This window comes from Trichechus manatus, unplaced genomic scaffold (assembly GCF_000243295.1).
Source record: "Trichechus manatus latirostris isolate Lorelei unplaced genomic scaffold, TriManLat1.0 scaffold00088, whole genome shotgun sequence".
NCBI lineage: Eukaryota > Metazoa > Chordata > Mammalia > Sirenia > Trichechidae > Trichechus > Trichechus manatus.
In genome coordinates this window covers 6,455,483-6,527,008 of record NW_004444024.1, presented here as the reverse complement: position 1 = coordinate 6,527,008, position 71,526 = coordinate 6,455,483, and the positions used below count along the sequence as shown (strand labels likewise).

At 48.0% G+C, this 71,526-nt stretch overlaps 1 protein-coding gene across 1 annotated transcript; it reads right to left on the bottom strand.

Annotated features, from left to right (window-relative positions):
* Positions 1 to 36,427: 36,427 nt before the first annotated feature.
* Positions 36,428 to 49,477, bottom strand: TSKU (tsukushi, small leucine rich proteoglycan). Its single transcript, XM_004382027.2, has 2 exons — positions 49,207 to 49,477; positions 36,428 to 37,509 (listed from the first exon to the last, which is right to left on the bottom strand). The coding sequence occupies exons 1-2, from the start codon at positions 49,475 to 49,477 to the stop codon at positions 36,428 to 36,430; spliced, it is 1,353 nt and encodes a 450-aa protein (XP_004382084.2).
* Between the last annotated feature and the right edge of the window lie 22,049 nt (positions 49,478 to 71,526).

The following is a 71,526-nucleotide window of genomic DNA, read 5'->3' as shown; positions in this document are numbered from 1 at the left end:
TTTCAACTCCCTATTTTATTTCTTTAAGCATATTGAATGTATTTATTGAATGTTTACTGTCTGATAATTCCAGTATTTAATGTCTTTGTAAGTCTGAATTTCCCATATGTTGTTTTTGCTGCATCAAATTTATGGTGCTTGTTTCCTTATATGTTTTTGTTTTAAATTTTTTAGTTAATCTCATATGTTTTAGGACTTTAAATACATTCTTTGGAACCTAAGTTGAAGACGAATGGGTCCCTCCAGATAGGATTTGTGTTCCTGGTGTCACTGCCAATAAGGGATCACGTTCAATTCTAGGTTTGGGATTTTTTTTGGACCACCCAGGCAGCGTGGATTTGTGCTACAAAGCCTTAAGGACAGACTCAATGAGTTACCAGTTGCCATTGAGTCAGCTCTGACTCATGGCAAACCCATATGTGTCAGAGTAGAACCGTGCACCATAGGATTTTCAATGGCTGATTGTCACGGATTGAATTGTGTCCCCCAAAATAGGTGTCAACTTGGTTAGGCCCTGATTCCCGGTATTGTGTGGTTGCCCTCCATTTTGCAATTGTAATTTTATGTTAAAGAGGATTAGGGTGGAAATGTAACACCCTTACCCAGGTCACATCCCTGATCCAATGTAAAGGGAGTTTCCCTGGAGTGTGGCCTGCACCACCTTTTATCTTACAAGAGATAAAAGGAAAGGGAAGCAAGCAGAGGAGGGGGGATCTCATACCACCAAGAAAGCAGTGCCAGGAGCAGAGCTCGTTCTTTGGACCCAGGGTCCCTGCATGGAGAAGCTCCTAGTTGGGGGAAGATTGATGAGAAGGCTGACAGAGAAAGAAAGACTTCCCCTGGAGCTGACACACTGAATTTCGACTTTCAGCCTACTTCACTGTGAGGAAATAAACTTCTCTTTGTTAAAGCCATTCACTTGTGGTATTTCTGTTATAGCAGCATTAGATGACTAGGACAATGAATTTTTCAGAACTAGCTCTCCAGGCCTTTCTTCTGAGGTGCCTCTGGGTGAACTCAAACCTTCAATCTTACAGTTAGCAGCTGGACGTGTTAACTGTTTGCACCACCCAGGGCCTCAAAAAGGCGGACTAGGGATTACAAATTCTCAGGGGAAGGTTTTATTTTCCAATTTTTACCTAGAGTCAATTTTTCCCTTGCAGTTTCCCATGTGGGGATAAGGAGAATGAGTTTATTTCTGCTTTATTGTCATACTAAATGGTTCTTTTTGGTATCTGCTTTATGTGAGAAGGTCTCCTACTTGATCCACCTGGGCTTTTTCTTCTGTCCCCTGTGGCCCTGGAGACCGCGAATACCAAAGCTCAATTTCACCTTGTTCAACAAATGCCCTTAGTGTAAAATCCTACCTCAGAGTTCCACATACCTTTCTGGGAAACTGCTTTCACTTGGTTTTGGCTTCTGAGTATTTCTTATTTTCTTGACAGCTAATTGGTGTGTGTGTATGTGTGTGTATTTTATCCAACAATTTTTAATTGATTCAGTAGGAGGTTCTGTCAGGTACCGACTCCACTATACCCTCAAATGGGATCATTTTAACAGCTTTTAAAAAATGTAGAGTAACTTACAGTTGATCATTTTTAATTCTGTCTTCCTAACAGCTTTCAGGGCTGTTCAGTTTTTCTCCGTCCCAGCTCCCAGCTGCTGTAGCTGGAAAGGACTCAGGAGACATAGTGGACCTTCTGCTGGGAGAAAGATGAGAAGAGAGTTAGTACCCAGCACAGCATGGGCTCCCTATCCCAGGGTGGGGAAACTGAGGAACAGACAGAGGGGCGTATTAGGGACCAAAGCAGGCAAGAGACTGAGGGACAAACAGCAGGGAAAATTGAGGGTGAAAGACAGGAGACAGAGGAACAGGGAGGAAAGAGAGTGAGGGGCAGAGAGAGAAGGAGACCAAAGGGTGTAGAAGAATATATTCATAAAATTATTAACATTCCAGAATACACATGAATATTTTCTTCCTGAATATGTTTATGAGAAGAAAACATTGTTCATTGATGTATTCTTATTCAAGGGTATATTTAAGAACAAATTCTTCATGAATATGCTTATGTTGGAAGAATATGCTTTAAAATATATTTTGGAATATTAAGAATCCTTATGGATATATTCTTTTCTGATCCTCAATCTCCCCCTTTCTCTGTCCCTAAGACTCCTCTCTCCTCTAGTCTCAAACCCTGCATGCCCCGCCCCCACAGTGCACCTCTCCCCCACCCCCCCAACCCCACATCCCTGATCTTTTCCCTCTGGCCCCGGTGCCTCCATCTTGCCCCTTCCCCTGGATGGGGCCAGTGTGTGCTGGTACAGATCCCCTCTCAATCTCTGCTCTAGCAGAGGTTCCCTCTGTCTATTCCAGTTCCTCTAGCTCTGGCAATCAAGAACTGATGCAGAGGCACAGGGAGCAGTCCTCATAATACTATTTTGAAAACAATATGAAGACCAGTCACCTAAAGCAAATAGAAATCTTAAAAAGCTGTTAAAGCCATCCCATCAATGAAAAAAGAAGTAAATTTGAAGAATTGCTCTCTGGGTCTTGGCCATGTGATGACATATTTGTTCAGGGAAGTGAGCACTTGCGCCTGCTCCCCTAGATGGGACACTTCTCCAGGCCAGGAACCAGGTCTAGTTTTTCTTTCTGTTACCGATGTCAAGCACAAAGCGGGCATCGGCAAAGCTTTGTTAAAGAAAAGAAGAATGGACACATTGAGGGTTTGAATATTTGAAGCCAGGGCCAGAACTGACTTCTTTCCTGACAACTTGTTCATAACAAAGCCATGCTCTGCACTGTCCTGGGTTGTCAGCAGCCTGTATAAACTGTTCATTGGCCCAGCATTTTAGAGGTTGCACGGAATTTCGCGAGGACTTGACCACTGACAAGCACTCAACCTGAGCCCAAGCAGGAGCTTTAGGGCAGCCAAAGGTGAAGCATCCTTTTGCTATTGATCAGCAAGATCCTGGGCTCCAAGGGATCCTGTAAGATATGGCCCTCGGACTCTTTGTTAGCCCAAAACTAAAACCATTCCAGAGGCCAACTCTTCAGACAAAGATTAGACTGGACTATGGGATATAAAATGATATTCGTGAAGAGTCTTAGTTCAAGTAGATATATGAGACTAAATGGGCAGCTCCTGTCCAGAGGCGAGATGAGAAGGCAGAGAGGGTCAGGAGCTGGTTGAATCGACACGGGAAATCTGGGGTGGAAAGGAAGAGTGTGCTGTCACAGTATAGGGAGAACAACTAGGGTCATATAACAATGTAGGTTTAAATCTATGTATGAGAGACTAACTTGAATTGTAAACTTTCACTTAAAGCACAACAATAAAAAATAAAATAAATAAATAAAAATAGTTAAAATGGATTAAAAAAAAAAAGATCCTGGGCTCCAAAATAAGATGCAAGAGGTGCCGGCAGCCTTGGGTGGGACCATGACAGTTGTTCTGCTCTATTCCCTACTCGATTTCCTCCCTCGCTCACCCCCGCATGCAGTGTAGTCCATTTCTGGATCTCCCACGTGTGCAAGGCACTCAGTGACGGGAGCTGCAACAGCCCCTGACCTGAGGGCTCCCAGGCTAGGAGAGTAGGCAGCTATGAGCACAGTTCTTATCAACATGGGGTGAATCTGACCACTACAGCAGTTGCCTAGAGGGACCGGCTGGCACATAGCGAATGCCCAATAACACTTGTTGGGTGAATATATGGTTAGTGTGAGGAGTGCTCTTGAAGTCAGCCATCTCCTCCTTCAATGAGGAAGCTCTCGTAAGAACTGAGTTTTGAGGCATGGGCAGCTGTTTATCAGATGATGGGGGGATGGGGAGTGGAGGTAGAGGCGTCATTTCAAGAAGAGGGAACAGTGTATGCCAAGACATGGAGACATGGATCAGCATAGGGTTGTCTGTGGCATTACAAGTCGTTCAGGAAGAGTGCAAGGAGATATCTGTGGGAAAGTGGGGGAGCAAAGGTTAAGCGAAGAGGAAGTGTGAGCTGAGGCTTTATCTTGAGGCAATGCAAGGTTTTCAGCAGATGGCGTCATACTCAGATTTTCATTTTAGAAAGATCACTCTGGTAGTCTGAGTGGGGCTTAGAAGGAAAGAAGGGAGACTGGAGATTGGGAGACCTGTTGTGAGGTTGTTGTAACAGGGGAAGGATGGTGTGGTCTGACTTAGGGCAGTAGCAGCAGAAGTGGGAGCAAGAGACTGATTCCGGAGACATTTATAAATTAGAATAGAAAAGACTAGGTGACTAAGTGTGTTATGTTCCTGCTGTGTTAACGAAAGCATACATGCGTGTGGTTGAGAGAGGAGAGGTGCAAAGATGAATGAGACTTGTCCCTTGCCCTTACGGTGGGGAGGTAAACACGCATTCTTCTAGCCCATGTTTACTAAGTGGCCACAATGCAAGGTCCGAAGTGGCCAGTGTGCAAGGTGCACTACTGACGAAGTGCTGTGAGAACTTAGGAGCAGGAGGGACACTTCTAGCTTGTTACATTGGGCGAGGCCAGATGGAGAACTGGTGGTCAAGTGGGACCTTGAAATATGGAGTGTGTGATGCTCTGGAGAGGGCACTCCAAGAAGGGGGAACAGTGTGAGCAAGGGCACAGTGATGCCACTGCCAAGGAACTGTGGTTCAGTCTGGTAGCTGTGGTGGAGGGGTTTGTAGGGTTAGAGGGGGAGAGAGAGAGGACATGGTAAGAGCAACCGGGGCTGGACTGTGTGAGCCTCAATCACCAGCCGAAGGCACAGGGGTGGGTTGAGTCAGGCATAGAGGGTCACAAAGGCTTCTGAGCAAGGCAGAGGCATGGTCTGAGTGTGCTTTAGAAAGAATCTGGTACCATGGTCAGTACAGCTGGAGGGGACAAGCTTTTCTCTGGATAAAGAGATTAGTAGGTGGCTATTGGCATAGTTGCCACAGGACATGATGATGCTCTAGACAAGGTTTCTGGCCAAAAGGGCAAAACTGAAGGGACAGATTGTGAAATATTGCAAAGGCAACCTACTCAGATGTTTATTGTTTGCCCAACATGTGCCAGGCTCTGTGGTGGGCACAGAGGGTGTGGGAGATTCAAGCACAATTAACAAGGATCCTGTGCTTGGCGAGCTCACAGGTCAGTGGGAGAAGAAAGGAACCAACATTTATTGCCCTTTGGATTAGTTGCCAGGTATTGTGCCAGAAACTTTATTTCATTTAATCTCAAAGCTACAGTCAAATGAGTTAAGTAAGATTATCTCCATCTTTTAGATAGGAAATAGGCTCTGAAATGTGAAGGTGCAAGGTCACACAGCTAATTAGGGGAACCCTTCAAAGCCAGTTCTTTGTCTCCTATCAAGAGTCTCCACTGAAGCCATCCAGACCTTCCCTGCTTTCATTTTCCTCACTGCATATGTAGATAACAGTAACCACATCAATGACTAACCATTGAGAGGTACCAAGACTTGTTCTAGGCACTTTATGTGTACTAACTTATTTAATTCTTACAACAATTGCTATTATTATCCCTATTGTATAAAAACAGACAGAAAGAGATAACTTATCCAATGTCAAACCACTGGTAAGTGGAAGAGGCAGGATTTGAACCCAGCTGTTGTGGTTGGGTGCCTGTGAGTCAGTTTGGGCTCATAGTGACTCCATATGACAGAGTAGAAGGGCCTCATCGGGTGTTCGTGGCTGTAATATTATCGAAGTAGGTCACCAGGTCTTTCTCCCATGGAGCCACTGTGTGGGTTTGAACCACCAACTTTTCAGTTAGCAGCTGAGTGCTTAAGCATTTGTGTCACCAGGGCTCCTTTTCCAGTGTAGCTCAAAGCCCATGCTTTTACCCACTGCACTGTACATAAATAACTGTCTGAATAACCAGCTAGACTCCCCAACATAGTTGTAAATCTAATCATGTAATCTGCTTGTTCTCAGGATTTTATATTCACGCACGTTTATCTATTTGTTCAGCAGTTATTGAGCTCCTATTACATGCCAAATCCTATATTAGGCACATTGAGGATCGCAGAATATCTAAGGCAAGGTCCCTGCCCTCATGTCTGACGGGGAGACAAAGAAATAAAAAGGAATAGTGAAGTACGGGGGAGCTGCTGGAGGGTTTTGAGCAAAGAAATGACATAATCTGAATTAAATTTAACATGATCATTCTGCCTGCTGTGTGGACTAACAGCAGTAAAGTACAGGTGGGCATAGGGAGATTAGTGGAGGTGGGTGCAATTGATCAGGAGAATTGACATGATGGTAGCCTGGGCCAGGTGGTAGCATGAGCAGTTGCATTACAAACTGGGTGTCACTGGTTTGGCTAAAATCTCTGTTTTAACACCCTTGGGGAGTTGGGAGACCAGGGTCTACCACTGACTCTTGGCTCCACCACTAACTGACTCTGTTGGCTCTCTGGACAGATCTCTTCAGCCGGATCAATGCAAGGTGCCAGGGTATTCCTAAGGTTCCCGTCATCTCCAAGGCTGAATGTCACTACCCTGCTGACATTCCTCCAATGACTTTCCTTGCTTTCTAAACTCCGTGCCATGGCCCCAAATGATCCCACCTCCCTCCCACCTCATTTTCTGTTCCTGTCTTCAATCTGCTCCAGCCACATTGGCCTCCTTTCTGTTCCTCAAATAGTCAGGTATGTTCCTACCTCATGGCTTTTGTTACTTCAGCCAAGGAAGCACTTTCCCTAGATCATCACATGGCTGGCTCCTTCTCAGCTCATATCTCATTACCTCAGAGAGGTCTCTTTAACTAACCTAATGTGCACGGCCCCCTAATCACGTCATATTACTTCTCCTAGTTTATAATCTTCCAAGAACTTATAACCGAAATCATCTTTTTAAGTTGTTTATACCTTCAGGTTCTGAAGGTCAGTATGTGTTTGGCGAACAAACGGAGAAATCTACCCCAAGGCTGTTGTCTTACAGATGAGGAACCTGAAGCCCAGAGACAGTAAGTGACTCGCCAGGTCACACAGCATGTAAATGGCGGAGTGTGGCTTAGAACATAACTTAATCTAGAGCCTAGCACTTTTTTATCCCCCCATATCTGCTGCTTCTATTTTAGCCATTGTCCACATGCAGTGTTCTGGTTCCTGGCCTAGGTTGCATATGCGTCCACACAGCAACCCAGGGCTGAGGAAAGCCTGTGCCAGAGCTAGTAAACAAAGCTGAAATATTTCACAAACTTTATAAAAGTGTTTACACACAGGCTTAATAAATGGCTTACAGTGATAAACTGTCTCTGAAGTAAATTCTCACTGACTGAAAATCTAGCCGATAATCACACTATATTATCTTCACCAGACCCTGAATCATGCTCCTACATCACTCTCTTGTGGTCACAACTCTTCCTGATGCCACCTCAGTGCCTGGCCTTGTGCAAGACCCTGGACACTGGAAGACCAATGAGAGCAGGTTGCGGGGTGGGAGTAGACATGGACATAGGCAATGACCACACGATGTAATCTGAGCTGAGATTGAGGGAAATGCAGGAAACTGAGGGAGCCCAGATGAGGGGCACCTAACCTAGCCAGGCAAAGGCTGCAGGGAGGGCTTCCTGGAGGAAGTGACATCTGAGTTTCATTTTTTTCTATGTGAGGAGTACTCTTGTCCTGGTGATATGAGTTTCACCAAGTCTGGGAAAACTTTTGATGCAGGGAAAATGAACTACCCTAAAAGCACTTTAGTTTTGCTTCTTGGAGTTTTGGGTAATCCGGATTCACATATAGGATACCGATGCAGGCATTTCTGCCACAATGCCATATAAGTCAAAATAAAGCAAAAAACCCTTTCGCAGAATCCCATGGTGTAAAAATTATAGGGCTTGAGAGAAAAGTAAGTTTGGGGCGGATCACTTAAAACGTATGGGCTCTAACAAAAACAGTACCAATCCTAATAAAACAGCAACATGGCTAAATCGATGCCAGCATTTGCACCCAGCATCGTAGTCACTTCATTTCAGTGTTAAACCTGTAGGTCTGTGCTTCTTCCCGGATGTAGAACCTTTATGGCATTCACTTCTAATAGAGGCTGGGACCATCAAAGTAAAAAATCTGATCTAAGGTTTGTTGTTGTTGGGTGCTGTCCAGCTGATCAAACTCATAGTGACCCCATGTGACAGAGTAGAACTGCCCTATAGGGTTTTCTTGGCTGTAACCTTCATGGGAGCAGATCATCAGGTCTTTCTCTTGCAGAGCAGCTAGGTGAGTTCAAACCACTCTTTCAGTTAGCGGCCGAGAGTTTAACCGTTGCACCATCAGGGCTCCTTGATCTAAGACCTTTTCGAAAGTTAGCTTGCTTTTTCTTAAATACAAGAGGAAGTATCTCTGCAGCTTCTTCATTTGCGTTCTCAGCTTCCCCAGAGAGTCTAACACAGTGGAAAGGGTAGTGGTTCTTGAAGTTACTAAATTAGTAACCACTCACTCCAGAAGACGGATTTTCAGGTTTTTCGTAAGGTCTTCATAAGATGCTACAGCTTCCTCTTTAATTTCAAGAAAGCATGTTTCTGACGGCTTTATAACATTAGCATGTTGGAATATATTACATATGATCCAATATGACTTCCACGTAATATAGACACCATGCCCCTCTTTACCAACTGTACAGGCTCGTTCCTAGGAATGCATTTTTAGCAGAACAGATTGTTTTGAATCTTCCTTGGAGATGGAAATTTAAAGCGGCTATTCTCCAGGAGGAGTCCCAGGGTGGTGCAAATGGTTAACACGCTTGGCTGCTAACCAACAGGTTGGAGGTTCAAGTCCACCCAGAGGCATCTCTGAAGAAAAGCCTGGCAATCTACACCCTAAAAATCAGCCATTGGAAACCCTGTGGAGCACAGTTCTACTTTGATGCACGTGGGGTCACCATGAGTCAGAGTTGATGACAACTAGTTTATTCTCCAGAATGTTGTCATAGAACCTCTGACCCCTCCTTTTTTTCTGCTGATGATCAGAGCTCACTCATACTTCAGTATACTCCTCTATACTCTTTTGTTTAACCACCAGACAATTTTGTAGATCAAGGAATGTAGGCCACAGATACTATCCCCCCCCACCCCCCACCCCCTAGGTGGCAGAAAGAAGGAATTAACAGCTGCTAAAGGGACACCCTGGTAGCTTAGTGGTTAAGAGCTACAACTGCTAACAAAATGTCAGCAGTTCGAATCCACCAGGCGCTCCTTGGAAACCATATGGGGAATTGATTTGCTGGCAAAGGGTTTGGTGTTTTTTTTTTTTTTAAAGTTCCACAGGCTGCAGGCCTTGTGCCAAACACCTGCCATAGGTTGCGTAATTTCATCCTCACAACAGCCTGGTGAAGCCAATGAGGGTTTTATTTTTGAAACAGTTTGATGTTGTCTTCACTTTTCAGGAATGGAATCTGGAGCTCAGAGATGTCTAAGGTCACCCAACTGAGAAATGACAGGGCAGGATGGGAACCCGGACTTGTATGAAGATAATGTCCACACATGCCTCAGGGAGCCAAACCCCAGCCATCCTGCTGCAAAACAGCTCTTGGAAGCCTGAATGCCTCCCAGGCTGTCTTAGCTATCTAGTGCTGCTATAACAGAAATACCACAAGTGGATGGCTTTAACAAACAGAAATTTATTCTCTCACAGTTTAGGAGGCTAGAAGTCCAAATTCAGGGTGCCAGCTCCAGGGGATGTCTTCCTGTCTCTGTTGGCTTTGGAGGAATGTCCTTGTCTCCAATCTTCTTCTGGTCTAGGAGCTTCTCAGTGCATGGACCCGAGATCCAAAGGACACGCTCCACTCCCGGTGCTTTTTCTTGGTAGTATGAGATCCCTTCTCTCTTCTTTTACCTCTTGTAAGATGAACGGTGATACAAGTCACACCCCAGGGAAACTCCCCTTACATCAGATCAGGGCTGTGACCTGAGTAAGGGTGTTGCATCCCACCTAATTCTCTTTAACATAACCTAATCTTGCCTCACTAACCACAGGCAGAAATTAGGATTTACAACACACAGGAAAATCACATCAGATCACAAAATGTTGGAAAACTTCACAATACTGGGAATCATGGCCTAGCCAAGCTGATACATATTTTCGGGGGACACAATTCAATCCATGACACAGGCCAAGCTCAGGAAGCTCACGAATTGATAATGGTTTTCATGTAGAGAGTATTTCTTATAAGCCAGGCACTGTGCCAAACACCCTATATTATCTCTCTAAACTTCCCTCAAACACTGTGAAATGAGGATTTTTAAACCCAATTTACAAGTGTATTTACAAATGAGGAACATAAGGCCAAGAGAAGTTAAGCAACTCGCTTACAAGCTCACGTGGCTTGTTAACCAAAGGGCTGGGATCTGAATCCCTACCTGACCTACTCCATGTCCTGAATCTAAGGCTGTTAGAGTCAGTGACGTATGACTGGGCTGAGGCCGCCTCCTGTTTGTCACAGAGTGTCCACAGAGGCACAGAAAACCAAGGAGAAGACAGTAGGCAAGACAAGCTACCTGGGCCATGTTAAGAGACTAGCACCCCCACTCTGAAGATATATAGAATGCTGACACTTGAGTAGATAAAGAAGTGGGGTAGTGAGGGCTGGAGGGTTGACTGTATTGTCTGTCTCCCTCCATGCCCCACCCCTGTCCTGACCCCCATGTGGGGACGGGAGAAGGGAAACATCTCTCTTACCTTAAACCAACTAAGCGGGGGCTCCAGGGGATCGCTAGAGAACAAGACCTGTCTGCTTTGACATTTAGTGGAGGTAGGGACTGATCTCTGACCCACAACTGAAATGTCTATGGTGAGTGGCAGGGCAAGAGCAGCCACCGGTGGCACAGTCAGGGAGATGGGGTGTTTAAAGTACTGTCTAGACTCTGGCCAGGCAAGAATGCCTGGGGATTTCCCATGGGCCAGCTGTGGACCCCGCAGAAAGGAGTTGGATTAAGGTCATATTATAAGGGGATCAGCTCAAGAGAACCTTCCAGAGGGTCAGGTGACCCATAAGAGAGGCGGACTGACAGTAGCTGGGCTGAGGGGAGGGGCATAAGTATCTAGTAGGTAGGAGATCCCTAGTGATAGAGATGGGCTGTGAGGGACCCACAGAACCTCCCACAAAACAAAAGCCCATGATTGCACAGCTATATTGAAGAAGGCCTTGTCATGGATTGAATTGTGTCCCCCCAAAATATGTGTCAACTTGGTTAGGCCATGATTCCCAGTATTGTGTGGTTGTCCTCCATTTTGTAATTTTCCTATGTGTCATAAATCATAATCTCTGCCTATGGTTAAAGAGGATTAGGGTGGGATGTAACACCCTTGCTCAGGTCACATCCCTGATCCAATGTAAAGAGAGTTTCCCTGGGGTGTGGCCTGAACCACCGTTTATCTTACAAGAGATAAAACGAAAGGGAAGCAAGCAGAGAGTTGGGGATCTCATACCACCAAGAAAGCAGTACCCGGAGCAGAGCACATCCTTTGGACCAGGGGTTCCTGAGCCGAGAAACTCCTAGTCCAGGGGAAGACTGATGAGAAGGACCTTCCTCCAGAGCCGACAGAGAGATGAAGCCTTCCCTTGGAGTTGATGCCCTGAATTTGGACTTCTAGCCTACCAGACTGTGAGAAAATAAATTTCTCTTTGTTAAAGCCATCCACTGGTGGTATTTCTGTTAGAGCAGCACTAGGTAACTAAGATAGACCCAATGCCAAATTACATGTGCACTAGTCAAGTTAGACTTTGTCTGCCGTTTATCTCTCCTCCTGTCCAGCTGCACCTGATAAGGAGGAGGCAGGACACAACAGCAGCTAAGTGCCCACCCACCCAGAAGGCCACTGTAGAGACCATGAGCTAGTTGTCATCCCCTTTGGACACTGGACTCAGCAACTCCCTTCTGAGGCCAAGGGGATAATCATTCAAAATGGTTAATTTTTTTGTAGTAATGATGAATCTTTTTTCTAAACATTTGTAAGGCTCAATCTATTATCCCTTCAACTATTGTTCTTCCTTGGCTCTGGAATAAGGAGTGGGAGGTACTTGTTGCTTAAATAAACATCTGGCTACACTGTAGTGTCTCAGTTCCGTCTTTTACCTCTGTGAGCAAAGATGTTCCTGAAGGAAAAGTCCTGCTCTGCGTGGGAATCTCCGTGTGCCATATACAGGAGGAGGCCATGGAGGTGGAACCCAGCACTGAGCGTCAACTTTGAGCAAGGAACTTTCTCATGCTCCTGAGGATATTGTTGGGAAGGCTGTGTGTGTCGAGATGAGGGAAAATATGCCTGTCCCACCTCAGGAGGGGCTCACAGGTCACAGTATCTTTGAGAGGTCCCCAGAGCTGGCCATTAGCTTTGCATTTTTTGTGGTTCACTAGTGGTTTGAATCCACCAGGTGCTCCTTGGAAACTCTATGGGGCGGTTCTACTCTGTCCTATAGGGTCGCTATGAGTTGAAATCAACTTGATGGCAGTGGGTTTGGTTTTTTTGGTTTTAGCGTCAACCTACCCAGAGATGACTGGGTTTAGGGAGATTGTGCCAAGTTATTCAAGCCCAAGGGGTGTTGTTGTTGTTGTTAGGTGCTGTGGAGTTGGTTTTGATTCATAGCGACCCCATGTACAACATAAAAGACACTGCCGGATCCTGTGCCATCCTCATAATCGTTGTTATGCTTCAGCCCGTTGTTGCAGCTACTGTGTCAATTCGTCTCTTTGAGAGTCTTGCTCTTTTTCACTGACCCTCTACTTTACCAAGCAGGTAAAGGGACTGGTCCCTCATGATAACATGTCCAAAGTGTGTGAGAGGAAGTCTCACCACACTTGCTTCTAAGGAGCATTCTGGCTGTACTTCTTCCAAGACAGATTCGTTTGTTCTGCTGGCAGTCCATAGTATATTCAATATTCTTCGCTAACACCGTAATTCAAAGGCATCAATTCTTCTTCGGTCTTCTTTGTTCATTGTCCAGCTTTCGTATGCATATGAGGCAGTTGAGCTTGGGTCAGGCTCACCTTAGTCCTCAAAGTGACATCTTACTTTTTAACACTTGAAAGAGGTCTTTTGCAACAGTTTTGCACAGTGCAATACTTCATTTGATTTCTTGACTGCCAGATCCATGGGCGTTGATTGTTGATCCAAGTCAAACGAAATCCCTGACAACTTCAGTCATTTCTCCGTTTATCACGTTGTTGCTTATTGGTCCAGTTGTGAGGATTTTTGTTTCCTTTATGTCGAGGTGTCATCCATACTAAAGGCTGTGGTCTTTGATCTTCATCAGTAAGTGCTTCAAGTCCTCTTCACTTTCAGCAAGCAAGGTTGTGTCATCTACATATTGCAGGTTGTTCATGAGTCTTCCTCCAATCATGATGCCGCATTCTTCTTCATATACACTAAAACGAACATTGCTTTTTTGGGGTGAGGGTGGGAGGAATATCACTGTTACATTCACATGGTGACCACAATAAATATTATCTTTTTCCATTTTCATATATGTATTCATTTATTAACAAATATTTATTGGCATCGACTGTGGGCCAGGCACTGTATAACTTGCAGATTTAATAAGAGCCTTCCAGGAAAACAAGAAACATCACCTCATCCAATATACATGTCACCCTAATCAACTGGTGGTGGGATTGTAAAATGGTGCAGTCTCTGTGGAAAACAGTTTGATAGTACCTCAAAAAGTTAAACATAGAACTACCTTATGTTGCAGCAATTCCACTTCTAGCTATATACCCAAAAGAATTGAAAGGAGGGACTCAAACAGATACTTGGATACCAATGTTCATTGCAGCACTATTCACAACAGCCAAAAAGTGTAAACAACCCAAGTGTCCATCAACAGATGAATGGGCAAATAACATGTGGTATATACATTAAAAGGACCCCTGGTGGCACAGTGGTTAAGTGCTGGGCTGCTAACCGAAAGGTGGACAGTTTGAACCTACCAGCTGCTCCATGGGAGAAATATGTGGCAATCTGCTTCCATAAAAATTTACAGCCTTGGAAACCCTATAGGGCAGTTCTACTCTGTCCTATAGTGTAGCTATGAGTCAGAATTGACTCGATGGCAGTAGGTTTGGTTTTTGGTCTACGTACATAAAATGGAATGTTATTTAACCATAAAGAGAAATGAAGTCCTAATACATGCTACAACATGATGAAACTTGAAAACAGTATATGCTGAGTGAAATAAGTCAGGCACGAAAGGACAAATATCGTATGATTTTACTCTATGGGCAACTTTCTGGGAGGGGGCTGCCCTGGTAGCATCCTGGCTTCCACCAGGCCTCACCCCAGAGCTGGACCCTGTACCTGGTTCCCCTGCCTTGGCGAGAGTCTAGCTTCCAAGCATTCTGAAACCCTGGGAATCAAATAGGACCCTGTCAAGGTCCTCACAAGCCATCTGGTCAAGCCGTGGATGTCAGAACAGGGTGGGGTCAGTGGCTCAAGATGCTCAGTTTCTGAAAGCAGCCCACGTGTCCTCTCCCACTGACACTTCAGGCTAGAATAGCTGGAGGCTCACAGAATTTGATGGGACTAAGAGATTCAAGGTGGGTGAAGTTTGTTTTTTTTATTATATAAGGCCTGTATGTTCCTTGTTGAAATGTGAAAAACATAGATAAGGCAAAATAAAGTAGCTATAATCCCACTACCCAGAAATCAGCACGGTTATCATTTTGCTGTTGTCATGGATTGAATAGTGTCCCCCCAAAATGTGTCAACTTGGCTAGGCCATGATTTCCAGTATTATGTGGCTGTCCTCCATTTTGTGATCTGATGTAATTTTCCTGTGTGTTGTAAATCCTAACCTCTGCCTGTGGGTAATGAGGCAAGATTAGGTTATGTTAAAAAGGATTAGGGTGGGATGCAACAAGCTTACTCAGGTCACAGCCCTGTTCTGACGTAATGGGAATTTCTCTGGGGTGTGGCCTGCACCACCATTTATCTTACAAGAGATAAAAGCAGAGAGATAGGGACCTCTTACCACCAAGAAAGAAGAGCTGGGAGCAGGGCTCGTCCTTTGGACCCGGGGTCTTTGCACTGTGAAGTTCCTAGATAAGGGGGAGATTGACGTCAAGGACCTTCCCCTAAAACTGACAGAGAGAGAAAGCCTTCACCTATACTGGCACACTGAATTTGGACTTCTAGCGTCCTAAACTGTGAGAGAATAAATTTCTGTTTGTTAAAGCCATCCACTTGTGGTATTTCTGTTATAGCAGCACTAGATAACTAAGACAGCTGTGTAGTATGAAAAAACTGATCCACGTCCCCTCTGACTGCCTGGAGCCCTACACTACACACACACCACCAACACACACACACAAAATGAGAACTAAAGAATTTAATAAAATTCTTACTAGAATGAATGACCAATCAGTGTCCTTCCTTTATTTGAGCCCAAGCCAAGCCCGTTGCCGTCGAGTCAATTCCAACTTATAGCGACCCTATAGGACAGGGCAGAACTGCCCCATAGCGTTTCCAAGGAGCGGATGGTGAATTGGAACAGCCAGCCTTTTGGTTAGCAGCCAAGCTTTTAAGTACTGCACCACCAGGGCTCCAGGGAGAAAAAAAGGGGCAGAAGTTCCCAAATCTTAATGGGCCTGGAACCCACCTGGGCTTTGGCCTCACCTCCAAGGATTCTGATCCAGCAGCTCTAGGGTAAGGCTCAGGTATTTTAGCAGTCAGCCCAAGTAACATTGACCCAGGGGTTGGGGAACCACGCCTAGAGAGACACTGTATTAAACATTAAAGAGTGATGAGGCATCTTTATTCTTCTGATGGACTCCGAGCCAGAGCAGAAAATAAACTAACCCCTCTCAGTAGGATGGGGAGCTTGCAGACTCCTGCCCTTCTACTTAGTAAGAAATGTTTCCTCTCAAGATGAATTTAGACTGTGATGACAATTAACTTCTGTCTTTGGGATATTGTGCTTAATTCAGAAATGGTGAAGGAAAAATGAATATTGAAAAAGAACCCCACCTGAGCTCCCGGGCCTTGGATTTCTGAAGCTGTTTTTCCTTGACTGTTGTCTGGGAAATGGGCATCAACAAATAGCTGACTCAGGGCTCCGTGCACCATTGTGTAGGGTATGCCAGCCCTGACGTGCTCACCTGATGGGGGCAAGCCCTGACGGGCTCACCTGATGAGGAGCAGGGCATTGCCCCAGATTCAATGGGGCTGACTTGGGAAAAAGTATGGTGGAAGGGGTAGGGGAAGGGTCCTGAGAGCAAGACCCTCTTCCAGTGTGGTTGGGATTAGATTTCTGAGGAATGGAGTAAAGGTGAGTGGAAAAGCTTGAAAGAAGGAGGCTCTTGTAGGAAGAGAAGTGTGACTCAGGGCAAGAGAAGAGAGGTCAGAAACAGGCCATGTTCTGAGGGGACCTCTCACCTTATGAAAGATTCCTAGGGTTTCTTTGGTAGGCTGGGAAATGTCCCCTCCGACATTGTAACCCCCTTTTATGATTGTCCCGGTCCTTCTGTGAAGAAAGTTTTATTCCCTGCCCAGTTGGATATCTAATCTTGGGGGGACTGATGGGACAGAGCAGTGAGGGGAAAGAAACCCTGCTCCTTCCCATCTCCTTCAGGGCTTCTGTGAGAAGGGTGGTCACCACCTCATGGGACCACCCCATGGGAGAGAAAAAGGGGCAGAAGTTCCCAAACCTTAATGAACCTAAAACCCATCTGGGAACCCCACTAAAATCACAGATTTCTGGCCTCACCCAGAAGGATTCTGACTCAGCAGGTCTGGATTAAGGCTTGGGTATTTTAGCATGCACCTGAGAAATGGCATCAACAAATAGCTGACTTAGGGCTGCCATGCACCGTTGTGTAGTCCTGTGCCAGCCCACACCCCCAGGCAAAGACTTGCAGCCCAGCGGGCAGTGGCCCCAGACAGAGCTGAGAGTGCTTCTGGGTGGGCAGCTGAAGTGGGGCAAGAAGACTGACCCTCCTCTGACCCCTGACTTCAGAGAGTTTCGCTTTTGAAAGGGAAAGCAGGGAACAATATGTGGGTGCCAGGCCTCCTCTAGCTCATTCGGTATCTTTGCGCAAATTGGAAAAAGGCACCCTTCCTCAAAACACTTTACTTCCATCCTTCAGACATTGTCATACTTTCCTGAGAAAACAAACACTTTACTACCGCCCACTGGGAAATGATCATAACAAACAGACAAATCTCTGTGGTGAAAGGCACCAATGGAAGAGACATCTTAGCATGCTGCACAGCTGCATGTGACAAGCCCCTTGACACATGTGTGACAGGTGTCTAGGAATTTTATAGACAAGGAAATGGAGCTGAGAGAGGATAGATGCTTTGACCAGGGTCACACAGCTAGTTAGTGGTGGATCCAAAGCCAGTCAGTCTGAGTCCAGAGCCCCAGCTCTTCACCATCAGGCCTCTTTTGTTGAAAAAGTTTGTTATTCCTTTATCTCCCAACTCCTGACTACTATCCTTAAAGCCCAGCTCAAACGTCACCTCCTCTGTGATGTCTTCTGTGACCTCATCAAGTTGAATTGTCTGTTCCCTCCTCCGTTCCATGCTCTCCACACTTGGACTTTATATAGCCCTCTGTTGAAACCTTCCACTACCCTTTTGTCAGTTTGTCATACTGTGGTAGCTTGTGTGTTGCTATGATGCTGGAAGCTGTGCCACCGGTATTTTAATACCCACAGGTCACCCATGGTGGACAAGTTTCAGCAGAGTTTCCAGACTGAGATAGATTAAAAAGAAAGGGCTAGCAATCTACTTCTGAAAGTAAACCAATGAAAACCTTATGGATCACAACAGGATATTATCTGATATAGTGCTGGAAGATGAGTCCCCTTGGTTGGAAGGCACTCAAAATGCATAGTGGCTGCAACAATGGGCTCGAGCATATGAACCATTGTGAAGATGGTGCAGGACCAGACAACATTTCATTCTGTTGTACATGGGGTTGCCATGATTGGAAGCTGACTCAACAGCAACTAACAACTAGTGAAGTCTTATCTCACTGGATGTATTTGGTAAGTTTATAGTCTGTCCCTACCCCCAGACTGTGAGCAAATTCTTCAGGGACTTCTGGGGAGACTAATAGGTGCCATCTCTGGGCCCCCAGATTTGGCACAGGCCCTGACATAGAGGAGCTGCTCAGTAATGATGATGAAAAGAACTGATAAATTTGCACATTGGGGGACTGGACCCAATGCCCTCCCAGGACCCCTCCAGCTCTGACCTTCATGACTTAGTGTTTGATTGTTAGACATCTGTCAACATTGGGGGACAGAAATCACAGTGGTGCAGAACAGAGGGAGGCAAGGCGAAGGGTAATTGCCAGGAAATGGGAACCACTTCTTCTCAGAAGACATCAGGGTAATTAGATGGGAATTGGTCTAGAAATTGTGGAGCTTCTTGAAAGGCTTGAGTGAGCCCATTAAATACCACTGAATACCTGAGGGTTCCTGGGCAGAGCACTGGAGAAGTTGTCAAGGTCATCACTGACTTTGAAATCCTCCAGATGTGCCTACATTAATAGGTTTTTAGGAAAGGAAGAGAAGAACAATGAGCTGCCACTCTGGAATCAGAGAACACTAATAACTCTCTAGCTTGGAAAAGGTCAGGGTCTTTCTGCCAATTTCAGACAAGTGTCCCAGGACAACCTCTGCATGCAAAGACCTTATGGAGGGAAGTTTGAGACTAATAGGCTCAGGGGGGTGACAAGACACAGCTAGTGAGTCCCCTTGTTCCATGCCCTCCTCTTTACTTTAGCAGAATGTAATGGAGCCACCCCTGTGGGCCAGGCCCTGGGCTGGGCCTTGAGACAGGGAAGAGAGGAGGACCCTGCAGCTGCAGAGATCAGCAGGATCTCAAGGAGTCAAGAGTGTCCCTCACTGACCACTTTGTACTAGGGATGAGGTGTGGTGCCCAGGCATTCCCTGGAGAAGCTCAGAGTGGGATGTTAAAGAGCTTAATTCTGGGAAGATGAAGGCCCTCTGGCATACCACAGGAAAGGCTGTGCGTGTTTTTTTTTTTTTTTTTTGATTTTATTGTGTTTTGGGTGAAAGTTTACAGTGAAATTAGTTTTTTCATTCAAAACTTTACACACAAATCGTTTTGTGACATTGGTTGCAATCACCACAATGTGTCAGCACTCTCCCCCTTTCCCTTTCCACCTGGGTTCTCCTGTCTGTTCCTGCCTTCTCGTCTATGCTTTTGGGCAGGTGTTGCCCATTTGATCTCATGTGCTTAATTGAACTAAGAAGCACGTTCCTCACTTGTGCTTATTGTTTGTTTTATAGGCCTGTCTAATCTTTGGCTGAGAGGTGGACTTCAGGAGTGGCTTCAGTTCTGAGTTAGCAGGGTGTCCAGGGGCCAGAGTCTTGGGAGTTTGTCGAGTCTCTGTCAGACCAGTAAGTCTGGTCTTTTTTTGTGAATTTGAATTTTGTTCCACATTTTTCTCTTGCTTCATCCGGGACCCTCTGTTGTGATCTCTGTCAGAGCAGTCAGTGGTGGTAGCCGGGCACCATCTAGTTCTTCTGGGCTCAGTGTAGTGGAGGCTGTGGTTATTAGTCCTTTGGACTAATATTTTACTTGTGTCTTTGGTTTTCTTCATTCTTGTTTGCTCTGAGCGGGATGGGACCATTAAATGTATTTTAGATGTCCACTCGCAAGCTTTTAAGACCCCAGATGCTACTCACCAAAGAAGGATGTAGGACATTTTCTTTATGAATTGTTATGCCAGTTGACTTGGATGTCCCCTGAGACCATGATCCCCAGCCCTCAGCTCCAGTAATTCAGTCCCGCAAGGTGTTTAGATGTGTCTAGGAAACTTCTATGACTTGGCCTTGGTCAAGTTGTGCAGACTTCCCGAATATTGTGTGTTGTCTTTCCCTTCACCAAAATTAACACTTTTGTGCTATCTAGTGATTCCGCCCCCCACTCCTCCTCTCTCTCGTAACCATCAAAGATTGTTTTTTTCTGTGTGTAAAACTTTTCTTGGGTTTTTATAATGATAATCTCATACAATATTTGTCCTTTTGTGATTGACTTATTTCATTCAGTATAATGCCCTCCAGATTCATCCATGTTATGAGATGTTTCATGGATTCATCATTGCTCTTCATCATTGTGTAGTATTCCATTGTGTGTATGTACCGTAATTTGTTTATCCATTCATCTACTGATGGGCACTTAGGTTGTTTCCATCTTTTTTGCTACTATGAACAATGCTGCTATGAACATGGGTGTGCAAATATATATTTGTGTGACAGCTCTTATTTCTCTAGGATATATTCCTAGGAGTGAGATTGCTGGATCATATGATACTTCTATTTCTAGCTTTTAAGGAGGCGCCATATCATTTTCCAAAATGGTTGTACCATTTTACATTCCCACCAGCAGTGCATAAGAGTTCCAATCTTCCCACAACCTCTCCAACATTTGTTATTTGCTTTTTCTTTTTAAATTAGTGCCAGTAATGTTGGGGTGAGATGGTATCGCACTGTAGTTTTGATTTGTGTTTCTCTAATGGCTAATGATTGTGAGCATTTCCTCATGTGTCTGTTAGCCACCTGAACGTCTTCTTTGGTGAAATGTAAGGCTGTGCATGTTTGAGGTCGCCTGCAATTGCATACAATTCCCACTTGTGGGTTGGAAGTAGTGTAACTTTGGCTCAAAATCCTTCTTCAGTCCTGGGATGTGACAGTGGCTGTTGGTCATGGAGGGAAAATGACCTTATGTTTTCCTTCTAATTAGAGTCAACTCAGAATCTCAGACCGTAAGGACCTAAAAGGCCTTTTCTTCCAGCCTCTCCATTTAATGCTGTCTCTCCAGAGAATTCCAAAGAAAACCAACTCTTCACAGCAGTAGTGGGAACCACTCCTTTCCTCTTTGCATGGGTCTTTGGAAAGCTCTTCTTGGACTCTGTCATGCACCATCAGGTGGCAGCCCTTTTTCATATCCATGCCTTTGCTTTGTAAGACTGCCATGCCCTTCTCCATCTTGTCCACCAGGGCAAACTCTTATTTCTTCTTCAAATCCCAGTCCAAGTTTGCCTTTTCCATGAAGCCTTCCTTCTTTCCTGCAGACTGAGTTGATTCCATTTCTCTGGATTCTCCCACAGCCCCCTGAGCTTCTTTTTATCATACTGCAATTACTGATTTACTCATCTGTCTTATCCCCTTATCCTCCATGGACATGCTTGAGGGTAGTATCCTGGCTGATTCATTCATCTCTCTATCCCCGGTGCCTGGCCCAGGGCTTGGCCAAGAGAGAAGGCATTTATGACTGACTGACAATGAATGAATAAGAAGTGAGGGATGGAAGGTCTCAGATCACTTTAAACAGTAATAACTGCACCACCTTCGGTTATCTGACCCAGGCCCCTGGTTTGTCTAAGCCATTTCCATCTATGATCTCTCTGGATCCTCACGGTGGCCCTGACATGGTTTAGTGAGGGACTGGCATCTTGATTGTCAAATAAGGAAGCTGAGGTCCCGAGAGGAGAAGGGACTTGCACAAGGTCACCTCAGAACCCCTGTGAGAGACCAGAAACTATCTCCTTCCTTCTTTTCTCCTCCTTGGCTCCTCCCATCTGACTCACTCCCCTTAGGCCTGCAGAGCTGGGATTCCTGGTGGGATATGAGGGATTTTGGAGGCCTGGAAGTAGTTCTTGGGAGGTGGGGTATGTGAAGGATTTGGAGTGCATACAGGCTCCCTTGTGTGGTGAGGGGTGGGTGGATGGGTGGTTATGGCTTCAAGAAGACTCCAGAATGGGCTATCTCCACTGCCTCCTTCCCACTCCCACTCCTCAAAGGGAGATTCCAGAAGGTTCTCCAGTGTCCAGGTAGCTCCAGTAGAGTCAACAGAGTGCTGTACCATGGCAAGGGCTCAAAGATCATCTATTTGCTGTGTGACCTTGGGTAAGTCAGTCAATTTCTTTGGGCCTCGGAGTCTAGATTTAGAAAATAAGAAGCTTGGAGTCTTATCCCCAGGAACTGGGGACAGGGACAGGATTGCTGCTTCTAAACTCTGCAGGACTGCCGCAAGGAAGGAGGTGGTCACACTTGTTTGTGTAGCTTGAAGGGCAGGGTCAGAATGGATGGAAAGATGGTGGGGGAGAAAGTGGAGATCTGGGGTCAGTGAAAATACTGGGTAATTTTCTGAGAGCTAGAGCAGCTTTAGAATGAAAGGGGCTGCTTATGAGGTAGTAAGCTCCCTGTCACTGGAGGTATGCCAGCAGGGACCATGTGGCCATTTGGGGGCATGACGTAGAGGAGATGGGGGGGTTGAACTGAATGACCTGTGAGGTCCAGCTCAGAGAGCTATGACTTTAGTTACCTCTGAATCACTCTCTGTGCCCAGCATGGTGTTTTACCCATGTTAGCAGGTATACTAGCGAAAGCTCAGGACACGGAGTTGGGAGATCTCGGATATGTAATTGCTGTGTAAATTTGGATAAGTTATTCCCTGCTCTGGGCTACAGTTTCCTGATCTGTAAAATTGGAATAATCATCTGTCCTGCTGACCTTTCTGAGAACCTGGATATAATAATACTTGTAAGCTAGGAAGTTCCATACAAATATCAAAGATCAGCATCTAAAACAACCTTTTGTTTTTGGTGTTTTTTGAAAAGTAACATATATTTATCACAGCAAATATGGAAAATGTAGACAAGGCCAAAGATGAAAATGAAAAATTACCCATTACTCCACCACCCAGAGCTAGCCATTGTTAACATTTTGGCATATCTTCCTTTAGTCACTTTTCTATGCACATGTACATTTATATAATTTAAATCAAATATTGTGTCGAATAATATGTACTATTTCTTTCCTGCTTTTTTTTCCACTTAAAATATGCATATCATGGACACTACACGCTCTGATATTGCTCTGAAACATTGCATGCTGTTCAGAGGGTCGGTGTTGTTGTGTGCTGTTGAGTTGATTTCCACTCATAGTGACCCCATGTGACAGAGTAGAACTGCCCCATAGGCTTTTTTAGGTTGTAATCTTTATGGGAGCAGATCGCCAGGTCTTTCTCCCACAGAGCCTCTGGGTGGGTTCGAACTGACAACCTTTCGGTTAGCAGCCAAACAGGTAACCTTTGTGCCATCTGGGGTCCTTCAGAAGACAGGTTGTTGTAGTGTGCCATCGAGTAGATTTCGGCTCCTAGTGACCTATATGATGGAGTAGAACTGCCCCGTAAGTTTTCCTAGGCTGTAATTTTTCCTGGAGCAGATTGTCAGTTTTCTCCTGGGGAGCGACAAATGGGTTCCAACAGCTGCCCTCTTGGTTAACAGCCGAACGCTTAACCATTGAGCCACCAGGGCTTCTTAGGTAGGTATTACTAATTTTATTATTGCTTTCAGTTCACTTTCTTCCAAAATCTCTGGCTACACTTTGTATTGATTTAATTTGTTTTATTGGCGCCCCCTGCTGAGTGTCAATGGAATAATGACCCAATCCTAACTTGGGTCTAGAATAGAACTAGAGCAGGGAGAGAGTCAAAGGATCTAAGTACCAGAGTGGCACCAGTACTGAATGTCAGAAGGGACACAGGGACCTGTCCTGGGATATGCTCCCTGAACCTCAGCCTTGGGGCGAGGAGTAAGGAGATGGCGTTTCCCGAACTCCTCAGTGTTCCAGGCCCAGTGGTGGGGGCTCTACCTGATTACCTTGGTAACACTTTATAACAAGCCCTGAGCTTGTTGTCAATGTGTTGCGAATAGTGTTAATGTCGTCCTCAGTTTTCAGACACAGAACTGGAACTCCAAGGGGTAAAATTCCTCGCAGGACTGATGCAGCTGCAAGTGGCGGGAACGATTGGCAAACAAGGTACTCCCAGCTTTCCTTGCCACCCAGATTGAGGTATAGAAATTTTTCCCTGCTGACTTACCTTCATGTCTGGATGTCCCTGCATAATCAAACATATTTAGTTAAAGCTCTGAGGTCCCTGTTAAAATGCCAAGGGCTTGGGAGAGGAATATACTCTTTCTTCATCTGCCATGAAGACGTTCTTGGTTTTATCTTATGCTGAGCAAGGCCCTGTGAGGGCCAGGGCAGAGGCCTGGTTAGGAAGATCAAAGGACCCATTTTTCTAATCCTGGCTCGGCTGGGTGCCCTTGAGCAGGTTATCCAAGGATGGGAAGAATGAAGACTTGGGCCCTCAGGAGCTTTCTCTGAGGAACTTCCTTGGCCAGGAGAACAATCAAGCAGTTGTCTCTAAAAGCTGATACCAATAGACACTGGTCACAGGTCGACTGAATTGGGCTAGAACCCAGAGCAAAGCAGTTGGACAGATGGAGTGGAGGATTTCGAGTCCCTTCCAAGGTTCCTGCCAAACCCAAGTCTTGCCTTCTGGGAGTCTAAGAGCCAAGGAGACTATATTGCAGGATTCTCTTTTTTTCTGATTCTGCAATGTTAAAATTCTGTTTCTATTTTATGAATTTAGAAGACTATTTATGAGCTCTGAACTCAGACAGACTTGCTTTTAAAATTCAGAATCTGTCACTTATCAGCTGTGTGACCTTGGAAAAATTATTTAACCTCTCTGAGCCCAAGTTTTATCATCTGCAAAACATCTTCATAGTCTAGTGAGCATAAAATAAATCAGTACATAAAAGGTGCATAGCTTAGTGCCTGGCATTTAGTTAATTTTTATTTTACCAGTGAGTTTTGTTTTGGTTCCAAAACAGATTCAAATTACTACAGTTCTTTCCATCTCCACAGCAATCACCCTATTGCAAGTTACCGTCATCTCTCTCCTGGTCTATCCCAATGACTTTCTACTGGTCTCTCTGCTGTCACTCTGGCACCTACAGAATATTCTCCTAACAGTAGCCACAATGATCTGCATGAAATGTACATTAAAACATGCCATTCTTCTGCTGAAAGGTCTCTCAATGGCCTCCCAATGCAATGTGGAAGCAACTCCACACTCCCTTCAGTGACCTGTCAGGCCAGCCTTGCTGACCTCAATTCTCACCTCTCACCTCGCTCTCTTCACCACAGACACTGGCCAGCTTTTCATTCTACCTTGAACAAGCCAAGTTCACTCATTCCTCAAGGTCTTTGCACTTGAAATTTTCTCTCCTGGAAATGCTCCCTCAGATCCCCACGGGATTGGCTTCCTCCCTCCATCAGGTCTCAGCTCAACTGTCAGAGGGATGTGCACCCTGAGTCACCTCTGCTGGCACCTTCACCTCCACTTTGCTCTGTTTCATTCTCTTCATAGCATTTACCACCACCTCACTTTGTCATACTGTGGTGGCTTGTATGTTGCTTTGATGCGGGAAGTTATGCGACCGGCATTTCAAGTACCAGCGTGGAGGACAGATTTCAGTGGAGCATCCAGACTAAGACATACTAGGAAGAAAGGCCTGACGAGCTACTTCCAGAAATTAACCAATGAAAATCTTATGGATCGCAACAGAACACTGCGTGATATAGTGCTGGAAGATAAGCCCCTAGGTTGGAAGGTGCTCAAAATACACAGTGGCTGCAATAATGGACTCAAACATATGAATGATCATGAAGATGGCGCGGGACCGGGTAATATTTCCTTCTGTTAAACATAAGGTCCCCATGAGTTGGAGCCGACTCTGTAGCAGCTAACAACAACATTTATTTGTTTACTTAACTACTTGTTTATTGTTGATCTCCTCCCACTAGACAGTGACCTCTGTGAGAGCAGGGACCTTGACTGTGGTCACTGCTCTTTCCCCAGTGCCTGTGCCTGGATCTGGACACAGTATACACTCAAAAATTATTTGTTGAATGGAAAAAGAAAAGAAAAAAAAACCCTAAGTGTTTTTTTTTTTAATTCTGTAAAACACAAAAGTCAGCAGTTATTTTATCAGTGGTAACTGTGCTGAAAACCACCGCACATTCAGACTTCTGCTTGTCTGAGTATGCTCTCTGCTGTGGGGCCTCCCCTCGGGGACCCCAGGCCTGTCAGCCACCTTCTGTGGCTCTGAGGAGTCAGCTCCGGAAATAGGGTAGGAAGAAAAGGAGCTAACGGGCTGCGAGAAGAAGGGGGAGTGCCATAGGCAGCGCCCTCTAGTGGGAACAAGCTCTATGACAAGTCAGAGACCTGGATTCTGGTCCCTATCTGTCTGCAACTCAATTACAAGGTTTCCCCTACTTTGCCCCTCTGTCAGATGGGAACTAAAGTTCCAGCCCTGCCTCCACAGTCACTTGCCAGCTTGTATTGTAGTCATCTGTCTCCCTCACTAGACTGGGAGCCGCAGGGGCCGGGGGCTGGGTTTGGTCCATCTCTGATGCCCTGCGGCCAGCACTGTGGTTATCTTTATGCCAAACAGTGGGGGGGTGGGGGGTGGGGGGGGTGGTTCCTGAGCTTTGAGACCTGAGGGTAGACCCCTGGGCAGCCCTAATCCTTTGAGTCACTCTCTCAGCGTCCTATCACATTTGTCCCAGGGTTTTGTCAGCCTTGTCATCTCTTTCACCCTGACCTACTAGAGAGAGGGCTTCCCACCAAATGATTTTGCTCCCTGCCAGGGCCAAACAAGCTCCTTTGGCATGTCTACCACCCAAGTAATTATATTTGCCTTTTTTTTTTTTTTGGCCATTTCAACCAAATTATTCCAGCCAGCCGCAGAGGAGCAGAAAGAGAACACAGTTTGGAACAGGGCCTCTGAGTACAAGTCCCAGGTTCTGTCACTGACTTTCTGAGCGGTGTTTTTCCCATCTGTAAAATGGGTGAGTGATAAGCTCTGCCCTGTATTCCTCACAAGAAGACTGCGAAGAACAAATGAGGTATGGGTGAAAAATTTAAGATCTGTGTCAACATTAGCATGTTTGATATTCAAACCCGAAAAGCTACCACCACTACCACCACCACCACCACCACCACACACACTCACACACACACACACACACACACACAATAGTAAAAGTTAAAAAACATATATATAACATTGAAGTAAAATCTTGGTCCATTTGAAAAATCCAATAAGGAGCTTTCTGTCCCTTTCCGGTACTTGATTAAGTTTTGTACTCTGACTGTGCCATCTTACAGATCGCTTGGAGTCAGCCAGCCAGTGTTTCATCTTCTCCCTCCTCTTTTGTCAGTCTTTTGCACTGGTGTTCACAGACCCTCAGAGCCGGAAAGAGTCTTAGGATCTCGTAGCTCCCACTTAGATTACAGCTGAGGAAGCAGGCTCAGAGAGGCGGAACTTGCCCCACCAAAGCCACTGGGGCGGTGGTTGGTGTGGGTGAGGCAGGGAGCTGACTTAGTCATCAGGAGGAAGTCAGAGCAGAGGTGGGTCCCCACCAAGGATCTGGAGAGCTGTGGAACCTGACAGAGGATTCCTGCCCAATCTTAGCTTCAGGCCTGTCAGTGCACATACTTGCCTATGTGTGGGTCTTCCTACCTTCCTGTGAGGGAGAGATTAGGAAGCAGGGACAGGAGTTTCCCATTGCAAAGGAACTAGAACAAACATTGGGAGTCTTAAGAGCTGGGTTCTAGTCTTGGTCCTGCCACTAGCTTGCTGTGCGACCTTGGAAAAGTCACTTAAGCTCTTTGAACTTCCGTTTAACCATCAGTAAAATGGATGTAATAGACTTATGTATTCAATTTAGCAGGTATGTACTGACAACCAACTATGTGTCAGTCACCAAGTTGGGTGCTAGGGATCCTTCGGTGAGCAAGGCAAGCACAGTCCCTGCCCTCACTGTAGAGTGGAAGCTGAAAAAATAAACACAAAATAAATGTGATGAGTGTCACTTTGGAGGCAAGACAAGGTACTGGGCTGGTATAAAGGAGTCTGGGGTAGGATGGGAGAGGTAGTCAGGAAAGGCTTCCCAGGAAGCTGAAACAGGAAGATGGGTGAGTGTCAGGACAGGAGAACATTCACTCCCTGCCCTCCCTCCACTCCATGCTTCTTCAAGGGTCACTTTCCTTTAGAACAGGTTAGCAAAGGGAAGTTCTGTGTAGAGTCACTCCTGAAAGTTCCGCTCAAAACTCAAGACACACTCTGCCATGCACCCATCCTGGTCCCCGCCACCCCTGCCCCCCACTTCACTTGTCTGCACAGGATGTCAGACTTCACTGGTGGGTGGGGCAAGCCCAGGGAATTACAGTGTTTGTGTCTGTGTGTGGAGTGAGTATTTTAAGCTCGTGCTAAGTATGACTTTAGCCACAGTCTGGGGGAAGCACCAAAAAGTTATGCCTTTCCCAAGGTCCCTGGGGAGTGTCACCCTGTTTCAGATCCACTTCCCCACTCCTCCCCTCTGGGCAGCTCTCACCTGCCCCCCTGCCCAGTGACTGGCCTTACCCGGTCTCTGTTCTCCCAAGAACCCCTAGGTCTGGAGGAAAGCCCCTGAGCGAAGGGGAAGGTGCTGTGGCAGGACAGTGGGTTCATGTCTTTATTCTTCTAGCTCTCAACCTGGGAATAGGGGGAAGGGACCAAAGGAAGGCCAACAGATGGCTGAGGGGCCTGTCTGGGGACCTGAAAGTCATCTGTCTGACCCGGGGGAAGGGGTTGGGAGAATACGAAGCTGAAGCGAAAGAGGCCAAGCTGGCTGAGTGGTTGTGAGACAAAAATGTAACAAGGGATGAGCTCACGTGTGGGGTGGCACCTCATGAACTGTAAAACACCAGGTACATTTGTTTTCTTTCAACTTTCCTTCTCTGCCTAGTCCTTTCATACTGGCCATCCTTGGGTAAACTCTGATTGTTGGGCTTTTTCATTTCCATCTTCTTGGCATCTTCACAGCCCATGTCCCACAGCTAGGTGAGCAGTTCCTTTACCAGGGAAGGTAGAGAGGGTGGAGGAGGAGCAATGGGGCTGGGGGGACATGGAGCCAGTGACATTGGTTGCTTTGGTTACCGTGTAAGAAACCACTCCAAAGCATAATAACTTAAGACAATAGTTGTTTTATTTGCTCATGATTCTGCAATCTGGGCTGGGATCAGCTGGTTGGTTCTTCTGCTGGCTTTGTTGTGGTTACTCGTGTGCATTAAGCTAGTGGGTCAGCTGCTGTCAGAGCTCTGCTGGGATACTGGATGATTGAGTGTTTCTCTCTCTCTCTCCATATAATCTTAGGGCCTCTCTTCATATGGTCTCTGCAGCAGGATAGGCAAGGCAGCTCAGGGCTCCCAAGAGTGCAAAAGCAAAAGCTGCCAGGACTTTTTAAGACTTAGGCCTGGAACTGACACAGAGACACTTCTGCTATAATGTATAAGTCACAGGCCCAGTTCAGATTCAAGAGGAGGGGACTACACAAAAGTGTTAATACTAGGAGGTGTGGTTCACTGGGGCCATGGATGTAACATTGGTTGGAAGAGAGATATATATCCTTCAGCTACCTTCTGTATGGGTTTCACAATCTTGCCTTTAGCATCAGAGTCTTAACAACTGTCAAATCAACATATCACCTTAAAAACATTTTTAGGGTACACCATGTTTTGAGAAAGTGTTCAGGTACCCCTTGCCACCCCCCATTAGTTAGAGAATACCCTACTTCCACACCAAATCCAGACACCTCATCCTCATCTCCCAATCATACTCTTGTTGTTCTGGGCCCTTGCCCATCTAGGGGGACATCAGACAACAATCATACCTTAGGGAGTGTGAGGAGAGTGGAAGCTTTCCCTACATCTCTCAAGTCACAGCAGGTAGACCCATTCCATCTGTGACTGACAGTCCACCAGGCCTGGGAGGGTGGTGGTAAACGTACCTCAGGAAAGGGTCATGAGGATATTTCCTAAGCCCTGTGTGTTTAAGAGTGTTGGGCCAGAAGAAAGCTGGAGGACTGGGTGATTTTGAAATGTAATGGTGTGGAGGGTTGCCAGGAGTTAGAATTGACTCAGTGGCAACTTGTAACTAGTGGTGTGGAGGGTAGAATCACTTTTCAGACAAATTCCAAAGCATAACCGCTTCTATGATCTCACCTGCTGGGAGCTGAAGGCCACTGAAGAAACACTGCCTGAGAATATTTTGAGCTATGGCAGCCTTTTAAGTTTGACAAAACAAAAAATTTTCAAAATAAAAATAAATATTATTTCCTGTATATAACGCTTCATCTATTCCAGGTGCTGTTCTAAGTGGAAGGAGCCTCGGTAGCACAGTGGTTAAAATGCTCAGCTGCTAACTGAAAGGGCAGTGGTTCGAACCCACCAGCCATTCTGTGGGAGAAAGATGTGGCAGTCTGCTTCAGTGAAGATTTACAGCCTTGAAACCCAATGGGGCAGTTATACTCTGTCCTATAGGGTTGCTATGAGTTGGGATCGATGACAATAGGTTTGGAGTTTTTATGGGTTATGAGTGTTTTACATACATCAACTTATATATTCCTCACAACAACCCTACAAGGTAGCTACTATAGCTTCATTTTACAGATGTGGAAACTGAGGCTAAAAGAGATATTGAGTGGCTTACCCCAGGACATCTAGCTGTTGTTAGACAAGGGAGCGTATATAAAATTCTCTATTCTTCAGTTACTTTCTTTATGAGTCTCACGATCCTGCCTCTAGCATCACAGTCTGGATTTGAGACCTGGAAACCTCCCTTTGAAGTCTGTGCCTTAACCACTAGTTATGTTGCCTTGAAGAGCCCTTGAGCCACAGCCTTAATCTCTAATTTACCTGCTGGCTTATTTTTCAGCCAAAAGTAGGACTCTGTCCTTCTTCCCTTGAGCAGGAGTGCTGATACCTCAATTCATCACTTCACTTTGGTGAAAAGTTGCTGTTTCAAAGAATCAACTAATTAGAACATTGTTCCTGGATTGACATTTCTGCTCTCAAACTAGTTTCTCTTTTTCTGTGTCTTCCTGTATTGTGTATATGATAATTATATATACATATTACATATAAATATTTGTATATAGCAAAAAGCATAAATGTATGTTTGTATCTCCAATTTAGAATACTTTCACTATCTAATGGGTCTGTAAAATAATAAATAGCTTTGGGAATAAAGAGTAAACACAGGAAGAATTTCCTGCCAATCTCAACAAACACAATAATCCCCATAAACACAACACAACCACCAGTACTTAAATTAATGAAAGAGAAGAGTAAACACAGTGCATATGACTTAACTGGATAGGTATTTGCTGTTGCTAGTTATAAAGCTATGGACTGACATTACATATTGATACATAGAGTGCAATTATAATTGGAATTGTCTGTGAACACTGAGCATTGGTCTACATTGAGTGGTAGCAGACATTGCCACCCCTGGACATTTTCCCTTTGTGGATAGTAGCCATTGGTGGAAGCTGTCGTCAATGGACATTAAAAACCTGTTGCCATCAAGTCGATTCTGACTCATAGCGATCCCACAGGACAGAGTAGAACTGCCCCATAGGGTTTCCAAGGCTGTAATCTTTATAGAAGCAGACTGTCACATCTTTCTTCTGTGGAGCAGCTGGTAGGTTTGAATCGCCGACCTTTCGGTTAGCACCCAGGCATCTAACCACTGCGCCATCAGGGCTTCTTCAATGGACATTAGGTACTGATTAAAAAAAAAAAAGTTGCCATTAAATCCGTTCCGACTCAAGGCAACCCCACTGTGTCAGAGTAGAACTGGGATCCACAGGGTTTTCAAGGGCTGTGACCTTTGGGAAGTAGATTGCAGGCCTTTTTTTCCGAGGCACCTCTGGTGGACTCAAATTGCCAGTCTTTCAGTTAGCAGCCGAGCATGTTAACTGTTGGCACCACCCAGGTACTGATAAGTTTTATACATTGATGGACATTACCTTCCTGATGAACATTAGTCAACAAGGAACAGTGAGCCTTGATGGACAAGGCCGTATTAGTCTATGATAACTTCTGTCATCATAGATCTTGCCCTTGGTGGACCCTGGGTATGAGAAGGCTTTAGCACTGGTGGTCTTTTAATTCTCTAAGTACATAAAGTGAGCAGAGGGGTGAATTCTGGCCCCCACACCCTTGTAGGCCTTGTCAAGAGAAACATCCTATGATCGGTTTAGTGGTCATTGGTGGGTGGTAGTATCTGCATCTCTATCTGCCACGTCTCTCTGAAAGCCAGTTGGTCATGGTGATCTGGGGAAATCAGGACAAGGTGTAATGACACCCATGGAGGGAAATGCATGTGTTTGGAGGAGTTTAATTGGATCACTGAACTACAGAGGGATTGGGTTACATACAAACTCTCTTTTGCATCCTGACCAACCCAGTCTGGGCATTTGTCCCTTCCTTCTCTGTAAATGGGATGATGAAAGCACAGCAGGGCTGGCTTCACGGGAATGCAATCTATGCAGTCTCAGAGTGCCCCATGCTTAGAAGGGCCCTGGGCTTTGGTTTAATGCTCTGCTGTCCCATCTTGAAATTCTTCATGATTTTTGAACAAGGGGGTCTCATCTCATATTTTCAGTTTGCACTGGGTCTCACAAATTAGGAAGCCAGTTCTGAAGCACAGAATCTGACCACCTGCCATGCAAACTTGGGCTGCTCCTGTCTGGACCTAAGTCTCTCCATCCATGAAATGGGGTCAAGAAGGGAAGGACTTTGACATTTGCCTTCTCATGCTCTAGGTTCTAGAATCAATGGTCTTATTAGAGAGATGTAGAGCTGCATGACTTTCTAGTTTATTTCCAACAGAAAAAAGAATGGAATCCCAGCGCTTTCTAGCTTCCCAGAGCACCCAGTACCTGAGATAAGACAGGCAAGAATGAGGGAATCGTCATTTGACAGATGAAGTGAGGCCCAGGCTGGTTTCCTCATCTGTACAGTGACAATATTATCTTGTGCAGTTGTTCTGGGGAGGAAATGATAGCATGTGCACAGAGTGTAAGGAACAATATGCCCAGTAAATGGCAGCTGTATACTTAGGGAAATACAAGGAAATGTTTGTGACCCTTCCTGTGCATGACGACAATCTGTGCCTCAGTTGTTTCCCCATCTCTATGATTCAACGACATGCATTGAATGCCTATTCCATGCCAAGCACACACGGGCAAAGATGCTGTAGTTTAAAGAGTATTGCTCTGCAATTCTATAATCCTTCAGTTCTGTGTCATTTGTCAAAAATATGATTCTAAGACTACATGGTTCTTTACAAATGTTACCTCATTTACTCTTCATAAGGTAATCCTGTGGAGGGAGATATTTTTATCCCCATTTTCCTGGTAGGGAAATTGAGGCTTAGAGAAGTAAAGTTACTTGGCCAAAGTCACACAACTGGTTAGTGGAGCCAGGATTTTAACCATTTTCCGTAAACCCCAAAACAGAAACTTATCTCTAATATCTGTGGTTCCGTAAGGTTCTAATGTCCTTATTCTAGGCCCCAGGATTCCACGAGGGCTGAGTATGGCAGGATGAGGGTGGTCTGGCTCCGGGGAGGAGGAGATGGCCTCGCAAGCTGCGGAGGTCCACTTTGGCCTCTGGTCCCAGGCCTGGCTGCAAGTGCCCCCTCAGACCTGGGGTATCTGGCCACGCGCAACCACGAGATGGCGCTGCGGGCTGGAAGCCTCCAGCCAGGGCCAGAGGAACCCCGTGGACGCCTAGTTCGGTGAGGCCAGCTGCCCCGCGGGGTTTCGGTTCTCCCTAAGGCACTCGGGAAGCCTGGGCTTAGAGTGCAGAGTCAGGCCCTCACCGTGAAGGGTGAGCCTACGCGGTGGGATGGCGCCTGCGTCCATTCCCCCCCGCTGGAGCGCCACCACCACCCCATTTGTCGGATGAGGAGGCTGCAGCTCTGCGCAGAAAGTGACCTGGCCCAGAGCTCACTTAGACCCCTGCAAGGAGCCCCTGCCTCCCCTTCCGCAGCGCAGCGCCTTCCACACCGCTCTGTCCCTACCTTTAAGACTCCTTTGTTCCCTGGCCCTCCCTCAAGGACCCTTTCCTCAGTCAGGGCTTTGGGAGGACCCAGCCCCATTGGGTAAAATTCTCCAGGACCACTCCCTCACTCGCTCTCCTGCATTTGAAGTGTCTCTAGTCCCAGGGAATCTGCGAGGGGTGATGAACAAGGACCGTGGGGACTGAGGTCTAACTCTGATACCCTCCATGCCTCAGCCTTTCCCCACACTGAGCAGTAGGTACCAGCTTTACCCTCTCTGACCTTGGGCTCAGGGACTCTGGTAGGTACTGCCCCTCGAAGGCCTGAGTGATAAGATGGACAAGCTCCTTACCGATGATGCCCCTGGCCTGAAAGTTCTAGGTGCCTTTGCTCATTGGTGACCCCTACCAAGCATCAGCCCCCTCTGTCCAGGCCCACCTGTCCTCAGCTGCTCAGATGAGCCGACTCCAGGAAACTTTCCTAAGCCTCCACAAGGCTCACACCTCCCTCTGCTGCATAGTTAGGTGTCTTTGGTTGGTGTCCTTCTCCCCATTCCACCCCAAGATCGAATCCCCTTATGGTAAACACTGGAGCAGATTCATCTTCCTGCCCAGTGCAGGGCTCAGCACACAGAAGGTATCACGAAAGGTCTGTCATTGAAGGTAATGGTGATGGGTATTCCTATAGACATTGGCCAGTTAGAAGGAATACTGTGCTGGCAGCAGAGCCATTCAGACGAGCTGAAGTGAGCTGTTGTCACTGGAAGCGGGAAAGAGGTAGGGTTTCATGACAGTCCAAATGCCAAGATGGAGGGATGAGCAAGTACTATTGGAACAGAGAGGGAACTGGAGGGATCACAGGGAAAGCTTCTGAGGAGAGGCAGGGACTAGGTCTATTAGGATAGGAAGGAGTTTGAGAGGCAGGGATGGGGCAAGGTGTCCCACCACCTAACAGACTGAGAACAATGGCACAGAAACGTGCAAGGGCCTGGCAAGTTCATGGCTATGGCTGGACTGGGGTGGGAGGAGTTGAGATGGCAGGGAGTGGAAAGATGAGGACAGCAGGCAGGGTGCAGGCTGCAGCAGAACATCCAGTCAACCCCCAAGTAACTCCTTCCTTTATGTCACCTCACTCCCCAACTTCTGGGAGGTTACTGGGCTTTTCAGGGAGAATAAGCCGCCCAGTGCAGGCCTGACCTGATTTATCCTTGTGGCCTAGGAATTATTAGTGAACGCTGTTTGAATGACAGAATGAGGGTGTTTATTAAACCAAGGACCAATCAGGTGCTGGCTGGGGCTGATGGGGAAGGCTGGAGCTCTCGCTGCCCCTGTCCTGTAGCATCTCTGTGGGACCAGCCCCTGATGCCCACATGGCCACTGATGGCTGGCTTCCATCCACTGTCCCTCTCCCCAGTACATCCCAGGACACAATATTACAAAAGTGAGCAACTTTTTCTTCTTTTACAAATGACATGTTGTTTCCGTTGTCCCCTGCCAGCAGGGGTGGAGGTGGGGGTGGTTGAACGTTCGTGTCCATTAAAAAGGCAACAACTTTTATAAAATGAAGACAAAGGAAAGAGCCCAGGGCTGGGAAGCTGAGATGCCACCCTGGGGTGAAGCATACAGATGAGTGGTAGATACCCTGCCTCCTTCAGCTGCATTCTCAAGAGGGTGAGAGGGACTTTTGGGCAATGAGGACTAAAGCCAGGTGGCGCCTTGGAGCTCCGTGGCCAGATGGGGCTCCAGGACTGCATCAATTCCTGCTTATAGAAGCCTTGAGGGTCAGTGGGCACATTTCCGGTCTCGATGCTGGGGGACCCCACCCCAGAGTAAGGAACAGATTGGCATGCCTCAAGCTTCCAGAGGTTCCAAGGGGTGAGCTAGCTTAGCCCATACCACAGGGCTGATCAATGGGCCTAGAGTCCACCTCTGAGGCCCTTGCCCACCCTAATGCCACCGCTCCTGGGGCTGACAGGGAAAGAGCAGAAACATTAGGATGTGGATCTTGGTAGCAAGCAGGAAGCCCAGGAAGGTGAAGCCTAGGAAGAGAAGATAGGAAAGTGCAAAGGACCCTAGCTGGGAGGCAGCAGACTGGATTCCAGCCATGCCTCTGCCCTTGTAGGACCTCAGAGTATCATTTTTCCTTCTCTAGGCCTTAGTTTCCCCAGCTGTCACATGATGGGGGTAAACTTGAATTTCTCTCCAGTCCCTTCTGTAACTAAGGTTCTATTCAGGGTTCCAGGGAGAGAAAAGGATGACTGTGGGCCCTCTGTGCCCAGAGTGATGAGGGAGGTTATGTCCTAAAAGAAACTTATGCCCCTGAGTGACTGGACCATGGCCTCAGGGGGTGCTCAGCCCAGTGGCACTGAACTCTGCCCTGCAGCAGGGGCTCTCTTTCACCCTCCTGTCACAGGTCAGGTCAGCCCAAGCCTGAGGGAAGGCACTTTGCGGACAACTGGGGAAGGGCAGCAGGAAGGGACCAGAGTCTGGTTTAGCATTGAAGTCCCTCTGCTGATGGGGCAACAGAGACAAAGGGGCAAGACTTTGCTCCTGGGTGTCGGCCCCAGGTCCAAAGCCTCTCCTTAGGTCCACGGCTCCTGCAGTGACACTGCCATATCGGCTGTGGAGTCCCGAGTGGCATTGGCACATGAAAATACAAATTACCCAGGACCCAAGCAAGCTCAAGGCAGCAGTCTATTATGTGGCCCTGGGCCACACCTTTCGTCACAAAGTGTTGGCGCCCCTGGCTGCAGATTCCCGGGTGTCTACGCAGTGCAGGGCTACCTTGGAGCTGGAGCCAGGCTGCCGGGGGTAGGTGCCCTCCCGCACCAGGCGCCGGCACTGCACATCTTGGCCCATGCTGAGGCGCTGCAGCGCTGGGAGGTGCTGAAGCAGCATCTCAGGCAGGGGCACCAGGCCTGTGCCCGACAAGTCCAGTTCCTGCAGGGAGTCCAGGCCTGAGAACACCTCAGCTCCTGCCCACTTGAGCGTGGGGTTGCCTGACAGGTCCAGGACCTGCAGGCCCGGCAGTTCACAGAACCCATAAGGCGCCAGCTGGCGGAGACCCTGCAGGCTGCTCAGTGACAGGTGTGTAAGGTCAGCCAGGCCTGCAAAGGCACCTGGGCCGATGGTAGCCAGCGGGTTCCCGTCCAGGCTGAGGTAGCGCAGGGGCAAGTCTCGAAGGTTGGGCACGGTGTGGAGCCGGTTCCAGGCCAGGTTCAAGCTCTGGATGGCAGGTGTGGGCAGGCCGGACTGTGGAGGGTGGGGCACGAGGTGGTGAATGAGGTTGTGGGAGAGGTCCACGTGCAGTGCCCTGCCCTGGCTGTGGGTAGTGAAGGCGGACACGGAGACCTCACGAAGCTGGTTGTGGCTAAGGTTCACGTCACTCAGGGGTGAGCTGGCGAAGCTCTCGGCTGGCAGGGCTGCCAGGCCATTGTGGCTGAGGTCGAGCGACTCCAGGTAGCGGAGGCGGGAGAAGGTGGTGGGGGAGATGCTGATGAGCAGGTTGTGGCTGAGATCTAGCCCAGCCAGTGTGGTATAGCCTGGCCCTGCCAGCACCGACTCGTTCACCATCTCCAGCCGGTTGGAGGACAGGTCCAAGTGGGCTGTGTCCAGGGGGATGGGCACGGGCACAATGTGGGGGCCCAGGCCGCTGCAATCCACTCGTGTCAGGCTGAAGCTGTCAAAGAGGCCAAAGGTGTCCACCTCACACTGGCACCCAGGGAAGCAGGGCCGGGTCGTCTGGGCCCCGGTCACGGCCAGCAACAGCAGCGGGGGCAACAGCAGGGGCCACAGCATGGTGGGGCCTAGAAGAACACAGCCGTAGGTGAGGGATGGCAGCAGGCACCTCATACCAGATGGTTCTAACCCCATCCCATAAGACGTGAGCCAATGTCCCTAGACACAACAGAAAGTTGCTACCAGACCTCTGGGGAGAGAAGGACACATTTCACTAGCTCCCTTCCTCCTGGGATGCTCTCCTGATGCTCCTCATACAATTCCCAGTCCCTGTTCCTCTCACCTCAGTCTCCCCAGCTGCACGGTAAGGGGGTTAGGCCAGTTGGTGGATTTAAACTGGAAGCAGCAGAACCCTTTCTTAAAGACCAGCAGATGAAAGCGGGCCTGCTCTGGCTGAAGTGAGGGTTGAGGTCTGGAGTCCCCTTGCTTGCTTACTATCCCTGCCATAGGGTGTTAGGAACCCAGTTTGTAACCAGTAGACTAGATGGTCTCTTGGGCTGCCTCCCACCCCCCACCTCCAATGTTCTAGGCTTCAGGGGCTGGTCTGGACCTAGGCCCCACCAGGGAGGGGCTCACAGCTTAAGGGGAGGCAGACTCAGTTCGAATCTGTCAAAGGTGGGACAACATGCTCTGCTCGCCTCTGCAGAGCATGGACTCTGTGCTGGGCGCTGTGCTAGCTGTCTCAAGGCCCAGTGTTATAAACACCCCGCACAGCAGAACTTGCTGTCTCCATTTCACAAAGAGGCAACTCAGACTCCAAGAGGTTAAGAAACATATACACAGCCACAAAGCCAAGTGGAAGTGGAATTAGACTACTCCTGTCTAGATTCGGTACAGAGGGAGGAAGCATGGCTCACTGTCATGATCTGGCAGTGGCTGCCCAGGCTTTCTTCCTGCAAGGTGGAACGGCAATGACAGCCCTCCTCACCTCTGGTTGTGGGTGAACACGTAGGTCCACAGGCCTAAGCCCCCTCACCTGGTCTGCCCACCAGAAGTAGGATCCTCCCCTCCAATTGAGTCTTCTGTGTCTAGACTCCCAGATTGGCTTTGTCTCCAAAGCCTCTCTCTCCCTTGCTCTGTGCCCGGTTGATATAGCGATTGCACCTCTTTGGCTAGAGCAGGTAGCTGGGCTGATTCCCTCACTATAAAAAAAACCAGTTGCTGTTGAGTCAATTCTGACTCATGGCGACCCCATGTGTGTCAGAGTAGAACTGTGCTCCATAGGGTTTTCAGTGGCTAATTTTTCGGAAGTAGATCACCAGTCCTTTCTTCCGAGGCACCTCTGGGTGGATTTGAATAACCAACCTTTCAGTTAGCATCCAAGCCATTAACCACTTGTACCACCGGGGGACTCCTTCCCCATTTATACAGGTGAATAAACAGAGTCTCAGAAAAGGGTCTCATCCCAAGCTGGTAAAAAGCAAGGCAGGACTAGAACACAGGCCTGCTCGATTCCAATTTCTTCTCCATGCCTGATGGATAGGGTCCAGGAGGAGCTTCTCCCACTGACACATGCTATGACACAAGCCACTTCCCCTCCCCAGACTTCAGTTTCTCTCTTTATAACGTTAACCACAGCTGCCATGTATGCCATGCACTAGGTGTATGTTTTCACATTCGGCCCTCACACGCACATCTGTCTTAACTCAAGGCCTTTGCTCATGGCCACTGTAGCTCCCTTAGTTCCCTCTTCTCAGTGGTGCTGGCATGAGGATAAGAGGGTTGAGCAATGAGGACCTTTAATTGGACAATTTGTGGTTACGCCCCTCCCCTGCACAGCGGCCACTCAGCCAGGGAGATAGAAGGCGGCACCAAGCCTCACTCTAGATCCCTTTATCTTGAGTGGCCCTGCTCCCCGTCCCCTGGCCCCCTGCCCTGTTTTCCTTCCACCATCCCTTCCACTGGGTAGCGGGGTGGGGGTGGGGGGATAAGGAACAGGCCAGGGACCTGCCCACTTTCTGCACTGGGGCAGGGGTGGAGAGAGCAGCAGGATAGCATTACCAGCTTTACATGAAACTTTAAAGGGGCAGCCACTCAATCCGCACTCTGGCTCTGCCCAGGGACAGGGAGAAGCAGTGTTTCTCCCCAGCTTGGGCCCTCCATCCCCAGCCCTTTTCTTTTGTAGAGGCCAATTTGAGGATTAAACCTGGCCCAGGTGCATCCCGGGCTTGGTTCCAGCTAAGGCAGGACAGAGTGTTCCAACGTCTGGAACCAAAGGGAAAATATTAAGTTGCTTCAGGTCCCCTTTGCTCCCCAGGGAGAGTTCCTCACCATAGGGTTCATTACCACCAAGGGCCCCTCCTTCCCTGCCAAGCCAATCTGCTCACACCCACCCTTCCTGGGGTTTAAACAAAACGCCCACAAAGGGCCTTGAGATTACTCCTGGGTTCCCAAAGGTGATTATATAATGTGTCTATTAAATGCCAAGTGGCCCCTCATGAGCTCCTGCTTATGTAACTGGCAGTCCAACACGGCCCAAACGCTTCCCTTCTCTACGCCTCGGCCTTGTCCTCTGTACCAAAGAGGGATAATTTCTGCCCTGCCTTCCTCACATAAACCGATTCAACCCTCACTGAAGTGCACTGCAAGCTGCAAAGAACTGCTGCAGAGGTGAACCTGGCCTCAGATCCTGTCAGCCACCGTCAAGGCTTCCCGGAGAAGAGGGGAGAGATACCCCTGAGAGGCCTCACAACTTCGAGACCAAGATGTGGGTGGAAGGCAGAGGGTGGGCAGTGGTCTTTGAGCTGTGTGGTTCTCCTCAGCCAAAGTCCTGAGAGCCAGCACCCCACGTCTGCTTAGAGAGTCTCTCTAAGGCCTCCTTGTGAGTGCCTCATTTTCCAGGTTCTCAGAGATGCTGAAGTCTGGCACTGCTGCTCTAAGCCCCTCTTAAGATAAAGGCCTAGGAGGCAAGGCGAGGACAGAACTTTCCAAGGAGGAGACTGATGGAAGAGAAGGAGCACTACTTCTCCCAGGGGCACAGCCCTTTGTAGTCTACAAAAAGCCTCTGCTCATTTGATGCTGCAAGGGCGGTAGAGCAGGGCTTGTGATCCCTGACTTTACCCATTAGGAGACTGTGGCCCAGAGAATCTGCAGTGACTTGTCTGTGGACCGCCAGTGAGGTGGTGGCAGGACTGATGCTCATGGTCTGGCCTCCTGACTCCAGGCCCGGTGCTCCCCCTACCCCATTCAAGAGGACTGTTTAACTCTCCTAGGGAACTTATGGAGTCAATAAAAATGTTCAGAGGAGTTTACAACCTCATGGGGAGGGCTGATGCCATAATGCTAAGCAGTATAGGATAAATTGGATGTCCCAGAAAAGCTTAACTACTGTATGTATTTAAAAAAAAAATCCAATTTTGGAAAGTCTAGAAGGAAATATATCAGCACAATAGTGGTTTTACTTTTGATGACAGAACTTTGACTGATTTAAATGTGTCTTAATCTACTTTTTTTCTATTTCCTCTTATATAGTTAAAAATATATATATAAAACACACTGAGTAACAAAGGCTCCTAGTAGTATGGCTTCACTGGCCATCCCTGCTTTCTCTGGTCTTAGTTAGACACAATCTTTGAGCCTCAGTCTCCTGATATGTAAAATGGAGATGTTAACATCCACCTCACAGGACTGTTGTGAAGATGAAAGGAGATGATGGAAGAAATGATAGAAGGTTGCTGGACACATGAGGAGGGCTCAGGGAATGTGAGCCACCTTGCCTTCCCCCAGAGAGAGGGAGCAGGTGAGGGTGATGATCAGCGGTGGGCCTAACCCCTGACACCCTCCTTCCTCCTTCCTTCAGCAAACATGTATATCTAACGTGTCAAAGCTCTTATCAGCGCCCTCCTGGAGAGCAGTTATTGCTTCGGAGGCCACAATGTGATGTGTTTCTCAACAGGGCTGGTGGGCCTGGGACAGGATGAGTAATGTGAGTTCCTCTTGACAAAACTACCAGCCTCAGCTCCATGGAGGGGAATGGGCCTTCACCAAGAGCCAGGAGGCCTCAAACACTAACTTGCAGTATGAACTGAGCACGTCACTTCACCTCTCTGGACCAGTTCCTTCAACTGTAAATTTGGGATGGCAATGCTGGTTCTGTCATCCTCAGAGAGGATGGTTGTGAAGACCAGTCTAGGAAGCCAAATACCCCTATAGAGATACAAGCCACAAGCCGCCAAGGGGTGGAAACCACATAATGGAAAGACTGCCTTTTCTTTCCAACTCTCTACTCCTGTATCCAATGCAGACATTACTAATAAACCACAGTACACTTCCTGTTGAATCTGGATGGGACCTTAGAACTCTTCTCAAAATGGTGCTCTAGGAAACCTCCAACGATTGATCAGAGTTGTCCCTCGAGATGAAAACTGTCATTCCAGAATCAATCTCCTTTCTGATGTGAAGGAGTTACAATGCTGGGGATGCAGTGTAAGGGAGCAGAAGTCACTGTGCAACTTTAGGAAGTGACTTCCTCTCTTTCAGCTCCAGTTTCTTCATCTAAAATGGAGACGGCAATCCCTTTCTCAAAGGTTGCTGTGAGGACTGGCGAACACATGTGTAAAATGGCCAGCACAGTGCCAGGAGCCTGGCAGATGCACAGACACTGGGTGCTTGGGTCTCTCCTAGGCTATACACATTAGATGGAGCATCCAAGGACCACCCTCCCCCCTCACCTCCTTCACAGGGTGGCGGGGGAGGTGACAGGGTAACTAAGCTTGGCGGTAAGACAAGTCCCAGGGGACAGTCAGAAGCCCTGAGTCTTAGGCCTGGCTCTGCCATGGACTGTACAAATCCTTGGACATGTCCCCTCCCCTCTTGAGCCTTAGTCTCTCCAGCTTCACAATGAGGGCTTTATTATAGATAATATGACTCCAGTGTCTCAGGATTTTAAAATTTAGCAAAATCATTTACTAAATCTCAACCAAGTACATGGTACTATGCTAGGCCATGTTGGGTGGGGGTAGGGTAGGGTGCAGACTAGCAATGGGGACAGAAGATAGCATACAAGATAACACTTGAGATAACTCTTGAACACAGGAGACAAGTATTCTAGTCCCTGCTCTGCCACTAGCTGTGTGACCTTTGTAGTTTTCTTTATTTCTTTGAGCCTCAGTTTTCCCATCTGTAAAACAGTATTAATATTGCCTCCCTCTGGGAGCTATGCTCCACCCTTGGGGGAACACAGACTGAGGGACTGCCCTGAGTGGGGAAAGGGAATAGCAGACAGGTGGCCACCAAGGAAATCCGAGAAGAAAGGGATCTTGGGGCCGACTCATCATTTCTTTTCCAAACCCCAACCTGCAGATAGAAGACACCACTGCCCAAACAGGTTACAGAATACCAGGGCAGGAGGATGAGGGCTTAGAAATTGCATCCACCCTGATTTGGAGGGCCATGACGTAAGGTCCTCCAGGGAAGGGGCCATGACTCAGCCATTGCTGTGCCTGCCGGACCAGGCCCACAGTGACTCTAGGAAAGCTGTGCTGATACCCTGCAGGGACAAGTGTAAATGGTGTGGCTACAACAGGCTCCAGGCAGGTTTCCCTACCAAGTAACCCCTGACCCTGCTGTGATACACCTCTCTAAAACAGCTTTGGCCACATTGCTCCCTTTACCAAGAAACCTCTTGGGCTCTACTTGTACCTATAGAAAACAAGTTCTCCCTGGCGCAGAGGCCTCTACAAGTGGTCCCTATCCTTGTTCTCCACCCTCCCCCAACTGAGTCCCTCATGGGGGTTTACCAGAAGTGGCCTTCATGATAACGACCTCTGAAACATCTCTCAGCCTCTCTCAATCACACTTCCCACAAAGTGAGAATTCCAGGACTTGGGAGCTGGAAGGCAACTCAGAGATCACAGGTAACTGAGGCCCTGAGAGGGGCACTGACGGCAAGCAAACGGCAGAGCAGGACCCTGGGTCCCGATGCCTCATGCTGCTGCCAGCACCACACACACACACCAGGCCTGCCCTGGCCCCACCAGCGAAACAAAGCTCATTCTGTCCACTCAGACTCCTGAACCACCTCTCCCCTCCCTTCCTTGATCCTCGGGCCTCTCACGCCACACACTACCTGTATACCTTCTTCGGACATGTATTGAGTGAATTCTCTGCCATTATTTTTCTGCTCGTTTCCCAGCTTGAAGAATTAACAACTTGGGGCCGTGACCTTGCCTTCTTCACCTGTGTGTCCCTGACCCCTACCTGGGGTCGGAGCCGGGCCTGCAGTCGGCAGATACTACTGGGTGAGTGAAGAGCCAACCAGTTAAGTGTCAAGCGCTGGCCTCAGACCCGGTGTGACTCCAGCTCTGTCACCTGCTAGCCTTGGGCAAGTCTCAACCTAGTTGAGGCTCAGTTTCCTCAGTAAGAACAACACCGCATTGACAAAAGGATTAAATGACAAAATGTGAAGCATTCAGCTCAATATCTGCCATATGTTAAGTGCTTAATGCATGGTAGACAACGATGATTTATTAAGCTTCCTGAAGGCAGCGGCCATGTTATTCTTCATGTTCTTCTCCACTCAAGTGCCCAATGCAGAGCCAGACACCTAGCAGGGAGGTGACTGCTTGTGCTGACATTCTCCAATCACTTTCCCAGACCTCTCTGGGGCTAGGGGTTCCAGCTCAGACCCTCCTGGCCCAAGCTGCCTGTCCCTGGTGCTGCCCACAGAATTTGCCCACTCTCACCACCTCAAAACGGAGCCCCTGGCACAGGAACAATGTGGGTGGGAGGCTGAATCTGGGCCTGGACCAGGGTCCCAGCACGCTCCTGAGCTGAACTTTCGCCTCTTCAATGCTGTGCTGCCTCCCCCCACTGCTCCCCTTCATCATGATCTCACTTAAGCTGACGCCAACAAAATCCCTAGGTGGAAATTTCATAAACGTCCTGCGTTTCAACCACTTAGTCAGCCCTGGAAACACAAGGCAGAAAGAATTTAGGGCCAAACTCCCAGAGCCTCGAGGCTAGCTCTCCCCAACAGTATTGCTAATGCCACACATCTGTACAAACATGTCAGTTCACCACACACTTCCACTCCAGCATCTCGTTTCTGCCTTGCCACAATCCTTGACCGGGGAGACTGTCCCTATTTTTTAGACAAGGAAACTGAGGGCATTCAGATGGGTAGTAGAGGAACTAGGACTAGAATCCAGATGCATTAGCTCCACATCCAGTGCTCCTTATACCACTCTGCCTCAACTTACAAATGGGCACGCTTGGATGACACCCTAGTGCTAAGCATGCTGGACTATAAAACTACACGTTCGTCTGTCTATCCTTGCCTGGGCAGGGATGGGGTCAGATTCATCTTTATGTCCTTGATGCAGAGCACTGGCCTGGCCCAGAGAGGGTATCATATGAAGACACACCAGGCATTTAGAATGCTACCACCTCACCAAAGGATACCTGGCAACATTTCCAGTGCTTCCTCAACCATTATCCCTTACCTACCCTGCAAGGTCAGCAGGTTAGAGGGCATCATAACTATTTTAAAGCTGCATAAAGAGGCCCATAGAAGGACAGTGATTTGTCCAGAGTCACACAGCAAGTGAGAACAGAGACTGGACACAGGACCCAGGTGTTCTGACTCCCAGTGCTTGCCCTCCTCCATGACATCACCCCTGGTGCAGGTGGGGCCTGGAAGCCCAGCAACCTCCCTCCAAGGAGGATAGTTTGCAGGGAAAAGGGCAAGGCTCCTAACACTATTTTCTCCTTCCAATGTATCTTCTTGAAGATTTTAAAATTCCCTTTGGTCTAAAGTAGCATGCGTGGACATGTGGAGAGGTAGTGTGGGGTAGTGGAAATGGGTTTTGAAGCCAGGAAGACTGGGCTCCAACCCCAGTGCCTCTACTTACCTGCTATGAGACTTGGGTGTACCCTCACCTTGTAACATGGTGATAATCCTGGTATAGCTTCCAGTGGGTCACTATGATGATTACATGAGGTAAAGGGAAGACTCAGCCCAGTGCCTGGCACACATTGGTGCTCAATGTTGGTTCCTGGACCCTAAGGGGCAATTTCAGGGGCCAGGAGAGAAAAAGGAGCTGTGCCAGAAGGCAAGGCAAGGGCAGAGGATGGAGAAGAATCCAAAATTCATCCCCTGAGGCCTTGGATTCTCTCTCAGTGCATCCAGGGACTTGCTGGGGCTACAAGTTGCTGACCAGGCTCTACCAGGGAACTGGAAGGCTTGACGGGGAAGTTGGAAAGGTCTGTAGGGGCCTAAACAGGCTGATGCAATTGTGTTGTCTGTGATAAACTGGGGACTTGGTATAAAATCCACCAGCTACTCCTAGGCAGAAAGGTCACTGTCTTCCCTCTCCCTCACCCCAGAGTCACCTCACCCTGCCCAGCTCAGGTTCAGGGGGCCTCCTGGGCTGGCCGGCTGCAACAGTCTCACTCCTGGCTCCCTGCCTCCAACTGCCAGTCATGCAGGGCACCAGAGTGCACGTTCCAACAGAAGAATTGGCCCCACTACTGCACCCTTGCCACAAAGAGAGCTTTCTAGTCCACAGACCTATCACTCTCCTAGCCCCATGCGTTTGCAAAAGGCTGTTCCCTCTAACAGAAGACAACGATGCCCTTCCTTTCTTTGTCTACCATGCAAGCTCTCGCTTGTTTGATTCAAAAGGCACCTCCTCTGATATCTTTCCAGTCTAACCTGAGCCTCATCCAGCAAAGGGACACCCTTCCCCTTGGACCCCATGGTCCCTGAGCTGTCCCATCCATGGTACCAACCCACTTCAAGGTCTGTGGCCATCTCCAAAACAGTCTGTGTTTAGCTCCTCTCCTGCACGGGGGCCTGGCCGTGTGAAGTTTGGAATAATCCGGATGAGTGAAATGTGGCCAGAGGCTTCCTTCTGCTTGAGGAGGATAACAATTGGCCCAGGCCTTGCAAGATATTAAGGCTTCACCATGAGGTGAAATCAGGTTTAGGACCACAGTGGATGCTGTCTCTGCCTTCAATTATCAGTAATATATATTAATACATATTTAAAGCACTTTTCATTTTATTAGTACACGTAATTCATTATCCTATTTAACATTCACAACAGATCTGTGAGGTAGGAATTACTGCCTCACAAGGATGAGGAAACTGAGAATCAGAAAGGTTAAGTTACTTGCCTAAAGCCACAGAGCTAGGAAGCAATGGAGTGGGAGCATAATCCAGGTCCAGCTCTCTAGATTGGTCTTGAAGCTTCCAGCACCATGCCCAAGCTACAGGAAGGTTTCTTAGAATTACCAATCCTACCCTGTTGGGCCTATGTAAACTTTCCAGAGGCTCCCCACTGTCTACAGGTTCAAAGCCCAACTCTTAGGCCTGGCATTCAAGGCCCTCGTGAGTTGGCCCTGCCTTCCCTACTAACCTCGGGTTCAATTCCACGTCCCTACCCCCAAGATCCTGCATCTGACAGTCCACAATACTGACCACCTCTGTGCTGTTTTCAAAATACAAGGAGCCCTGTATGTGCTGTTCCCACTGTGGAAGACCCTTCCTGACTCCCCTGCGTATTCATGGACTTCAAAACCCTGAGCAATAGTAACTTCCTCAGTCAGGCACCCTCCCTCAGCTTGTTCCTATGGCACCTCTCCTAGAATTGCTTTGGCCAGGGGGCTTCCATGGTAGGCTGAGCCCTGTCTTTACCAATGCATCCTCAGTGCCCAGCCTGAGAAAGGATGAGTGAACTATTAAGACATCCAAAAGTTACAATTAAGAAGATTGATCCAGATTCTACTCACTCCTAATCCATCACTTAAAAGATAAGGACAAAAACCCTGCCAATCTCCCTTTGTCTCACTTTTGATCCACTCCTCAGCTTTTGCCTTCCAACCCAGTGGCTGGGGAAAGACAGGCTGCCTTCCCTTCCTCTCTCCCAGCCCCGGGGCCCAGGGGCTCCAGGCCCACCTCACTGCAGCCTTCTGAACTTAGAAGCCAGTCCTCCACCTCTTCAGAAGGGCAAATTAGTGCCAGGGAATTGGCCAAGTCAGAATGGGGGTATGTGTTAAACATCAGGATTTCCAGGGTCGGGAATCTCAAGCAGCCAGCCAGAGGGGAAGGGACAAGAGAGGCTGTCAACATTCCCCCTATCCTGATGGGGAAACTGAGGTCCAGAGAGGGAAAGGAAAGTGCCCATGGTTGCCTCCCTCGCAGGTGAGTGGCCAGTGCCCCTCCCTCAAATCTTCATTGTCTGGCAAAGTTGTAGGTTAAAGACTTGGGTGAGGGGAGGTTATTAGGATTAGCTTTTCAACCTGATTAAAAGCCCAGCAGGCGCCGGTCTCTCCGAGCCCTCCCCCTCGGGCCATTTCTGGGCTCTGCAAGTCTGGGCTTATCCGAAGAGCCGCGCCAGCGGGGAAGAAGGATCCGAAGAAGAAAAAGAATCGGAGAGTTCCTGAGTCACCTCCTGACCCGGGCCAAGTGTGGGCGGGCACTGGTCTCAGCTCGGTTCTGGCTGCTCTGGTATCCCGACCGCAAGCTCAGAGCCGCGAGGGAGGACGTCTCAACCCCGTCCAAAGCAGGGTGACCGCGACTCAGGGGTTGCACAACTCGCCCAGAGCAGTGCAGCGGGCCAGTGGCCGTTCCATTCAAAACCAATGTGTGCACGGTTCCTACTCCCTGCAGCACGTCTCCGGGTTCTGGGAGCCAGTGCCACCAGCAGGCCCGGATCCGGATGCGCTCAGCAGCACCAGGGGAGCCAGTCGTAGCCCTCTCTCTCACCTTCGGGGTGGGAGGATTGGTTCCCCCCACCTCAGGGGTGGGATGCAAATGCGAGCAGATCTCCAAGCTAGCGGAGCGGGAGGCTGGGGCCGGCCTCTTGACCACGCAGACACATCTCTCTCGGTCACACACACACACACACACACACACACACACACACACACTCTCTCTCTCTCCAAGAAAAGCGGGGCGGGCAGCGCTCTCCTCTCGTCTCCTCCCGCTTCCCTCTCTCCTCCCAGCCGGGTTCGGTGGGGGTGTCCAGCGCGCTCCGCCTAGCCCTGGCCCCCCGCCAGCCCCCAGGAGTTGCCTACTCCCCCCCTCCATCCTACCCTATCCCCTCGCGGTCCTAAGGACCGCAGAAGGTGAAAGAGGGGAGGGCTGCCAGCGCCCCCCGCCCAGGCTGCCGCCAGGAGGAGGACTGGGCTGTTGCCCGAGGAACCGGGAGAAAAGTTTGCAGCCAAGTCGGAGGCCCGGGTGGACAGCAGGGGCGCGAGGAGTTGGGGCGGTGTCTGACTCTCGGCACGCACACACTCCACGGACACCCAACCCAGACACGTCGACAGACCCAGACCACGTATGCGGACACAAAACGATGAGCCCACCAACGCTCCCAACCAAAGGTGGACCCACAAAACCTGGGCACAGGGGCGAAACAGACCCGCTGAGCCGCGTCCACTGATACACAAAGGCACAGGCAGATGAGCGTCCCGCCAGACACAGAGATGCACGTCCCCGGACCAAAATTCACAGACCCACAAACACGAGATGCAAATGTAAGCAGATACACAAAGACCCCCGGGGCAGAGCCTTTGTCTCTTGGAAGCCTTTTCTCTAGAGTCCTGGTACCCCACTACGGCCGAGCCTCGGGAGTCCAGTGGCTGCTGCTGCTGCCCTGGGTCCAGGAAAAGTTAAGGGGCCCCGGCAGGACCCTTGTCCCGCCCAGCCCCTTGCACCCAGCACCTCACGCCCTCAGAAGGGGCAGCGAGGTTGGGGTCGGGGGCCCCGGACCTTCGCTCGCAGCGCCGACTCCTGTCCAGCCCGGGAACCCTGAACCCACCTGGAAGCCTGCGCCGCAGCCGCCTCGGCACGCTCACCCAGGCGGCCCGGCGGCTGGCCCTCAGGCCGGCGCTTTTCTCACCGCCGCGCGGCCCGCCCCCTGGCCCCCGCTCGCCACTCGGCGCCCCAGGCCCACCCCACTCCCGCCCCGCTCCCAGTGGCGGCACCAGCGGGCGGCTGGGCGGCTCAGGGAGTGTCGCCAATGTGCCGGCCTTTCTTGGCGCTCCCCGCCCCGCCCTGCTCCCCGCCCGCCTGCGGAGCCCGGGTTCCATCGTAGGGAGCGTCTCGAAAGTGCGCAGCTCCAACCGCTCCAGTCGGCCTAGCTCCCAGCTTCCTGCAGCCCGGATCCCTGCCGTCCCCCTGGCGTGCCAGAGCAGCCTCAGCAGATGGCCGCACGGTCGGGGAACATCTGCCGGTCGCTGGGGTGTGTGTGTGTGTGTGTGTGTGTGTGTGTGTGTGTGAGAGAGAGAGAGAGAGAGAGAGACTTGTTGCTAAGAAAGACATAGGGGGTGTAGTAAGTGTGGCTCCCCTCTTCCCGAGCTCACCCTCCCTCCTCATTTTTTTAAACGTATGAAAGAGAGAGAGCAGAAATCTGAAGCACAGAAAGACGAACCCACAGAGAGAAGAGAGCCAGATTTAGGCAGAAAAGTAGGGTGGGGAGAAGAGAGAGAACTGGAGGAAACCATTGACTTCTGGTTGGATTTCTAAGAAGGGAAGCTGTGTGTGCGTGTTTGACTAGGCAGCAGTTTTAAGTCTATTCCTCCCACTGCAGCCCATCCTCTCTCTTACCTCTCTTTAAGGTAAAAAGGACATGAAAGCACGCAAAGAACTTTTTAAAATGGGGATGGGGTGGGAAGAAAATTGCCTGGTGGAGCCTTCCCTAGAAGAGAGCTGTGTGTGTGAGTCCTCCAGCCTGCACACCCAGATGCTGCCCACCCCACCTTGGAGAGTGAGGGAGGGGTTCTCAGGCATTAGAGGAGCATCTGGTGAGAGGGGAGAGGGAGGCTTTGGTCTTGGACCTTGAACCTCCCAGTAGCTTCTCGACCCCTGTGGGTGCAGATATTGGGCATTGCTCCCCCCACCCCCTGCAGTGGCCCAGACTTGTACACCCAGTCTTTTTACTTCTTCGTTCCTTTTTTTTATTTTTTTAAATAAAAAAAAGTTGCTTGGGCTTGTGTGTATCTGTCTGCCTGACTCCTTCCCCAGGGAGGTGGTGAGAGAGCAGGCCACTGCCCCAGGTCTCCGGGCAACAAAATCAAATATGTTGCCCAGAGAACAAAGTAGTCTTGCAAGTTCTCCTCCTGCCACTCAAAGTCATTGTGTGGTCTTGGGGCTGAGACCTTCGGAACCTGCAGGTGTGGGCCAAGGATGGGAGTCTAGTCTCATCACTGTGGGAGCAGGAAGAGCTCCCCTGTCTTCTCTCTGCCCATCCTGCCTGCCAAACCCCTCTCCCCCCTTAGAATCCCAGCTTCCCAAACTGAGAGGCCCTTCGGGTATCGTCCACCTCTGACTCCTCATCAAGCAGTCTTTGAAACTGTACCATAGGCTCTTTTGTATCCAGCACCCTGTCACAGTCAGGGCTTAATAAATGGGCAGCTGCTGATTCAACTTTGCATCCACTGTGTGCCAGGCCTGGGGGCTCAGGGAGGATTCAGAGCCCTTCCACTCCCCCTCCTCCCTGCCTGGAGAGGAGAGAGACCTGAAATCAGCACACTGTGAGGTCCCAAGCTTGGACTGGTTCCAACCCTGCCACTTACCAGCTCTGAGTAACTGTAGGCAAGTTACCTAACCTCTCTGAGACTCAGTTTCTACAACTGTAAAACAGGCTGTCTTGAGGAGTAAACAAGGTAACCTAAGGTAAAGCATTAGCCTCACTCACAGGAAGCCTTCATTTTGTGGTTGTTATTGCCATGATTAAGGAGGCCTGGTGGTTCAGTGGTTAAGCATTGGGCTGCTAACTGAAAGGCAGGCGGTTCCAGAAAGATGCGGCAGTCTGCTTCTGTAAAGGTTGTTGTTGCTAGGTGCCGTCTAATCGATTGTGACTCGTGGTGACCCTATGTACGACAGAATGAAACACTCGAAACGCTGCCCAGTCCTGCATCATTCTCACAATAGTTGCTATGCCTGAGCCCATTGTTGCAGCCACTGTGTCAGTCCATCTCATTGAGGGCCTTCCTCTTTGTCACTGACCTTCTACCTTACCAAGCATGATTTCCTTCTCCAGGCGGTGGTTCTTCCTGATAACATGTCCAAAGTACATGAGACGAAGTCGTGCCATCCTTGCTTCCAAGGAGCACTCTGGTTGTACTTCTTCCAAGACAGACTTGTATATTTTTCTTGCAGTCCATGGTATATTCAGTATTCTTCACCAACACCGTAATTCAAAGGTATCAATTCTTCGGTCTTCCTTATTCATTGCCCAGCTTTGGCATGCATGTGAAGTGCTTGAAAATATTATGGCTTGGGTCAGGCCCACCTCAGTCCTCAAACTGACATGATGGTGCCTATGTACAAAGGGCCGGAGTCCGGTGGTTAAGCCTTCCGCTGCTAATCGAAACGTCAGCAGTTTGAACCTACAGCCACTCCGCTCCATCAGTGAAAGATGTGGCAGTCTGCTTGGGTAAAGAATTTACAGCCTTGTCAACCCCATGGGGCAGTTTTACTCTGTCCTATAGGGTCGCTATGAGTCAGAATACACTCAACGGCAATGGTATTGCCATTATCGTTATACGAAGATGTTTCCCCCATCAGGGATTGGGGGTAGGGTTTGGAAAACCTACTAGGCTTGGGATGGGATGGGAGAGGGGAATGGCCACCTGATCCTCTGGCTGCTGCCTCTTCTCCTCCTGTGGGGTGAGGGGTGGAGGGTATGGTGTAGAGGTATCATTTCTTCTGAAGGACCGCCCTCTTGCCCCTAGTCTAGGGATTTTCATCATCCCTCCCCCCATCCCCCACGTACTCATGGAGTTGGGTAGTGGGGCTTAGGCTTGGCATCTGAGAAATGGAGACAAAAGTACTTAACATTTGCATTGGGCAAATCTGCAAAAGACCTTTTTAAAGTGTTAAAAAGCTAAGATGTCACTCTAAGGACTAAGGTGCGCCTGACCCAAGCCATGGTGTTTTCAGTCACCTCATGTGCATGCGAAAAGCTGGACAACAAGTACGGAATACAAAGAAGAACTGATGCCTTTGAATTGCGGCGTTGGCGAAGAATACTGAATATACCATGGGCTGCCAGAAGAACGAACAAAGCTGTCTTGGAAGAAGGACAACCAGAATGCTCCTTAGAAGCAAGGATGACGAGACTTGTCTCACATACTTAGGATATTTTATCAGGAGGGTCCAGTCCCTGGAGAAGGATATCATGCTTGATAAAGTAGAGGGTCAGTGAAAAAGAGGAAGACCCTCAATGAGATGGACTGACACAGTGTCTGCAACAATGGGCTCAGGCATAACAAGAATCATGAGGGTGGTGCAGGACCCGACAGTGTTTCGTTGTCGCTGTGAGTACCTAACAACAAAAACTCCCATTGCTCTTTGCAGGCAGGGTCTAGCCTGAATACCTGCTGGAGGCCCCAGGCTCCTCCCAAGGGCCTCTCACTTAACAGAAGCTTGATAAACAACCCTTCACGCCTTGGTAGCTGGTGGCAGTTTAAGAGCACTTCCATAGTCATCATTCCCTTTGATCTTCCCTAACTGGGAGATGGCCTCCAGGGCCTTCAGGTGGGGCATTTCCACCAGCCCTACCCGTTTCTTTATCACTGGTCCCCCTGTTGGTTGATGATCTCCTTACCTCCAGGCTTCCCTTTCCTGTCTGCTGTCCACACAGCAACAAGAGTGACCTTTCTAAATTGCAAATCTGCAACTTGTCTGCTTACAACCTTTCAGTGACAAAGGCCAAACTCTTTGACTTGGTATTCAAGGTCCACGTGATCTGGCCCTCTCACACACCTCTTTAGCATTAGTTCTGGCCACCCCCTCTGCCACATCCTACACTGTAGTCCTCTAGTCACATGAGAATACATTGCCCAGGCTCCTTTGCCCCTTCCACAGGGGTGGGGAGGGAGGGGAATGCCTCTGCATTCTTCAAGTCTCTGTCCAGTGTCCCCTCCTCCAGCAGGCCTCTGTCTGGCAAAATTGGCCCCTCCTTCCATTACTTCGCCACTGCCCTTTGTACATAAACCCATTGCCGAGGAGCCAATTCCAACTCATAGCAACCCTATGGGATAGGGTAGAACTGCCCTATAGGGTTTCCAAGGCTGTAATCTTTACCCAAGCAGACTGCTACATCTTTCACCCACGGAGTGGCTGTGGGTTCGAAATGCTGACCTTCCGGTTAGCAGTGGAGTGCTTAACTACTGCGCCACCAGGTCTCCTGCCTTTTGTACATAGTCACCATCATTTCCACCTTTTTTTTTGGTCATCCTGGATGCCCTCACATGCTGGGGACCATGCTGGACACTTTATGATTATTACATCATTTAATCTCTACAACAACTACCCTATATGATTGATAGTAGTGAGGCCCAGAGAGGACAAGAGATCTGTCCAAGGTTGCCTAGTACCTAGCATGCTCTCTGCAGAGCTGGAAGGAAAGTTCAGGGTTCCAGTACTCTTTTCACAGAGTGTAATATAGTAAAAATGCCTTGAAACCAAACCATCTCAGATGCAAGTCATCTCCCTACCCCTTGCTATCTGTGTGACCTTGGGCAAGTCACTTGCTTCCCTTGAGCCTCAGTTTTCCTATCTGTAAAATGGGGAAAATTAAGAAATGCTACTTCACAGGGATAATGAGGGGATTAGTTAATTAATAAAGGTCCCTGGTTTGAGCTTGGCTATTAACTGAAAGGTTGGTGGTTCGAATCCGTCCAGTGGTGCTGCAGTCTACTTCTGTAAGATTACAGCCATTGAAAACCCTGTGGAGCACAGTTCTACTCTGACTCACATTGGATTGCCATGAGTTGTAATGGACTCGACAGCAACTTTTTAAAAAAAAATTGATTAATATAGATGCAAAGGTGTTGTAAGCTGCAGGGAACTTTTTAAAAAATTTAATTAATACAAATGTGGCAAGCTGTAGAGTGTTGCATACTTTTAATTGATTTACCTGAGCAGCCGTACCACAAACTGAAGGGTGATGATCTCTTTTCTGGCAGAACTCTCCAGACTAGAGGTTAAAAGGCACTATTAGTCCCTTCGGCTGTTTTGCTCATTTCTCACATTTTGAGAAAGCTAAAAGGTCTTTCTTTTTCTCTACCTCATAGTAATTGTCAGACCCTGACCAGAAAGTCCTCCAAATTCAATGTATTTCTATGAACCTCCAGGCTCTCTATTTTTCTTGCTGTGTTTTCTTCTTTCCAGCTGTCAAAAGCTGGCAGGTCTAAAGTTAACAGAGCATCAGGACCTTGTGAGGAAATTATAGAAGAGAAGAACTGGAGGAAAAAGAATGTGTCTCCAATCCCCCTTCTGATTCTGTGGATCTGGGCTGGTACACAGAATGTGTTTTTTAAAAGCTCCCCTGGTGATTCTGACCTCAATATAGCATTAGAGGGTGTGGCAGAACATCTCAGGGTTTTCAAGGTCCTTCCACACGTATTCTCGTTTTTAAACCTCTAAGCAAACTTCTTAGGTAATGGCTTATTATCCCCATTTTACAGATGTGGAAACTGACACGCAGAAGTGACTCATTCAGGTTCACACAGCTAGAACCTAAAACTGGCTCACTGCGGTAACTCCGCACATTCCCCTGCAGGTCAGAAACAGTCAACTGAGTGATGAACAGTCCTCCCCTCCTGCCAAATCAGATGCTGCCCTAAATATTTTTCTCCCACTCTCCCACCTCCATGGTTTTGTTCATGCTGTTTCCCCTGCCTGGAATGCCTTTCTCAGTCCAGTCTACCAGCTGCAGTCTTCACTGTCTTCCAAGCCCTGCCACCTGGTCCACAAAGACATTTCCAACCCCCACAGTTTCTCTTTGAGCCTAGAAGTGCTTGGTTTGTACTTCCATACAGTCCCCTCTCCAGCCTGCCTCCTGCTGTGACTTGATGTCCCAACATTCTCAGCTGCTGGTGTTCCCCACAGATCCTGGCAGTCCCGCACTTCCATGCCTGTGCTCCTGTATGCCCTGTACAGGAGCACCCCCTTGGTCTGCCGCATCCCTTAGTCATCTTTCAAAACTTGGCTAAGGTATTACCTCCTTCAGGAAGCCTTCCTTGACCTTCCCAGTCCCTAACTCGACCACTGTGCTTCCATGGTATGTAGAGGATACTCTGTTATGAACAAAATTGCTTGCTCGTTTGTTCATTCATTCCTTCATTCTAGCGAAGTGCAGACTTTGGAGCCAAACTACTCATGTTTGAATACCAGCTCCAAAGTGACCTTGGGCAAATACTTAGCCTCTGCCTTAGTTTTCTATAACATGAGGAAAACAATAGTCACTGCCTCAAAGGTTTTTGTATGGATTAAATGAATTAACCCATGTAGAATGCGTAGACAGTGCCTGAAATATAGTAAGTACTTAATAAATTTGCAATTGATGCGATTAATGCATTTTAATTGTGGTGTTGGTGAAGAATATTGAATATACCATGGATTTCCAGAAGAATGAACAAATCTGTCTTGAACGAAGTACAGCCAGAATGTTCCTTAGAAGCAAGGATGGCGAGACTTCATCTTACATACTTTGGACATGTTATCAGGTGGGACCAATCCCTGGAGAAGGACATAAAATAGAGGCTCAGTGAAAAAGAGGAAGACCCTCAATGATATGGACTGACACAATGGCAGCAACAATGGGCTCAAACATAGCAGTGACTGTGAGGACGGCACAGAACCGGGCAGTGTTTTGTTCTGTGTACATAGGTTTGCTATGAGTCAGAACTGACTTGATGACGTCTAATAACAACAATAAATTTGGCTACAACTATAATTTATTGATTTATTCTACAACCTAGGAAAATATTTTAAAAACTGAACAGGGAAACTGAGGCAGGAGCCTACCTGTATGGCCCCGGAGAAGACAGCATGGGAGCAGGGAGGCAGGGAGATTCAGTGGTCACTGGGGACACCTGAGCTTTTCCAGTTGTTCAAGACATCAGATGTTTGGTCGCAAGACTTGCTCCTTTGGGCTGAGATACCCTGCTGTCTGTTGCCTGATGGGGCCTGGCTCCAGGCCGAGACACAGTGTCTGCCAATGGACCCAAACATACTGACTAGGGTGAGGATGGCGCAGGACTGGGCAACGTTTTGTTCTGTTGTACATGAGGTCACTCTGAGTCGGAGCCCACTTGACTGCAGTGGTGCCTACCAACAACAACGTATTAAATAGGCAGAGATGACTTATTTAAGGCTACTGCAATAGGGAAGGGAGACCAGAACTAAGTCTAAACTCAACTCCACTGAAACAAAAAACAAGCAGGGTTTTTCTTTTTTTAAATTTTATTGTGCTTTAGGTGAAAGTTTACAATGCAAATTATAGTTTCTCATTCAAAAATGTATACACAAATTGTTTTGTGCCATTGGTTGCAATCCTGCAATGTGTCAGCACTCTCCACCTTTCCCTTTACACCGGAGGTTCCCTGTGGCCATTCGTCCAGTTTTCCTTTCCCTTCCTGCATTCTCCACTTTGCTTTTGGGCAGGTGTTGTTCATTTGGTCTCATATACTTGCTTGAACTAAGAAGCACATTCCTCACATGTATTACTGTTTGTTTTATAGGCCTGTCTAATCTTTGGCCGCTGCAACAATGGGCTCAAGCATAACAATGATTCTGAGGATGGTGTAGGACTGGGCAGTGTTTCGTTCTGTTGTACATAGGGTCACAATGAGTCGGAACTGACTCGATGGCACCTAAAAACAATAATCTTTGGCTGAAAGATGGACTTTGGGAGTGGCTTCAGCTCTGAGTTAGCGGATATCTGGGGGCCATAGCCTTGGGAGCTCCTCCAGTCTCTGTCAGAGCAGTAAGTCTGGTCTTTTCTTGTGAATTTGGATTTTGTTCTATATTTTTCTCCTGCTGTGTCTGGGACCCTCTATTGTGATCTCTGTCAGAACAGTCACTGGTGGTAGCCGGGTACCATCTGGTTTTTTTGAGCTCAGGATGGTGGAAGCTGTGGTTCATGTGATCCATTAGTCCTTTGGACTAATATTTTCTTTATGTCTTTGGTTTTCTTCATTCTCCTTTGCTCCAAACGGATTGGGACCGATAGATATATCTTAGATGGCTGCTCACAAGCTTTTAAGACCCTAGATGCTACTCACCAAAGTGGGATGTAGTACACTTTCTTTATGCACTATGTTATGCCAATTGACCTAGATGTCCCCTGAGACCATGGTCCCCAAGCCTCGGCCCCAGTAACTCAGTCCTGCAAGGTGTTTGGATGTGTCTAGGAAGCTTCTATGACTTTGCCTTGGTCAAGTTGTGCTGACTTCCCCGTATTGTAAATTGTCCTTCCCTTCACTGAAGTTAACACTTGTCCACTGTCTAGTTAGTGATTTCCTCCTCCTCCCCTACCCTCCCATCAAAGATTGTTTTTTTCTGTGTGTAAACCTTTTATAGGATTTTTATGATAGTGATCTCATACAATATTTGTCCTTTTGTGATTGACTTATTTCACTCAGCCTAATGCCCTCCAGATTCATCTGTGCTGTGAGATACTTCACAAATTCATTACTGTTCTTTATTGTTGCATAGTATTCCATTGTGTGTGTGTACCAGAATTTGTTTATCCATTCATCTGTTGATGGGCACTTAGGTTGTTTCCATTTTTTAGCTATTGTGAGTAATGCTGCAATGAACATAGGTGTGCATATGTCTATTCATGTGACGGCTCTTGTTTCTCTAGGATATATTCCTAGGAGTGGGATTGCTATGGTATTTCTATTTCTAGCTCTTCAGGGAGATACCATATCATTTTCCATAGTGGTTGTACCATTTTACATTCCCGCCAGCAGTGCATAAGAGTTCCAATCTCCCCACAACCTCTCCAACATTTGTTATTTTCTGGTTTTTTTTTTTTTTTAATTAGTGCCAGTAATGGTGGTGAGATAGTATCTCATTGTAGTTTTGATTTGCATTTGTCTAATGGCTAATGATCACGAGTATTTCCTCATGTGTCTGTTAGCTTCCTCAAAATCTTTGGTGAAGTGTCTGTTCATATCCTTTGCCCATTTTTTAATTGGATTATTTGTCTTTGTCTTTTTGTTATTGAGGCGTTGAAGTATTTTATAGATTTTAGAGATTAAATCCCTGTCTGATACGTCATAGTCAAAAAATTTTTCCCAGTCTGTAGGTTCTCTTTTTACTCTGTTGGTGAAATCTTTTGAGCAATGTTAAGTGTTTAATTTTTGGAGCTCCCAGTTATCTAGTCTCTCTTCTGGTGTTTGTGCATTGTTAGTTCTGGTTTGTATTGAATTTATGCCATGTGTTAGGGCCCCTAGCATTGTCCCTATTTTTTCTTCCATGATCCTTATCGTTTTAGGTTTTACATTTAGGTCTTTGGTCCTTTTTGAGTTAGTTTTTGTGTATGGGGTGAGGTACGGGTCCTATTTCATTTTTTTGCAGATGGATATCCAGTTATGCCAGCGCCATTTGTTAAAAAGACTGTCTTTTTCCCATTTAATGGACTTTGGTTCTTTGTCAAAGATCAGCTGACCATAGGTGGATGGATTTACATCTGGGTTCTCAATTCTGTTCCATTGGTCTATGTGTCTGTTATTGAACCAGTACCAGGTTGTTTTGACTATTGTAACTGTATAGTAGGTTCTGAGATCAGGTAGTGTGAGGCCTCCTACTTTGTTCTTTTTCTTCAATAATGCTTTGCTTATCTGGGGCTTCTTTCCTTTCCATATAAAGTTGGTGATTAGTTTTTCCATCTTGTTGGTATTTGGATCAGGATTGCGTTATATCCGTAGATTGCTTTGGGTAGTATTAACATTTTCACAATGTTGAGTCTTCCAGTCCATGAGCGTGGTATGTTTTTCCATTTACAAAGGTCTCCTTTGGTTTCCTGCAATAGTGTTTTGTAGTTTTCTTTGGATAGGTCTTTTATGTCCCTGGTTAGATTTATTCGTAAGTGTTTTATCTTTTGGGGGGCTATTATAAATGGTATTGTTTTCCCGATCTACTTTTCAAAATTCTCTTGGTGTATAGGAATCCAACTGATTTTTCTATGTTGATCTTTTATCCTGCAACTCTGCTAAATCTATTAGTTCCAGTAGTTTTCTTGTGGAATCTTTGGAGTTCTCTATGTATAGGATCATATCATCTGCAAATAGGGATCATTTGCAGGCAGGGTTTTTAAGAGCTGGGGTGGAAAAATACTGGAGGATGTTATGGGGGTGATCAATGGGATGGATAAGTGATTTACTGAGTTTGCAGTTTGGCCCATTTGGCTTGAAATACTCTTTTTTTTTTTTTTTTTTAAGTGAGTAGATGTCTGGATTTTATAAGGCTCAGGGGAGAGCGAGATAAGGGACTTCCTGGTTAGGCACCTGGCTAATGTAAGGGAGGGAGATAGGGAGAGAGGAAGGTTGAGGAGACAGTCAGGAAGAAGCCTGTTTTGTTTTAACATGGGAGGTACTAATGCAGAGGTTTTCAAACTTCTCATTGTAACCTGTTAGTGGGAAATTGAAATCAATTTACAGGGTTATGACCACCATTATTATTCCTAATGGAATAGGCTAGAAAACAAATACCAGAGTGTATTATGTGTGGTAAGGGCTAGTATTGTTTAGCCAAACATTTGTTTCAGCTTTATACATATGTGTCTGTATCCCTGGTTTTGTGATAATATGCATTTCCAACCACGGACTATGTCTTAGTTGTCTAGCACTGCTATAACAGAAATACCACAAGTGAATGGCTTTAACAAACAGAAATTTATTCTCTCACAGTTTAGGAGGTTAGAAGTCCAAATTCAGGGTGCCAGCTCCAGGGGAAGGCTTTCTCTCTCTGTCAGCTCTGGAGGAAGGTCCTTGTCATCAATCTTTCCCTGGTCCAGGAGCTTCTTAGCACGGGGACCCTGGGTCCAAAGGACGTGCTCTGCTCCTGGTGCTGCTTTCTTGGTGGTATAAGGTCCCCCTGTCTCTCTGCTCGCTTCTCTCTTTTGTATCTCAAAAGAGATTAACTCAAGATACAACCTAATCTTGGAGATTGAGTCCTGCCTCATTAACATAACTGCCTCTAAACCTACCTCATTAATGTCATAGAGGCAGGATTTACACACATAAGAAAATCACATCAGATAACAAAATGGTGGACAATCACACAATACTGGGAATCATGGTCCAGCCAAGTTGGCACACGTTTTGGGGGAGCACAGTTCAATCCATAACAGGCTGTCATACAAAAAAAATCTGAAAACTTCTTGATAGAGCTTGTTTGCATATGGACAGGAATGAACCTAACGTTTTCTGGGAGTAACCTTTTATGGGAGTAGCATTCTCCTTGTCTTGGGACCGAAGGTAATAAAATGAGCACACTACCCTTTGAACACAATAACGCAACCCAGGCCTGATAACAAAGTTCGCCTGAGTTCATGGGCTCTCAATGACTCCTGGCCAAGGTTAGGAAGATTTCGGGGGCCATGAGGTAAATGGGACATCTTCTCCACTGGGGGTCCTTTAATGAGGAACCAACGAGACCCTAGGTTGGAAGGACTTTGCTGTCTGGAGATTGTCCTGCAACTGCTATATGTTGTTATTAATAAGCAATCCTCATCTGGGTCAGTTGGCAGCAAAGCCAGGACTGGAGTTCTGTGTCTGGCCTACAGCTGGGGACTCTGCCTACAGAGCATGGTGGTAGGATACAACCTGATCCTTGTCAGGGAATCAGGACCAAGAGCAAAGGGAGGAGAGAGCAGGTGATTGACAAAGACTGGTGGGCTAAAATGAGAGAGAGATGGACAGAGCAGGGGACAACAGGAGGAGGAAATAAGTATGTGTGTGCTTGGGGAGGGTTGTGTAATGCAAGAGAGAATGATAGGACTCAGAGAGGAGACTGACAGGCTAAAGGAAGGCTACGAGGTCCCCCAGAGCCTGATAGACCTCATACTTCACTCACCTGAACCAAAAATTTAGCTCCCACCCCAAACCTGCCCCTCCCTGAGCCCTCATCTCGGTGAACAGTGTCACCACCCACCTAGCTGTATAAACCAGAGACCTGAGACTCATCCAAGACTCCTCCCTCTTCCTTGCCCCCACAGTCAGTCCATTCTCAAGTTTCTCAAGCCTATCCACTCCTCTCTGTTTGCATCACCTGAATCTAGTCCAGGTGGCCAGCATCTCTTGCCTTGACCATGGAAATCACCTCCTCATGATCTCCCTGACTGCGTCTCATCACCTCCAGACCAAGCTCTTCAGAGCTGTCAGAGATTTTTTTTCTAAAATGCAATTCGGATCTTGTCTCTACCTGATCTTGTCTCTGCCTGGTTCTCTGTGGCTTTTAGGATAAAGTGTAATTCTTTATCATCACACGAAGAACTCTGTGTAATCTGACCCAGTTTACCTCTCTTGCTTCACCTCTCCCCGGTATCTCCGTGTTCCAGGCACACTCAACCACTATCAGCGCCTTGGACAAGGTGCTCTCTTCTCTTCCTAGCCTCTGCGCATGCTGTTCTCTCTAAATGGGACACTGCCTAAAGTCCACTCCTTCCTCCAGCTGTAGCTTTGCAGGAGCCTTCTCTGACTCACTAAGTGTGGGTGCGACGCTCTGCTCAGTGCTCCCGAATCACCCTCTGCTTCTTCTATTGTGGTTTTCATCACGCTTTGTCATAACTGGCTCATGTTTGTCTTCTCCATCTCCAGACTGTAAGCTCTGTGAGTCTAGGAACTCCGTGTGCTTGTTGCTGTGTCTCTAGCACTGAGCTCATGGCCTGGCACATAGCATGCCCTCGATGAATATTTGTTATAAAATGGACTTTTAGACTTAAGGAATATTAGAATCATAGGCAGAACTAGTGTTAGAAAGGGAGAGTAGCAGGCTGTTTGGAACAGAGACTGTTACAGTCAAAAAACCACATTGTTGTTTGTAGCTGCCATTGAGTCGGCCCCAAACTCACAGCAACCCCATGCACAACAGGATCAGGCTGTTGTGATCCACAGAGTTTTCATGGGCTGATTGTTGGAAGTAGATTGCCAGGCCTTTCTTCCTAGTCTGTCTTAGTCTAGTAGTTCTGCTGAAACCTGTTCAGCATCATAGCAACACTCAAGCCTCTATTGACAGGCAGGTGGTGACTGCCCATGAGGTGACTGGGTGGGGCTCTATCCTGGTCTTCCACATGGAGGGTGAGAATTCTACCACTGAAGCACCACTGCAGATCACCTACAGGTGCCTCGAAATAAAGGCCTGCTGATCTACTTCAGAAAAATCAGTCAATGAAAAGCCTATGCAGGGGCAGTTACTAGCCTGAGTTTATAGCTGCGGAAACTGAGGCTAGGAGAGGGAAGTGGTTTGACTAAAGTTGAATAGTTTGTGAATGGCAAAACCAAGACTTCCACCTGGGTCATGCTCACGCCTGCCCAGAGCTTTACTCACAGAGCTAGGCTCAGCTCTAGTTCACCCACCCATCCTCTGTCTCTACTGAGGGGTCCTCTATGTCTCGTGTTGGCCATGTGGGGCCATTTGAGTGGCCCCTGGTCCCAGGGAGAACCATCAAGGGTTTGCCCCATTGCCTCTGCCAGCTTTGACCTTTCATTGTTCTTTAGGGGCCGTGAGGTGAGATCCCACCACCTGTCTAGCTCACCTCCACTCACCCCCAAACACAGCCAATGGTCAGTCACCTAGATGACAGGCCTCCAACACTTTGTGTGCTTTTCACCCTCTGCCTGTTCCCACTACTCAGCTCTGGCAGTTTACACTACTCAGAACGCCTCTTCCCTGATACCCAAGGTTGGAATCTGGGTATCTCTAGTTAAAGGCTTAGGAGCTGGGAGATCAAGGTCTGTTTTCCAAACCTGTGCCTGAGGGGAAGCAGTGGGGTGGGCTGAGTTTGGGGAGGGAGGAAGTAGAGAATGGGAGGTGAAGGAGGAGAGGGAAGGGCAAGTAGGGAGAAGAGAGAGCGACAGGGCTGAAAGGGCAGGGCAGGGCCCGGAGGCACAGTAGTTACATAAGGATATGTACCCAAGGCATCTGTATGACATACCCTGGTGCCCTGCCAGGTGGGTAAAGAGAGTTCATCAGCCACGGGCTTTGTGCAATCAGACCAGATATCCAGGGGTAATTTCACAAAAGGAGGGTTTAGCCTACTGTGAGCACCGAGGTCAGTGAACTGCCCATGATTGAGCCATGGTCCTCCCTCCTCCTCCAGCCAGCTTCAAGTCCTACTCTTGGAACTGTAGCAGGCCTTGTACCAAAGAGGGAAAAATATACTTGGCTGGCTGTAAACATGCATTCATGTTAATTTTTGGCAGTAGGCACAGGAATTAAACATTTAAGGAGCGTTTCTCAGTGTCCATGGCATGGTTGTATTTGATGCTCACAGTAACCCCCAGAGGTAAGTTCGTTATGCCCCTATGTTACAGACTGGAGCTCAGAGAGGGGCTGTGGTTGTCTAAGGTCACACGGTGAGAAAGAGGTGGAGCTGGCACTTGAAGTTAGGTCTCATGATGTTGTCACCTATGACTATGGCCTCAGAAAATAAAACAGTTAACACTCAGCTGAAGTTGGCAATGCGTAGGATATAGTTCTTATTTTAACTCATTTCATCCTCATGACCCTATCTTATCATCCCCATTTTACAGGAGGGAAACTGAGGCGTTAAGTTACTCAATCCACAGAGCTAGTTAGTGATGGAGCTAACACTTGAACCCAGGCTGTCATGTTTCAGAGTCTATGCTCTTAACTGCTTCACTTAACTGCCCCTGCTACTTCTCTCCCTCGAAGTGTTTGGTTGTATTCAGAAAACTTCTTAGTTTTTGCTTTAGTCCAGTTGTGCTGACTTCCCCTTTAGTGTATGTTGTCCTTCCCTTCACCTAAGATAATTTTTGTCCACTATCTAGTTAGTGAGTACCCCTCTCCCTCCCTCCCCACCCTTGTAACCATCAAAGAATGTTTTCTTCTGTGTTTAAAAACCATTTCTTGAGCTCTTATAATAGTCGTCTCATACAATATTTGTCCTTTTGTGACTGACTAATTTCACTCAGCGTAATGCCTTCCAAATTCATCCATGTTATGAGATGTTTCGCAGATTCATCGTTCTTTATCGTTGCGGAGCATTCCATTGTGTGGATGTACCATAATTGGTTTATCCATTTGTCTGTTGATAGGCACCTAGGTTGTTTCCATCGTTTTGCTATTGTGAACAGTGCTGCAATGAACATGGGTGTGCATATATGTATTCATGTGATGGCTCTTATTTCTCTAGGATATATTCCAAGGAGTGGGATTGCTGGATTCTATGGTACTTCTATTTCCAGCTTTGTAAGGAAGTGCCAAATCAATTTCCAAAGTGGTTGTACCATTTTACATTCCCACCAACAGTGTATAAGTGCTCCAGTCTCTCCACAATCTCTGCGGCATTTATTATTTTGTGTTTTTTTTTTTTGGATTAATGCTAGCCTTGTTGGGGTGAGATGGTATCTCATTGTAGTTTTGCTTTGCATTTCTCTAATGGCTAATGATTGTGAGCATTTCCTCATGTGTCTGTTAGCCACCTGAATGTCTTCTTCGGTGAAGTGCCAAGGCTGTAATCTTTACAGAAGTAGACTGCCTCATCTTTTTCCCATGGAGTGGCTAGTGGGTTCAAACTTTGGTTAGCAGCCGAGCACTTAACCACTGGGCCACCAGCGCACCTTCAGAATGGCTTTACTGGGTGTAAAAATATTGATATACTTCTGTATTGGTTGGTAAATAGATATTTCTCTTAACCTCCCTAAGTGCTCCCCTCTTTGCCCTGGTACTCTAGCAATTAAATGGTTAATGCCTGGCAGCCCTGTACCGCAGCCAGGAGTGCCAGCATCCATTTGGCCATGTCCCCATAGTGCTGTGCTGCCATATCATGATTAATAGTGTGACTACCGCCCCAGGAGAACAAGCAGTGTGGTGGTGTGCATAGGGTAAGACACCTGGAAGTTCACACCCTGCCTGTGCCACAAATTCTTCTCTGTGTGTACTTGGGCCACTTCCTTTCTCTAAGCTTCAGCTTCTTCATAGTGGCCACCTCACAGGTTTTTGTACTAAATGAAATAATGAAGAGAGAGCACCTGGTATGTAGAAGGAAAGTCCGTGGGTGGTACAAGAGGTGAATGCACTTGGCTGCTAACCAAAAGGTTGGAGGTTTGAATCCACACAAAGGCACCTGGGAAGAAAGGCCTGGTGATCTACTTCCAAAAAATCTGTCATTGAAAACCCCACAGAGCACAGTTCCACTCGGACAAGCATGGAGTCAGCATGAGTTTGAAAGTACTCAGTGGCAACTGGTTTGGTTTGGTTTGGTTTATGTAGTAGTCACTCGGAACACTTAGTGCCCCTTGTGGCAGGCCAACAAGAAATGTGCGGGTTCAGGGGAGAGGGAGAACGGTAATGTGGTATGATAGTCAGAGGGTAGATTTCTGAGCCAGAAAAACCCAAGTTCAATGTCTGACTCTGCCACTTACTAAAGTGTGCAACGTTAAGCTAGTTACTTATTATTTTTGTGCTTCAAATAAGAAGTTACATGACGTAACGCTTGAGAAAGCAGTTGACAGTAGGCCCTCAGGAAATGTTAGCTCTCCTGGGGGGAGGGAGTGGAGGGATGTTACTGAGACATCATGACTCAGCATGAACCTGCAGGACCGCTGATCCTGGATTTGGCCCTCACCTTTCCCAGATTCACAATCAGCCCCACCTCTGGCCTTAACACTAGCATGGTGTCTGCCAGGCTGGGAGGTGAGCAAAGTTCACAGAGGCTTTTGCCTCTGTCCACACCCAGTAGCAAACTTGACTGGCTCAGCTCCGGCACAGGCACCAGGCAGGGTTGGAAGAGCAGGGAGAAAAGCCCAGAGAGGGGTGGCCTATGGGGTCACAGTGGTGGAGGGGCTGGCTGGTGTGTGGTGGTGGTAATGGCCAAAATACTGGCACACTTTTATATCATCAGAGGTTCACAGCTGCTCTTTTAGGTGGGCTGAGCTAGTGAGCTCCTCTTGACACAAACAGAAACAGGCCCTAAGGAGTTAAGAGATTCATGTAAGACCACTCATACTGGGATTAAGACCTCTCTCTGTCTCTGGGCTCAGGCCCTGGCTCTTGCTACCACCCAGACCACTTGCTTGCCCTCCAAGGCTTTGGGAGGCTGCTGAGTGTAGTGGGAAATCACATGGACACAGAAGTTACAGACTGGGTTCAAATCCCAGCTGGGTTAAGGATCAGCTGTGTGGTCTTGGGTGAGCCCCTTTAGCCCCCAGGCTGTTGAGCAGACCAGTGAGGTAGGGGACAATCTCTGCCCCTGGAACTCTCCAGGCCCTCAATAAATGGCAGCTATTGTGACTGTATAATTACTAACTGCTCAGTAACTGTTGCTGAATCAAATTCCTGGAGAGCCAGGAAGTGTGTCTGTGGGTGGGAGAGAAGTCTGGCACTTCCAGGGGCCCTAAGGCTTCCTTCCCACATGCTCTGCTCCCCTCCCACTCCTCTCCACCCCTACTCCTGGCAGCCCTTGAGAGGGATGTAAAGGAGGGACCTCCCAGTCAGGTGGGTCTGGAATTTACCTTTTCTGGCCCACTGTACCTGTCTGAAACCCTATCTCCCTCTCAGCAGTCCTCAGCCCAAATAAACTGTTTCATTTTCTCACAGCGCCTGTCCCTGTCCAAACTTGTTTGCACTATTATATTTTCACTCTTGTCTATGCTCCCATAGAATGGCGATCCAGGTGGCAGGGACGTTGTCTGTGCTGTTCACTGCTTTAACTCCAGCACCTAGAACAGTGCCTGGCACATAGCAGGGGTTTGGTCTTTATTTGGGAAATGAAGGAGTTCACGAGTGTATGAATCTTTATGGTCAGCACTTTGCTGTGCTTAGGGATGTTGCATTAAGTCAGAGCCCATCCTTGTTTTCTAGAGGCTTCCAATCTGGTGTTGGGGGGACAGACATAGACATAGTCAGTGACCACTAGTATAACCTGTGCTGTGACAGAGGGAAGGAAGCACCTGGGCTGGGGGAAGTCAGAGTGGGTAGTATCTGATCTAATTCAGGTGAGTATGAGGGGCCCGGTAGGATGGCCTGGGAAGCCTATCAGAGACGCCTCAGCTGAGATGCAAAAGATGAGTAAGAGTTAGACGGACAAGGCAGGGGATGAATTCCAGACAGAGAGAACAGCATGTGCAAAGGCACAGAGATGTTATGGAAATGCAGAGAAGTGTGTGGTGGGAGAGGGGTGTGGGGCTGCGGGAGTCTGACGCTGTAGACAGGTTACAGTCAATGAGCACAGTGGCTGGGAAGATGGATGCTGGGCTGGGAGGGGGACTGGAGGGAACAGTGGGGGTCTGATAGGAGCACATCTGAGGAATGTGTGAATTTGGGCTGTTTCTTCCCTGTTCTCAAAGTCTTCCTGGCTGCTGAGAAGTGGGGCTGCCCAGGGCCTGCCAGCTGTTTGCTAAGTGGTTGCAGATGTCTCTCCCTCTACTGTTCCCAACTTCCCTAGGTTAGCGCAACCTCCCTTCTGAGCTGGTGTCTCTGTCTCTCTCTGTCTTTGTCTCTCTCCTGACCCAGCCAGGCCACTGTGGCTGTGGGATCTGGGAGCAGCCACTCCCCTTGCTGAGCCCAGTTTCCTCCTCAGACTCACAGTGGGTGGGTAATAAGCGCCTTGCAGGCCACCCCCTCCCAGATCTGGTATTTTAGCAGACGAAGCAGAGTCACGGGGGTATGCGGTGGCTTTTCCAAGAGACCCAGCCCAATGGCCCCAGGAAGTATGGCTCATTCTGGCTTTGCTAGGGGTGAAGATCAGGCTACTGGCTCCTACTCCTTCATCTAAAACCTTCCGGCCCAGGAGGGAACCCAAAGCTGGAGAGAAAGATTTTGACCTGACATAGACTCTCATTTTAGCCAAAGACATCCGGCCACATTTGGCAAGTTTCTGCCTCCCTCCGGGTCTTGGTCTCCCTTTTTGTATAATGGTTATAACAGTACCTGTCCTCTCTCTGGATAGCCAGGAGACCTGCTCTTCATCCTGGCTTTGGCATTGGCTTGCCTTGGTCAAGTCCATTCCCCTTTTTGGGATTCAGTTTTCCCATCTGTCTACTGAGGGGGTTGAAGTTGAGGGCCTTTGAGGAATGTTCCAGCTAAGACATTCTCCCTAGGCTCATAGATCCTACGGATCCCATTGGTCCTTAGCAATCACACCACTGCCAAATGTCCACCCAGGTTCTGCTCAAATGCTTGCAGGGAGCTCACTACGTACTCGACAACTACCTTCTACCTTTAGGCCTTCTTCACACTGTACTTTTCTTCCTGCATCTCCCAACCAGGGGATCAGTTCTGTCTTCGGACACCACAAAACTGCACACAACTTAATAGGCCCACACGCTGGGCACCCTGTGCCAGGCCTTATGCTGGGCACCAGGGACATGGAGGAGAACCAGAAATAGTTGTTGTCCTTGAGGAGATTGTGGTCAAGTTGGAGAGACAGACTAGTAAACATGTAATTTCAGTAAAAGCTTAGGGTAGGAAAGAGAATGTTAGGACAAGGGTAGGCGAGGAGAAGTGAGAAGGCAGGATAGGTGTCATATGTACCCGGACAAGAAGTTTCTATGTCATCCAGCAAGGACTGGAGAGACATAAACAAACCACTCCCTTGGCCCCACCCAGACTCAATAATTATCCCAGCTGCCATTTACTGTCCCCACTGGATGCCAGGCCCTGTTACTCCATCAATTACCTTCAATATTGATCTCACTGAATCCCCACAACAACCCTGCCAGAGGGTAACTCTTATCTCTATTTTGTAGATGACAAAACTGAGGTCCAGAGCAATCACACATCTTCCCAAAGGTCATGCGGTGTGTATGTTTGGAGCCTGATTCAAATCAATGTGACTAAAAGCCCCTCACTAGGCTTTCCTGCCTCTTGTTTGGCCATCTGTCATTGTTGTGGCTGGGCTTGGGGTCTGCTCCTTCCAGAACCTCCTCAGAGCCAGCCCCTGGCTGCTTGTGCGTTTCCTAAAGTGAGGGAGCCAGGGCAGGAAGCTCCCAACTAAGGTGGAGACTGTGGGTCTGAGCCCAGGGCATGTGCCTCAGGGGCCTCAATACCCCAAGGCTCATGGTCTAGCACCTTTGGAGGGATTCCAGTATCTGGCCAGCAGCCTTGGGAGGTGTGCCCTTGTGTGGGCAAGGAAGACCTCTTCCCAGCACCCTCAAATTATGTCTTAAAGCTGGCCTTTACTGCAGCAGCTTGGCAGCAGATAGGACCCAGGTCTGGGAGCCTAGAGTCCCAGACTATAGCCTATGCTGGCCTTCCCAACATGTGGGGTGACCTTGGATAAAGCACTCCCTCTTTGAGGTTTCAGATTGCCTATTCTGCAGACATGAGGAAGCTGGGCAAGATCTCTAAGCAAGACTGTTTTGGTCTGATCTAGGACAGATATGACTCTGAATATCTTCCTTCACTGCCCTTCCTTCCCCCAACACAAAGTCACTCCCAAGTCTCTTGGCTACTGGAGCAGGGTCCACCCTACATCTTCTCAGTGGGGCATCCTTTCACTTAGAAAGGGAGTTCCAGAAGACAGTAATGGGGTGGGAGGGACTTGGGAAAGGATGAGATCAGAGTGGCCCAGCTGCCTGGTGGGGAGGTAAACAGAGAGTGTCCTTGGAGTCAGACAGACCATTAACCAGCTGCATGACCTTGGGTAGACCTCTTAACATTCCTAAACTTCTGTTTCCATATCTGGGAAATAGAGATAATGATAGTTCCTACTTCTAGGAGTTATTAACAGTGGGGATAAAATAAGGATTGCAGGGAGGTGTCCCTTAAAGCCCTTGGCACAGAGCCTGGTATATAGTAAGCACTCAACAAGTGTAGCCTTGATGACAACCATGATGGTGGTGATGATGTCGATGAAGGGGAATGATGACAATTTTGTTGAACAGTCTAAGACACTGCTCAGTCCTCCCCCAGCATGCTGGGTACTTTCACACTTCCGGGCCTTTGCATTTGCAGTTTCATCTCCCTGGACTGCCATTTGGCAAGATTCTTCCTACTCCGGTCCTATGAATGCATCCTGAGTAACCGAGGGCCCTCAAGGCAGCAGGCCTCGTGGATCTGAGGCTGAAGGAGGCCCGCTGCCACCCTAGCAATCTCCGCAGATCAGCACCCAGTGAATACACCCTGGGTGTGCCAGGAGCACCAGCTTCGGAGAGATTAATAGGCTTCCCAGGGGGAGGCAGCACTTAGCTGGAGTCGTGGTGGAGGAGTTGGAATTGACTGGAAGAAGAGAATAGGATTTCTTTTGCCATCTAAAAGCATTCAGACAGATGAAATAACACGCAAAAGCAGGGAGGTGTGAAATTGCATGTTGAGCTTGGGAAACTGCAAGAAGCACAATATGGTTAGAAAGTTGAGAGCGAGGGGGGAGGGATGAGAGATGGGAGCAAATGGAGAGGATTGTAGGGGGCAAATCATGAAGAGCTTTGTGTGCTAAATCAGACATTCAAAATTTATCCTGACAGCAATGGGAGTTATTCTTTTCATCATTCAACAAACATTCCTGAGAAGCTACTGACCCAAAGTGCTTTCGTAGTAGACACTGTGGTCTGCTACCCAGATGGCCAGTCCCCACTTCTCAGGACTGGAGCTGTTTCCCCCCAGCTGCTGGGAGTGCTGATGGTTGGCGGCTTGCAGCTGAGACCCCCTCCCTGCAACTCCCTTAGGCTGAAGAAACCCTCCTCACCCAACATCATATGCCCCTTCCTGGTGCCAACCTGCATCCAGTGACTGGTTCATGTGGGAGTATAAAGGCCTGACTCCCTTGCCCCAATTTGGGGCAGCTCTAAAGAATCATTCCAGCTCCAGAACTCCCTGAGGGGCTGGTTGAGCCGTTGTGGGATCTGCATCTCGGCCCAACCCTGCCTCCATTGATCCGCCACAGGTGCTGATCTTGAAAGCACACCCCAATAAATCTCCTGCCAGCAAACTCCATCTCAGAGTCAGCTTCCCTAGAATCCAGCCTGCAACAATCACTGAAGGATTGGAGCGGGAGAGACCGTTGCTTGGGGAAGGTGGCTCTGCGCAATGTGCGAGGATGAAGTGGAGGGAGAGACTGGAGCCCAGAGGTCAGTTGTCGTCCTGAGTGAGCAGAGAAATGATGAGGGCATGAGGAAGGAGGGTTGGATTTGGGAGACTTAAAGGAAATAGAATT

What these genes read in the sequence shown, in the direction of transcription:
- TSKU (XM_004382027.2), bottom strand. Translation starts at nt 49,477, where the DNA reads ATGGAACCCGGGCTCCGCAGGCGGGCGGGGAGCAGGGCGGGGCGGGGA. An exon ending in GCTGCGGCGCAGGCTTCCAG is followed by an intron (nt 37,510 to 49,206) that starts GTGGGTTCAGGG and finishes GTGTTCTTCTAG; the next exon opens with GCCCCACCATGCTGTGGCCC.